This window comes from Gorilla gorilla, chromosome 15 (genome assembly GCF_029281585.2).
Source record: "Gorilla gorilla gorilla isolate KB3781 chromosome 15, NHGRI_mGorGor1-v2.1_pri, whole genome shotgun sequence".
NCBI classification, from domain to species: Eukaryota; Metazoa; Chordata; class Mammalia; order Primates; family Hominidae; genus Gorilla; species Gorilla gorilla.
This window is the reverse complement of record NC_073239.2, coordinates 90,361,428-90,430,939: the sequence shown is the minus strand read 5'-3', so window position 1 is coordinate 90,430,939 and position 69,512 is coordinate 90,361,428. Positions and strand designations below refer to the sequence as shown.

At 47.9% G+C, this 69,512-nt stretch overlaps 3 protein-coding genes across 4 annotated transcripts in view; 1 reads left to right on the top strand and 2 right to left on the bottom strand.

Moving 5' to 3' along the window:
- The window catches only part of ACOT2 (acyl-CoA thioesterase 2), a 6,764-nt gene extending 4,551 nt beyond the window's left edge, over nt 1-2,213 (bottom strand). The window contains exon 1 of the mRNA XM_004055418.5: nt 1,216-2,213. Within this exon, the coding sequence (XP_004055466.3) occupies nt 1,216-1,861 (646 nt within the window). The 5' untranslated portion in view covers nt 1,862-2,213. The remainder of the gene's footprint in view (nt 1-1,215) is intronic.
- Nucleotides 2,214-13,971: 11,758 nt separating this feature from the next.
- On the top strand, nt 13,972-68,971 carry HEATR4 (HEAT repeat containing 4). The gene is made up of 17 exons (XM_031001977.3): nt 13,972-14,237; nt 22,019-22,971; nt 24,203-24,390; nt 26,081-26,221; nt 30,489-30,692; nt 32,560-32,703; nt 35,193-35,354; nt 36,366-36,526; nt 38,111-38,215; nt 41,649-41,767; nt 46,719-46,899; nt 48,319-48,388; nt 49,118-49,307; nt 50,783-50,861; nt 52,097-52,256; nt 54,369-54,427; nt 68,613-68,971. The coding sequence occupies exons 2-17, from the start codon at nt 22,091-22,093 to the stop codon at nt 68,847-68,849; spliced, it is 3,081 nt and encodes a 1,026-aa protein (XP_030857837.3). The 5' UTR covers nt 13,972-14,237; nt 22,019-22,090; the 3' UTR covers nt 68,850-68,971.
- Nucleotides 46,760-56,557, bottom strand: RIOX1 (ribosomal oxygenase 1). 2 transcript variants are annotated; one of them, XR_010130785.1, is made up of 3 exons: nt 54,161-56,526; nt 53,154-53,330; nt 46,760-46,878 (listed from the first exon to the last, which is right to left on the bottom strand). XR_010130785.1 is itself a non-coding variant. In XM_063697972.1 (1 exon), exon 1 carries the CDS (start codon nt 56,471-56,473, stop codon nt 54,548-54,550), a length of 1,926 nt encoding a protein of 641 aa, XP_063554042.1. In that variant the 5' UTR covers nt 56,474-56,557; the 3' UTR covers nt 54,090-54,547. The 2 variants fall into 2 exon arrangements, 1 of the variants encoding a protein (XP_063554042.1); XM_063697972.1 differs by lacking the exons at nt 46,760-46,878; nt 53,154-53,330 and having other exon boundaries at nt 54,090-56,557.
- Nucleotides 68,972-69,512: the final 541 nt, after the last annotated feature.

Sequence of the window (69,512 nt, the reverse complement as noted above, 5' to 3'; positions counted from 1 at the left end):
GTGGGCGGGCAGGCACCAAAACCTCTGCACTGTCACAGGCCCAGCCACCTGACACCTCCTGGCTGCCATGGAAATACAGTGAGAAAAACAGTCAGAATTCTTATTAAAAAAAAAAAAAAAGTGGCTTCCTAGTCAATACATAAATAAGAACATTAAAAAATTGAAACTACCTGAATTTTTTTTTTTTTTGATAGTCACTCTTGTCCCCCAGGCTGGAGTGCAATGGCGTGATCTCAGCTCACTGCAACCTCTGCCTCCCGGGTTCCAGCGATTCTCCTGCCTCAACCTCCTAAGTAGTTGGGACTACAGGCGTGCCACCACCACGCCTGGCTAATTTTTGTATTTTTAGTAGAGATGGGGTTTCACCATGTTGGCCAGGCTGGTCTCGAACTCCTGACCTCAGGTGATCCGCCGGCCTCGGCCTCCCAAAGCGCTAGGATTACAGGCGTTAGCCACCGCGCCTGGCCTGTTTTGTTTTTAATATTATAAGTGTCTTTTCCCTTTCCTTACAATTTTTTTTTTTTTTTTTTTTTTTGAGACGGAGTCTCGCTCTGTCGCCCAGGCTGGAGTGCAGTGGCGCGATCTCGGCTCACTACAAACTCTGCCTCCCGGGTTCACACCATTCTCCTGCCTCAGCCTCCCGAGTAGCTGGGACTACAGGCGCCCGCTACTACGCCCAGCTACTGTTTTGTATTTTTAGTAGAGACGGGGTTTCACCGTGTTAGCCAGGATGGCCTCAGTCTTCTGATCTCGTGATCTGCCCGCCGAGACTTCCCAAAGTGCTGGGATTACAAGCGTGAGCCACTGCGCCTGGCCCTTACAATGTCTTTTAACTGAGCACTAGGTTTGAGGGACCTCTCAGTTTTGGAGCGGCAGGGACACTTCCCCAATCAGCTTTCCATTCCATTCCTGTTTCTTTACACTAACCTCCGGAAGGTTGGAAGCTACATCCCTTCTTCGTGTGAAAAGGGCAGGGACGGAAAAAAAAAAGTGTAACTCCCCTCAAAGTGCCGGGCGCGGTGGCTCACTCTAATCCCAGCTCTTAGGGAGGCAGAGGCGGGAAGATAGCTTGAGACCAGGAGTTCGAAACCTCCCTGGGCAATATAGCCCGGGGGTGCGGGGGGGGGGCATACACATAAGCGAAAAGCGCGGGGCGGGGGAGACACACAAAGTGAAAAGCAAACGAACACGGAACAATTAGCGGAGGTGAGTCACCTGGCGGCAGGAAGAGCGTGCCTCGTACCTGGCCCGCGCGCACCGGCTCGCGCCGCACCCCCGGCGGGAGGAAGTAGCGCTCGTGCCGCGTCTGGCACAGCAGCCGCCTGGGGTCGGGGTCGTGGCCATCCAGCACCTCCAGCTCCACGGTCAAGGGCGTTCGCACGTCGCGCTTCACCAGCCGCACCAAGGGTTTCTCGGGCTCCAAGGCCCAGAGCAGCCCCATGGGCTCAAGCCCCGCGAAGCTGCCGCCCAGCGCGGGCGCGCGCTCCAGGTCCAGCTCGCCAAGGGTGTCGGCGCGGTAGCGCGCGTGGGCCTGGAAAAGCGCGCCCTTCTCGTCGCGCAGGGACGCGCGCAGCGTGACCGGCTGCTCTGGGGTTAGGCCGCGTACTGCGATTCGCACCGGTTCGTCCCAGCAGCAGTGGCCCGCAGGCTCCAGGATCAACGTCGCCGCCATCCGAGCAGGAACCCTAATGATCTGACCAACCTGCCTCAGCTGTGGAGACCCCAGGAACTGCGCCGAACTCTTCAGGCTCCATTGGTACAGCCGGGACGCTCGAAGGACAGCAGGAGATGAGGCCATTTTGAATTCAGACCTGAGAACAACTGAATGGGGGTGGGGAGAAAGAAGCTTGTTAGACATCATCTGGGGCTGCCGTCGCAGGCTAAGCGCCCACTAGGGCAGAGCTGTCTGCTAATGTGAGTGGGGAAGGCCAGAGTCCAGCCGATGAGCCAGACCAAATATAGACACACTGGAACTTGCTTAAAGTCTCCTGTGTTGAAACCTCCGCTTTATGTTGGAAAGCTACTTCCTAGTTTTGCTTTTCAGAAGCTTTGCTGGCCTGCGGAATGGGCCCGACCAGGGCTGGTTCTTAAAGAACCAGGCAGCTAGCAGTCTCCAGGCTCCAAACTCCTGCCGGCGAAGAGGAATGCAGAGCTGGAGTTAGTTTTGATCACTTTGTTGAATAATTCACACTCATTACTAATCTTAGGGCTTTTCTTTCAAAATCTGCACCATGGTGTTTTGCTTTTGTGTTCTCTGTATATGCCTATCCTCCACATCAATCCCACATGGAAGGGTGCTGGCTTCTTACTAGCTGTGTGACCTCTGAGCTTCATTCCTTACAAGTGTAGAAATATCCAAATGGGGTAATAGGTAGTAATTTCTCAAACTCCTGGACTTTGTAATCCACCCGCCTCGGGCTCCCAAAATGCTAGGATTTACAGGAATGAGCCACCGTGCCCGGCTAATAGTTATTATTTTGTTATACTGGTTTCTCAATTATTGTCCCAGTCAGGCAAGTGTTACTTTTTTTTTTTTTTTTTGAGAGACAGGGTCTCACTACATTGCCAGCCTGGAGTACAGCGGCAGTTTACCATTACTGCACTTACAAACCTCCAACTCCTGTGCTCAAGCCATCTTCCTGCCTCAGCCTCTCAACTACCTCAAAGGACTACCGGCGCTCCCCATGCATCGCGCTTTTTTCTACTTTTTCGTAAGCTATTGGTTTCACCAGAGGTGTTTTTTTTGTTTGTTTGTTTGTTTGTTTTTTTTATTGATCATTCTTGGGTGTTTCTCGCAGAGGGGGATTTGGCAGGGTCATAGGACAGTAGTGGAGGGAAGGTCAGCAGACAAACCAGTGAACAAAGGTCTCTGGTTTTCCTAGGCAGAGTGTTTGTGTCCCTGGGTACTTGAGATTAGGGAGTGGTGATGACTCTTAACGAGCATGCTGCCTTCAAGCATCTGTTTAACAAAGCACATCTTGCACCGCCCTTAATCCATTTAACCCCGAGGGGACACAGCACATGTTTCAGAGAGCACAGGGTTGGGGGTAAGGTCATGGATCAACAGGATCCCAAGGCAGAAGAATTTTTCTTAGTACAGAACAAAATGAAAAGTCTCCCATATCTACTTCTTTCTACACAGACACAGCAACCTTCCGATTTCTCAATCTTTTCCCCACCTTGCCCCCTTTTCTATTCCACAAAACCGCCATTGTCATCATGGCCCGTTCTCAATGAGCTGTTGGGTACACCTCCTAGACGGGGTGGTGGCCGGGCAGAGGGGCTCCTCACTTCCCAGTGGGGGCGGCCGGGTAGAGGCGCCCCTCACCTCCCGGACGGGGCGGCTGGCCGGGCAGGGGGCTGACCCCCCCACCTCCCTCCCGGACAGGGCGGCTGGCCGGGCGGGGGGCTGACCCCCCCCACCTCCCTCCTGGATGGGGCGGCTGGCCGGGCGGGGGGCTGACCCCCCCACCTCCCTCCCGGACGGGGCGGCTGGCCGGGCAGAGGGGCTCCTCACTTCCCAGTAGGGGCGGCCGGGCAGAGGCGCCCCTCACCTCCCGGACGGGGCGGCTGGCCGGGCGGGGGGCTGAGCCCCCCACCTCCCTCCCAGACGGGGTGGCTGGCCGGGCGGGGGGCTGACCCCCCCCACCTCCCTCCCGGACGGGGCGGCTGGCGTGGCGGGGGCTGACCCCCACCTCCCTCCCAGACGGGGTGGCTGCCGGGCGGAGACGCTCCTCACTTCCCAGATGGGGTGGCAGCCGGGCGGAGGGTCTCCTCACTTCTCAGACGGGGTGGCTGCCGGGCGGAGGGGCTCCTCACTTCTCAGACGGGGCGGTTGCCAGGCGGAGGGTCTCCTCACTTCTCAGACGGGGCGGCCGGGCAGAGACGCTCTTCACCTCCCAGATGGGGTCGCGGCCGGGCAGAGGCGCTCCCCACATCTCAGACGATGGGCGGCGGGGCAGAGGCGCTCCCCACATCTCAGACGATGGGCGGCCGGGCAGAGACGCTCCTCACTTCCTAGATGGGATGGCGGCCGGGAAGAGGCACTCCTCACTTCCCAGGTGGGATGGCAGCCGGGCAGAGACGCTCCTCACTTTCCAGACTGGGCAGCCAGGCAGAGGGGCTCCTCACATCCCAGACGATGGGCGGCCAGGCAGAGACGCTCCTCACTTCCCAGACGGGGTGGCAGCCGGGCAGAGGCTGCAATCTCCGCACTTTGGGGGGCCAAGGCAGGCGGCTGGGAGGTGGAGGTTGTAGCGAGCCGAGATCACGCCACTGCACTCCAGCCTGGGCGCCATTGAGCACTGAGTTAACGAGACTCCGTCTGCAATCCCCGCACCTTGGGAGGCCGAGGCTGGCGGATCACTCACGGTTAGGAGCTGGAGACCAGCCCGGCCAACACAGCGAAACCCCGTCTCCACCAAAAAAATTGGAAAACCAGTCAGGCGTGGCGGCGCGCGCCTGCAATCGCAGGCACTTGGCAGGCGGAGGCAGGAGAATCAGGCAGGGAGGTTGCAGTGAGCCGAGATGGCAGCAGCACAATCCAGCTTTGGCTCGGCATGAGAGGGAGACCGTGGAAAGGGGAGAGGGAGAGGGAGTTTTTTTTTTTTTTTTTTTTTATCACTTAAGCTTTAGGCCCCTGCCAAGCCCTTGTACCTGATTTTATAATTTCCTACCTGTGTAATTAGAGAAACCTATAAATGTGTAGGCTTCAAACCCACAAAACCTGTGTTTGCCTCTGCGCCTAATAAGGCTGTCCTCAAGGTAAGCCTTTTTATCTCGTTCCAAATATCTCATGTCCCATGTCATTAATCATACAATTCCCTGTCAGTTCTAATTACCTTTGTATAACACCTCAAAGTATGTTCTGTGCCTAGAACTCTCAGGAAGTAAGAAGGCAAATAATTCTGTGTCTGGAATTGGTTCCTTCTGGTGGATTCTTGGTCTCGCTGCCGTCAAGAATGAAGCCGCAGACCCTCGCGGTGACTGTTACAGTTCTTAATACAGTTCTGAAAAGTAGTGTGTCTGGAGTTTGTTTCCTCTGACGTTCAGATGCGTCCAGAATGTGTTCCTTCTGGTGGGTTCGTGGTCTCGCTTCTCGCCGACTTCAAGAGTAAAGCCACAGACCTTCAAGGTGAGTGTTACAGCTCATAAAGGCAGCACGTCCAGAGTTGTTTTTCTTGTTCCTCCCAGTGGGTTCATGGTCTTGTTGGCTTCACGAGTGAAGCTGTATACCTTCACGGTGTTACAGCTCTGAAATGGACCCAAAGAAGGAGCAGTAGCAAGGTTTATTGTGAAGTACAAAAGAACAAAGCTTCCATCAGCCTGGAGCGGAACTCACGCAGGTTACCACTACTAGCTGGGGTGACCAGCTTTTATTCCCTTATTTGGCCCTGCTCACATCCTGCTGATTGGTCCATTTTACAGAGTGCTGATTGGTCCGTTTTACAGAGTGCTGATTGGTCCATTTTACAAAGTGTTGATTGGTTCGTTTTTACCCAGTGCTGATTGGTACGTTTACAAACCTTTAGCTAGACACAGAGTGCTGATTGGTGCATTTACAATCCTTTAGCTAGACAAAAAAGTTCTCCAAGTCCCCACCCAACCCAGAAGCCCAGTGGTCTTCACCTCTCAATAGTAGCTAATGGTTAATACTTACAAGAACCCTATCAGTAAATTAAGGCCCAGAGAATTTAACTGATTTTCTGAAGATCACACAGCTAGAAAGTGGAAGTTGGGCAAGGTGGCTCACACCTGTAATCCCAATTTACTTGGAGGCTGAGGTGGCAGGGTTGCTTAAGGCCAGGAGTTTCGCACCAACCTGGACAACATAGCAAGACCCTGTCTCTAAAAAGAAAAAGGAGATGGGCGCGGTGGCTCACACTTGTAATCCCAGCAGTTTGGGAGGCTGAGGTGGGTGGATCATGAGGTCAGGAGATCGACACCATCCTGGCTAACACAGTGAAACCCCATCTCTACTAAAAAAAAATATAAGAAATTAACTGGGCATGGTGGCAGGCACCTGTAGTCCCAGCTGCTCCTGAGGCTGAGGCAGGAGAATGGCGTGAACCCCAGAGGCGGAGCTTGTGAGAGGTGACAGCATGCTGGCAGCCCTCACAGCACCTCCTTTGCCTGGGCTCCCACTTTGGCGGCACTTGAGAAGCCCTTCAGCCCACCGCTGCACTGTGGGAGCCCCTTTCTGGGCTGGCCAAGGCCGGAGCTGGCTCCCTCAGCTTGCAGGGAGGTGTGGAGGGAGAGGTGTGAGTGGGAACTGAGGCTGCGCGCCGCACTTGCGGGCCAGCTGGAGTCCCAGGTGGGCATGGGCTTGGTGGGCCTCACACTCGGAGCGGCCGGCTGGCCCTGCCAGCCCCGGGCAATGAGGGGCTTAGCACCTGGGCCAGCGGCTGCGGAGGGTGTGCTGGGTCCCCCAGCAGTGCTGGCCCACCGGCACTGCGCTCAATTTCTCACTGGGCCTTAGCTGCCTTCCCACGGGAAAGGGCTTAGGACCTGCAGACCTCCATGCCTGAGCCTCCCCCCGCCTCCGTGGGCTCCTGTGTAGCCTGAGCTTCCCTGACAAGCGCTGCCCCCTGCTCCACGGAGCCCAGTCCCATTGACCACCCAAGGGCTGAGGAGTGTGGGCTCACAGTGCGGGACTGGCAGGCAGCTCCACCCCACAGCCCCAGTGCGCGATCCACTGGGTGAAGCCAGCTGGGCTCCTGAGTCTAGTGGGAACTTGGAGAACCTTTATGTCTAGCTAGGGGATTGTAAATACACCAATCGGCACTCTGTATCTAGCTCAAGGTTTGTAAACACACCAATCAGCACCCTGTGTCTAGCTCAGGGTTTGTGAAATCACCAATCAACACTCTGTATCTAGCTACTCTGGTGGGGACTTGGAGAACCTTTGTGTCAACATTCTGTATCTAACTATTCTGGTGGGGACGTGGACAACTTTTGTGTCTAGCTGAGGAATTGTAAACGCACCAGTCAGTGCCCTGTCAAAACAGACCCCTCGGCTCTACCAATCAGCAGGATGTGAGTGGGGCCAGATAAGAGAATAAAAGCAGGCTGCCCTAGCCAGCAGTGGCAACCCGCTGGGGTCCCCCTTCCACACTGTGGAAACTTTGTTCTTTCGTTCTTTGCAATAAATCTTACTGCTGCTCACTCTTTGGGTCCACACTGCCTTTATGAGCTGTAACACTCACCACCAAGGTCTGTAGCTTCACTCCTGAAGCCAGCGAGACCATGAACTCACCGGGAAAAATGAACAACTCCAGACACGCCGCCTTAAGAGCTGTAACACTCACCGCGAAGGTCCGCAGCTTCAGTCCTAAGCCAGCAAGACCACGAACCCACCAGAAGGAAGAAACTCCGAACACATCCGAACATCAGAAGGAACGAACTCTGGACATGCCACCTTTAAGAGCTGTAATGCTCCCGTGAGGGTCCACGGCTTCATTCTTGAAGTCAGTGAGAGCAAGAATCCACCAATTCTGGACACACTTGCAGTGAGCCGAGATTGGGCCACTGCACTCCAGCCTGGGCGACTGAGCAAGACTCCTTCTCAGAAAAAAAAAAAAAAAAAAAGGAAAAGGAAAAGGGAGAGGGTTCATACCTTTGAAATCTGATTCTCAAGCCTGGGCTCTGAACAACTATGCTTTAACTGTCTCTCACATGATGTTGCAGAAGATTTAGAAAAGAAACTCATATATTGATGAATGTATAAACTGGTATGACCTTTTCACGGCAATCAGTGCAAAAATACTTAAAAGATCCCTTGTCTTTGGCTCAGCTCCACGTCTAGGAATTTCTTTTAAGTAAACCTTAATGAATGTGTGTAAATATTTGGCTACAAGGATGCTTATCATATCATTTTAATAGAGAAAAAATTAGAAACAAGTGAGCAATATGAATTTGGTTTAACCAGTTTAATTGTGATGTCATAAATGAAATCAGTGTAGACATCTAAAGTTATATAGCAGAAGAATATATGATGAGCATTTTTCCATCACACTGATGAAAAAAGCAGGTTAGAGAACAGTGTAAATATATTTTTTACCAAGATATTAACATTTTTAAAAAAGACTACTGAAACAATACACCAGTAGCTGGGTGCAGTGGTTCATGCTTGTAGTTCCAGCTGTTAGGAGGGAGTCCTAGGCAGGAGATTGCTTGAGCCCAGGAGGAGTTCGATACCAGCTTGGGCAACAGAGCAAGATCTCATCTCTAAAAAAAGAAAAAAAAAAAAAAAAAAAAAACAGAACAGATAAGACATGAAAATTAAAAAACACACATCTAACTATTTCAAACTATTGTTTCTTGAGCCTTGAGGTTTTTATGCATAGTATTTGTTTATTTGTTTGTTTGTTTTTTAAGACGGGGTGTCTCACTGTGTTACCCAAGCTGGAGTGCAGTGGTGCGATCATAGCTCACTGCAGCCTCAACCTCCCAGGCTTAGCCAGTCCTCCCACCTCAGCCTCCCGAGCACCTGGGACCACAGGCATGCACCACCACACCTGGCTAATTTTTAAAATTATTTGTACAGACGGGGTCTCCCTATGTTGCCTGGTCTCGAACTCCTGGGCTTAAGCAATCCTCCCACCTTGGCCTCCCTGAGTGTTGGGATTATAGGCAAGAGCCACCACACTGGGCCATGTTTCTTTTTTTAATTCTTTTTTTTTTTTTCAAGACAGAGTCTTGCTCTGTCGCCCAGGCTGGAGTGCAGTGGTCTGATCTCAGCTCCCTGTAACCTCTGGCTCCTGGGTTCCAGCGATTCACCTGCCTCAGCCTCTTGAGTAGCTGGGATTACAGTCACATGCCACCACGGCCAGCTGATTTTTGTATATTTAGTACGACGGGGTTTCACCATGTTGGCCATGCTGGTATCAAACTCCTGACCTTGTAATCTGCCCGCCTCAGCCTCCCAAAGTGCTGAGACTACAGTCGTGAGCCACAGTGTCTGGCCTTAACTCTTATTTTTTTAGAGACTAGGTCTTACTCTGTCACCCAGGTTGGAGTGCAATGGCACCATGATGGTTCATTGCAGCCTTGAACTCCTGGGTTCAAAGGATCCTCCCACCTCCTCTTCCCAAACAAGTGACCCTACCACCTCATCTTCCCAAAGTGGTGAGATTACAGGCATGCATGGCCTCATTTTAACCATTTATTTTTTTATTTTTTTATTTTTAGAGACAGGGTCTTGCTATGTTGCCCAGACTGGTCTCGAACTCTGGCCTCAAGTGACCCTCCTGCCTTGGCCTCCCAAAGCACTAGAATTACAGGCATGAGCTGCTGGAACAAGCCCATTTTAACCATTTTTAAGTGTACAAATCAATGATATTAAGTACATTACATTGTTGTACAACTATCACCATTATCCATTTCCAGAACTTTTGGAGTCTCACTCTATCCCCCAGGCTGGAGTGCAGTGGCGTGATCTCGGCTCACTGCAACCTCTGCCTCCCGGGTTCAAGTGAGTCTCCTACCTCAGCCTCCCGAGTAGCTGGGACTACAGGCACGCGCCACCACACCCAGCTAATTTTTCTATTTTTAGTAGAGATGGGATTTCACTGTGTTGGCCAAGCTGGTCTCAAACTCCTGACCCCAAGTGATCCGCCTGCCTCAGCCTCCCAAAGTGCTGGGATTATAGGCGTGAGCCACCGCGTCTGGCCCAGAATTTTTACATCATTCTACAATGAAAGTCTTTACCCATTAAACTATTGGGGGAACTTACCCCCAATATTTCAACATAGGTTCCTTCTATTTTCCATAAGAGTCGGCCGGCTGACAAATAAAGACAGACAGTACGAAGAGAGGAATTTTACACCTGGGCCATGTGGGCCACCAGGGGTGACATCACATATCGGTAGGACCGTGATGCCCACCTGAGTCTCAGACCAGCAAGTTTTTATTAAGGGTTTCAAAAGGGGAGGGGGGGTAAGAACAGGGAGTGGGTACAAAGATTGTATGCTTCAAAAGGCAAAAGCAGAACCACTAATAAGGGTCTAACAAAGATCACATGCTTCTGAGGGAACAGGACAAAGGGCAAAAGCAGAACCACTGACAAGGGTCCAACAAAGATCACAAGGCAAAGGGCAAAAGCAGAACCACTGATAAGGGTTGTGTTCAGCGGTGCATGTATTTTCTTGATAAACATCTTAAACAACAGAAAACGGGGTTGGAGAGCAGAGAACCAGTCTGACCACAAATTTACCAGGGTGGAGTTTTCCCAACCCTAGTAAGCCTGAGGGTTCTGCAGGAGACCAGGGCGTATCTCAGTCCTTATCTCAACAGCACAAGACAGACATTCCCAGAGTGGCCGTTTATAGACCTCGCCCCAGGAATGCATTCCTTTCCCACGGTATTAATATTAATATTCCTTACTAGGAAAATAATTTAGTGATATCTCTCCTACTTGCACGTCCGTTTGTAGGCTCTCTGCAAGAAGAAAAATATGGCTCTTTATACCTGACTCTGCAGGCTGTCAGACCTTATGGTTGTCTTCCCTTGTTCCATAAAAATCGCTGTTATTCTGTTCTTTTTCAAGGTGCACTGATTTTGTATTGTTCAAACACACGTTTTACAATCAATTTGTACAGTTAACACAATTATCACAGTGGTCCTGAGGTTATGTACATCCTCAGCTTACGAAGATAACAGGATTAAGATATTAAAGACAGGCATAAGAAATTATAAAAGTATTATTTGGGAACTGATGAATGTCCATATTAAGATGAAATCTTCACAATTTATGTTCCTCTGCCGCGGCTCCAGCCGGTCCTTCCATTCGGGGTCCCTGACTTCCCACAACATTAAACAATAACTCCTTATTCCTCACTGCCACCAGCCCCTGGCAACCACTATTCCACTTCCTGTCTCTGAATTTGACTACTTTAGGTACCTCATAAAGTGTAATTATACAGTATTTGGCCCTTCATCTCTGGCTTATTTTGCTTAGCATATTGTCTTCAAGGCTCATCCATATATTTACAGCATATCATAACTTCACTCTCCCCAGAAATTTTGCTCTGTCACCCAGGCTCTGGAGTGCAGTGGCAAGATCACAGTTCACTGCAGTCTCAACACCAAGGTGCAAGCAATCCTCTCATCTCAGTCTCCCCAGTAGCTGGGACTACAAGCACATGCCACCTCACCTGGATACTTTTTAAGTTTTTTGTAGAGATGGGGGTCTCACTTTGTTGCCCAGTCTGGTCTTGAACTTCTACATTCAAGCAATCTTCCTACCTCGGCCTCCCAAAGTGCTGGGATCATAGGCATGAGCCACCTCACAAAGCCATTTCATTCATTTTTTTTGAGGCAGAGTTTCACTCTTGTTGCCCTGGCTGGGGTGGAGTGGTGCAATCTTGGCTCACTGCAACCTCCCGGGTTCAAGTGATTTCCTGCCTCAGCCTCCCCAGTAGCTGGGACTACAGGCATGTGCCACCACGCCCAGCTAATTTTTGTATTTTTAGTAGAGACAGGGTTTACTGTGTTGGCCAAGCTGGTCTCAAACTCCTGACCTTGAGTAATCCGTCCACCTCAGCCTCCCAAAGTGCTGGGATTATAGGCGTGAGCCACTGCACCTGGCCCATTTCATTCCTTTTTCTTTTTTTTTCTTTCTTTTTTTTTGAGATAAAGTCTTGCTCTGTCGCCCGGGCTGGACCACAATGGCAAGATCTCGGCTCACTGCAACCTCTGCCTCCTGGGTTCAAGAGATTCTCCTGCCTCGGTCTCCTGAGTAGGTGGGATTACAGGCGCCTGCCACTACGCCCGGCTAATTTTTGTATTTTTAGTAGAGGTGGGGTTTCACCATGTTGACCAGGCTGGTCTTGAACTTTTGACCTCAGGTGATCCACCCTCCTCGGCCTCCCAAAGTGCTGGGCTTACAGGCGTGAGCCACCACGCCCAACCCATTTCATTCCTTTTTAAGGCTGAATAACATTCTGTATGTATCTTCCACATTTTGTTTATCCATTCATTCACCGATGGACATTTGGGTTCTTTCCACCGTTTGGCTATTGTGAGTATGCTGCTATGAACATGGGTATACAAATATCTGTTAAAGTCCCTGCTTTCTTTTGGATATATACCTAGAAGTAGAATTGCTGGATCACATAGTAATTCTATATTTAATTTTTTGAGGAACCTTCAGCAGGGTTTTGATTTATTTTATTAGAAACAGGGTCTCCCTCTGTCACTGAGGCTGGGGTGCAGTAGTGCCATTATAGCTCACTGCAGCCTCAAACTCCTGGGCTCAAATGATCCTCCTGCCTTAGCAGGGTTATAATGTTTAATTTTTTTAGTATTTAATTTTCTTTTTTTTTTTTGAGATGGAGTCTTGCTCTGTCGCCCAGGCTGGAGTGCAGTGGCCCAATCTCAGCTCACTGCAAGCTCCGCCTCCCGGGTTCATGCCATTCTCCTGCCTCAGCCTCCAAGTAGCTGGGACTACAGGCGCCTGCCACCACGCCTGGCTAATTTTTTTGTATTTTTAGTAGAGATGGGGTTTCACCGTGTTACCCAGGATGGTTTAAATCTCCTGACCTCGTGATCCGCCCAACTCGCCTCCCAAAGTGCTGGGATTATGGGCGTGAGCCACAGCGCCTGGCCCAGTCTTTACTTTTCATAACAGAAAACGTACCCTCTCGCTCTTTATGGGGGACCAACTGTCTGAGTGCAGCTTGAGCCCAAGTGCTAAAGTCCATATTCAGGTTGGTCAGCAGCAGCAGTCTTGCCTGGAACCAAGAGATGGACCACCTGAATAGCATGACCTGGGTCAACGAGATAGAGCCTTCGGCCCAGAAATCTTTCCTGCTGTCAGGATAAATGAGTTTGTTTCACAAAGGGACTCTTGAAGATCAGAATTTCTGTATCTGTAAGACTTCTATGACTTAAAGAATTTCTGTACGTGTGAAATTATACTATTAGAAATACAAGATTGAAGAGTCTCCTTGTAAAAACTAGTGTTAATGGCTAATAATCTAGCCAGGATTTAGAGATCAGGTAAAATGGGATTGAACTGTGTGGGCAAAGGAGATTAAGTAGCAGTGGAGGAGCTGAAACGGGAATGGAAAAGTTGACGGACAGCTTCTACTTTACCATCTGTTCTATCAGCCTGGTAATCTGACGCCTGCCAGAGCTATGTGGTCATGTGTTCCCTGCTTTGCCTCTTTCTCAGGATTTATAAACCCTTGTGGTGGGAGAATATGGAGCTGCATATATCTAGAGGGATTTTTATTTTTATCTTTTGAGACTGCGCTTCACTCTTGATGCCCAGGCTGGAGTGCAATGGCCTGATCTTGGCTCACTGCAACCTCTGCTTCCTGGGTCCAAGCGATTCTCCTGCCTCAGCCTCCCGAGTAGCTGGGATTACAGGCATGCACCACCAGGCCCAGCTGATTTTCTTTTTAAATTTTCTATTTTTAGTAGAGATGGGGTTTCACCATGTTGGTCAGGCTGGTCTCTAACTCCTGACCTCAGATGATCCGCCACCTCAGCCTCCCAAAGCGCTGAGATTGCAGGCATGAGCCATCGCGCCTGGCTGAGGATTATTTTTCAAAGAATGACCAAGAGGCTGGGTGTGGTGGCTCACAGTTGTAAATCCCAGCACTTTGGGAGGCCAAGGCAGGTGCATCACTTGAGGTCAGGAGTTTGAGAACAGCCTGTCCAACATGGTGAAACCCCATCTCTACTAAAAGTACAATTAGTGGGGCGTGGTGGTGTGGCCTGTAATGGGAGGCTGAGACAGGAGAATTGCTTGAACCTGGGAGGCAGAGGTTTCAGTGAGCCGAGATCGCACCACTGCACTCCAGCCTAGGCGACAGAGTGAGACTGTCTCAAAAAAGAAAAAAGACCAAAAACTCCATGAAACTACCATTCAATAAATAATCAATAAATAAGATGCAATTTCTCAAAGCTCAGTTTACAAAGAAGGAAATTTAATAAATGGTTGAAGATATACCCCCGACTGAACCCACAAGTTCTCTGAGTAGACTCATGGAAGTCTAAAGAGTTGGTTGCTTGGAGACTGATAGAAACAGCTTTGGAACCTAAGAAACCAAGGAAGGCTTAAGATGCAGAACCTTGCTTCTCTCTGAGGACTGCCTTGTAGGAGGCCATTTGGAAAGTAATTTTGAAACACTGCTCCTTTGCCAGTATCTGAAAGGTGCTGGATGGTGTCAGCTGGAAGATGAGGGGCAACCTGAGGTAGCTGAAAAAACTTTGGATTAGGTGTCAAAAGGGTCAGTACTACTTCAGATACCAAGCAGTATGGTGATCTTAATGATTTCTCTTCTCTCTGGGCCCCAGTTTTGGGATTTATAAAATCAGGACATTAGGCCTGGTGCAGTGGCTCATGCCTGTATTCCCAGCATTTTGGGAGGCCAAGGTGGGAGGACTGTTTGAGTCCAGGAGTTCAAGACTAGCCTGAGCAACATGGTGAGACTCTATCTCTACAAAAAAAAAAAAAAAAAAAAATTTAACCGAGAGTGGTGCTATGTGCCTATGCTCCCAGCTATGTGGGAGGATTGCTTGAGCCCAGGAGGTCAAGGCTGCAGTGAGCCATGATTGCACCACTGTACTCCAGGAGAGTGAGACCCTGTCTCAAAAAAAAAAAAAAAAACAAATCAAGGCATTAGACCAGGTCATCTTTATAGCAGAGTTTCCAGAGTAATCTCTGGAGATAGCCGTATAGCTGTGTGAGTGCATGGCGAGAAATTAGAAAGTAGAGGGGAAAAAATGAGGGGAACTTTTTGAGGGCAAAAAGGGAGAAAGGGGGACTTGAAACAAGCCAGGTTAAGCAGCTGTTCCCTGATCCCACTCTCCCCACTAACCAGGCTTCCTTCTGTACCCCACTGACACCCTTTGGGCTGTGCTTTCTTTAAATGTAATGTGTATTAAATCTGAGAGCTTGTGAAAATGCAGATTTCTAGGCCTCACTTGCAGGCTACTGAATCAGCATTCTGGGAGTAGGACACAAGAGTGTGATGTAAAAGGTTCTTTACCCATATCTATTCCAGGCATAGTCCCAGCATTTCTGGAGGCCAAGGCAGGAAGATCGCTTGATTCCAGGAGTTTGAAACCAGCCTGGACAACATAGTAAGACCCTGTCTCTACAAAAAAAAGTTTTAAAACATTAGCCAGGCATGGTGGTGCACACCTGTGGTCCCAGCTACTGGGGACGCTGAGGCAGGAGGATTGCTTGAGCCTGGGAGGCAAGGCTGCAGTGAGCCACGACTGTGCCACCGCACTCCAGCTTGGGTGACAGAGTGAGGCCCTGTCTCAAACATAAATAAATAAACAAAAAACTGTATCTAACAAACACCACCCCAGAAGCTGACTGCACACTCTTGGACTCCACCTCAGAACTTCAGAATCCAAATCTGTTGGTAGAGATGAGAGTATTATTTTTGTAAAGCTTTCAGAAGATACTGATACTAAGGCTTATTGCTTTTTAGTCTTTTCTTTCAAGGTAGTTTCCTCTATTTTAATAACAAGGGAGAATGCAAGATATTACTCCTTTTAGCACACGTTACTCAACCTACTTTGACCACTTATACAGGATAAAGGTATCAGACCAGAGGGTGAGGGTAAGCGACTGATAAGCAAACAGAAAAGTAGAACTAAATTTGGAATCGCTGAGATACTACCCATTTTGAGTTGAGTTCTGTATTCATAAAATATTAGAGGCAGGAGAGGAATTTAGTCCAACTCCTACGTTTTCCAGCTGGGGATCTAGGAGGTTCATCAGGTTTTAACTAGAGGCATGTGGCCTAACCCTTCCAACCCCATTCCTCCCCTTCTAGCCCAAGTTCCTAGAAATGCAGATAATGCTGGTGCGTTGCTCATTCCAGGGCCTGGTCTGCAGTTATGCCAGGATTGACTTAATTTTTTTTTTTTTTTTTGAGACAGAGTCTCACTCTGTTGCCCAGGCTGGAGTGCAGTGGCACGAGCTTGGCTCACTGCAACCTCTGACTCCCAGGTTCAAGCAATTCTCCTGTCTCAGCCTCCCGAGTAGCTGGGATTACAGACATGTACCACTGCACCTGGCTAATTTTTTGTATTTTTAGTAGAGACGGAGTTTCACCATGTTGGTCAAGCTGGTCTCGAACTCCTAACCTCAGATGATCCACACGCCTCAGCCTCCCAAAGTGCTGGGATTACACGCATGATCCACCACGCCTGGCCGATTGACTTAATTTTTTATGCTGTGTACAAAAGGACCCAGGACCTGCCACTCTGCTTTTGGTTCTAGAGGGCTATTTGTTGGGAGTGGGGTGGTGCCTCATAATGCTGGTCACGTAATGTGTAAGTTTCGATAATAAGGAGCCTCCAAACTCCATTAATAAGTCCTTTCTTCCTTCTCTAAGCACCCTCTCTTTTAATTGCTGAGTACCCCATAGCCCTAAATTCTTCCCGAAGCGCCCAGTGCATCTAACTGTAGAACCCAGAGACTTGCCTTCTAAGGACAACAGTCCATCCTCTAAACTAATAATAATTCCTCACACATATATTTTAGTTTGCAAAGAACTTTCATACGTTTCTAATTTTGAGCTTCATATCAATCAACACTAAATTAGAACAGGTATCAGACTCAATTTTCAGATTGGGAAACTACAGATTTCCAATTATTTGCCCAAGGTAACATGACTGGGAAGTGCACAATTTGGCCTTACACCTGTCCCGTGACTCCAAGACAGACAAAGACAAGCCAGAACAAGCCTCTTTTGATCAGACTTTGTGTAATATTTTGTTCTGTCCCCATTCCTTTTCAAAACAGACCTATCATGTGTTCCCTTCCTTCTTAATAAGCCATCATATCAGATAATAACTATTCCTTAAGTTTTTTTTTTTTTTTTTTTTGAGATGAAGTTTCGCTCTTGTCGTCCAGGCTGGAGTCCAGTGGCGCGATCTTGGCTCACTGCAACCTTCGCCTCCCAGCTTCAAGCGATTCTGCCTCAGCCTCCTGAGTAGCTGGGATTGCGGGTGCCCGCCACCACACCCGCTAATTTTTTGTATTTTTAGTAGAGATGGGGCTTCGCCATGTTGGCCAGACTGGTCTCAAACTCCTGACCTCAGGTGATCTGCCCACCTCAGCCTCCCAAAGTGTTGGGATTACAGGCATGAGCCACCGCGCATTGCCTCCTTAAGAATTTCTAATAATTGATAATGGCAATATGGTATTCTTTCTGGGATGTTTGCATTGTAACTAAAGATTCTTTATGTCACAGGCTAAAGGGCATTTATCTGGGGACATCCTAAATCACTCCTTTTTTTTTTTTTTTTTGAGATGGAGTTTTGCTCCTGTTACCCAGGCTGGAGTACGGTGGCAACCTCTGCCTGTCAGGTTCAAGCAACTCTCCTGCCTCAGCCTCCCAAGTAGCTGGGATTACAGGCACCTGCCACCATGACTGGCTAATTTTTTGTATTTGTAGTAGAGATGGGGTTTCGCCATGTTGGCCGGGCTGGTCTTGAACCCCTGATCTCAGGTGATCCACCTGCCTTGGCCTCCCAAAGTGCTAGGATTACAGGCATGAGCCATCCTGCCTGGCCCTGACTGTGTATTTTCATATAACCTGTCTTCAAGCTCACCAATTCTTTCTTCTGCTTGACCAATTCTGCTGTTGAGAGACTCCAATGCATTTTTTAGTCAACTTAATTTTTCAGCTCTAGAAGTGATGCTTGATTTTTTTTTCTTTTTGCAAAGTGAAAGCAAGTTTATTAGAGAAGTAAAGAAACAAAAGAATGGCTACTCCATAGGCATAGCAGCCTTTCTGCTTGATTTTTGTTATTTCAATCTCTTTTTGAAATTTCTGATAGAATTCTGAATTCCTTCTCTGTGTTATCTCGAAGTTTGAGCTTCTTCAAGACTACTATTTTGAATTCCCTGTCTGGAAAGGTCACATATCTCTGTCACTCCTGGATTGGTCACTGGTGCCTTATTTAGTCCATTTGGTGAAATAATGTTTTCCTGGATGATCTTGATGCTTGTGGATGGTCATCAATGTCTGGACATTGAAGAGTTAGGTATTTATTCCAATCTTTACAGTCTGGACTTATTTGTACCCATCCTCCTTGAGAAGCTTTCTATATATTCAAAGGGGATTAAGTGTTGTGACTTAAGCCTACGGTCTCTGCAGCTGATGTATACCAGGGGGTGCCCTAAGCCTATGACCCCTGCAACTGTTGCCAACTCCTGGATACTCCTGTATCCTTGGTGGCCTTGGGTAAGATAAGGGAAAATTCCCTGGTTACCCAGGCAACATCTCTCACTTTGTCTCTTCTCTTTCCCCCAGTGAGGGATCTCTCTCCCCACTGGGCTGTCTGGAGTTGGAGGAAGGGTGACATGAGCACTCCCATGGCCACCACAGATGGCAGTGCACTGGGTCACACCTGAAGCTTTGCAGACCAGTACAGTATTGGATCCTGCCCAAGGCCTGTGGCCAGAACTGCTTAGCTACCACTGATATTTACTCAAAGCCCAAGGGCACTTTAGTCAGCAGGTGGGGAATCCTGCCAGGATAAATCTGACCCATCAGAGCAGTGGATTCCCTTCTGGCGCAGGGTAGGTCTGGAAATGTAGCTTAGGAGCAAAGGCCTGGAATCAGGAGCCTCAGGATTCTGCCTGGTGCTTTATTTTCCTGTGGCTGAGCTGCTACTCAAAGTCTTCTGGACTTTGTCTTGCAACTTGAGTACTCTTCCCTCTCCTTTCCCCAAGTAGGAGTCTCTCCCTGAGCTGCCCTGTCTGGAGTTGGGGGAGGAATGATGCAGGCACTCCCTTGTTCTCCACAGCTGGTGTCACACGCGGTCACACACACCCAAAGTCCGCTGCCTCCATGACCAGTGCATCTCCAGGGTTTGCCTAAGGAATATAGTCCTTGTGACCTGACTGTCACTCATATGTATTCAGGGCCCCAGGCCACTTTGGTCAGCTGGTGGCAGAACCAGCTGGGACTCAGGTCTGTCCCACTCTACCTGAGGATTCTCCTCTGGCCCAGAGCTGATCTAAATGCGACCTCTGTGGGTGCCAGCAGAATTCTGCTCAGTGTAGTGCTGTGCTGTGACAGGGCAGCAGTGAGTTCCAATGCAAAATCCCACACTCCTCTCCCTCCACCACATGCACAGATTCTCTCTCCAAGCTGTTGTGCCAGGGGTGAGGGAGGGGGGCATAGGCGATGCAGGACCGTCTTTCCCACCCTCTTCAGTGCCTCTTCTTGATACGATGTGAAAACCAGGTACTGTGATCACTCACCTGATTTTTTGTTTCTTATGAAGATGCTTTTTTTTTTTTTTTTTTAAATAAGGAGTCTCACTCTGTCACCCAGGCTGGAGCGCAGTGGCACCATTTCGTCTCACTGCAACCTCTGCTTCCCAGGTTCAAGCGATTCTCCTGCCTCAGCCTCCCAAGTAGCTGGGATTATAGGCCCCCACCACCACGCCCAGCTAATTTTTGTATTTTTAGTAAAGATGGGGTTTCTCCATGTTGGCCAGGCCAGTCTTGAACTCTTGACTTCAAGTGATTTGCCCAACTTAGCCTCCCAAAGTTCTGGGATTACCGACGTGAGCCACCGCATCCGGCCTAAAGGTGCTTTTCTTGTGGGGACAGTTGTTCAGTTTGGTGTTCCTGCATGGAGACAATCGCTGGAGGGGTCTGTTTGGACATCTTGCTCTAGCCTTTCTATTTTCAGCCAGTGGGAGTAGCCACTGTTTCAGGAGAAAACATCATCTTGTGACCACCCTCTTTCTCTTAACTTGCCTTCATGAAGACGTTGCCTTCATGGTTGTGAAGAGATGAAGCAATTACATTTAGCCTTATGTGCAAAAAGTCCTGGAGTGATAGCATATTAATCATGTGTCACCTAATTTGAGGGAGGTTATTGATTCTGGCCTAATGGCATCTAGATGAAAGTTGAGCCTTTGCTGAGTGCTGTAGCTCACACCTGTAATCCCAACGCTTTGAGAAGCCAAGGCAGGCAGATTGTTGACCCCAGGAGTTTGAGACCAGCCTGGGCAACATAGTGAGACCCCATCTCTATTAAAAATAAAAAACAGATAGCTGGGTGTGGTGGCGCATGCACCTGTAGTCCTAGCTACTCAGGAGGCTGAAGTAGGAGGATTACTTGGGCCCAGGAGGTTGAGGCTGCAGTGAGCTATGATCGTGCCAGTGCTGCACTCCAGCCTGGGTGACAGAACAGGACCCTGTCTCAAAAAAACAAAACAAAAGAAAAAAAACACAAAAAAAAGAACTTGCCCTTAACAGAAAGAAATACAATACGGTCACTTTTACACATGGAAGACAGTAAGAGAAATCATGCCCTAGGGAGAGAGGCTATGTGCTAGGTGTTAAGGAGTAAAGAGAAACAAGTCAGATCTGGTCTGCATGGGCACCTTGGATGCAGGGCAGGAGTTGACACTAGCAGGATAGAAACATATGGAATAATGGTCTCTCCTTCATCCTTACACATAAGGAGGCCTACCTGTTCCTTGGAGAGGCAAGGCCAACAAAGTGAGTGGTAGGGAGTGGTGCTTGGGCCAAGGCCAGTGTGGCACGGAGGTTAAGTGCTCCAGAGTTGTGATCTAGTAGGCTAGATTTGAAACCTGACTCCTCTGCTTACGGGCTATGTGATCTGAAGCAATTTACCTACCTCTCTGAACCTCAGCTTCTTAAAATAGGAAATGAAGATCATAATATCTTCCCTACGTAAAATCCTCAGCAAGGTTATTCCAAAACTATCATTATTAGGCCAAGGGAATGCTTCAAAAGGAAAACAAAACTAAACTAAACTAACATTAAATCTAAGCGTTTGTTATCTACAGTGTCTGCCATGCTAGCTAAAATCTGGAAACAACCCATCCAATAATTCATGAAGAGTCAAAACCATTTACCTATTTGATAAAATAGGTTACAGCTATTATATATATATATATATATATTTTTTTTTTTTTTTTTTTTTTGAGACGGAGTTTTGCTCTTGTTGCCCAGGCTGGTGTGCAATGGCATGATCTTGGCTCACTGCAATCTCCCCCACCCTGGGTTCAAGCGATTCTCCTGCCTCAGTCTCCCAAGTAGCTGGGATTACAGGCACATGCCACTGCGCCCAGCTAATTTTTTGTATTTTTAGTACAGATGGGATTTCACCATGTTGGCCAGGCTGGTCTCAAACTCCAGACCTCAGGTGACCCACCCACCTCAGCCTCCCAAAGTGCTGGGATTACAGGCGTGAGCCACTGCGCCCGGCCTACAGCTATTAAATATTTTAACAATAAAAACTGTGTAGCAATAGGTGTGCTGGATGACTCTGAAAGACAGAAGAGATGGGAGACATGGTCACTGGGCAATGGAATTAGAGTCTCAAAAATTTAACAATGCGAGGTATCATAGGATTAACAGTTAAAGTAAGTGGTACAGACCAGGAGGAATTTATAAACTTGGGTATGACCTGGTGGCCTGGATAGGTCAAGAAAGAGTTATGGAGCAGCACAAATTGAGCTGGGCCTGGAAATTGGATAGAATTTGTGTCAAGTACGAAAGGCCATTTCATGTAGAAGACACAGAAGGAAGCTTCATTATGTGGAGAGAGGATACTCAGAGAACAGCCAGGAGACTGGACTGGCTCAAGCAGAGGTTACATGCCAGGACAAAGTCATAAACTGAGGCCAAAGTCATGGAGAACCCTGAATGCCATGCTGAATAGTCTGAACTTTACGCTATAAGCCTTTTGAACGAAAGAAAGCAACATTTAAAGACAAACTGGAAGCATGGGATACTGCTGAAAAGCAGTCATCCCTCACACGGAGATGAGGGTCTGAGCTTTGGGAACAAGTGTAAGAACCAGAAACAAGGGTCTGATACATGAAATATTTAGGATGTTGCACCATTTTCTTCTTTTGTTCTTCTAACTCATATGGCTTTTCCCCACCCCCTTTCCATCTGTTTTTCAAGTTATTCTCTTTCAGAACTGCTATGGGCTACCAATTTCTGCTGCTCTAGAGTTCTCATCAGTTCCTCCCATTCCCTTAACAGGTGCCAGGTCTCATCTCCAGGCCTTTCCTCTAGGCCAGGCAGTGTGGAAAGAAGCATTTGCTGGGACGCAGTATGACCAGGACCCAGAAGGGAAAGACCTTTCTCCCCCATTGCTTCTATCAGTCACTGCCCCCACGACTGGGATGGGGCATGATTTTAAACTACTCAAAACTGAAAGGCAAGGAGGAGTGTGCCTCTGTCTCCAGTGTGCCTATGGTCTTCGTCAGCTCACAGTACCGTCTACACCGCAAGAGCCAATATTTGAAAATGGCTGCTGCAAACCTTACCTTCTCTCAGGAGGTGGTGTGGCAGCGAGGACTGCCCAGCATTCCTTATAGCCAGTACAGCTTTGACCACCTCTACAATACCAATGACATCATCCATACTCCCCGGATCAGGAAGGCCCGGCCTCAGAAACCTGTTAGCTTCAAGTTCCTGGGTTCCTCAAGTCCCTTAACAGGAGACACCTCCCTGGCTGTGAAGACAGAAAGCTCTGCCAATCCCGAAAAGAAGCTGAAGAAATCAAAGCCAGCCAGCACCGTCCGGGAAGCACCCCGCCCTCTCATCCATCATCCCTGCATGCATGCAGATACGCTGGGTCGGCCACCTTCTCCAGATGTGAACCTGGAGGAAAGAGGAGCCTGGCTTCTGCCTCCTGAGAAGGAGGCCAGAGCGTGGGAGGTCGCTGTGCTGGAAAAGCTGAACGAGCGCACAGCCCGATGGATCCAGAGCAAGCGTCCTCGAAGACCTGGGGCATCCCCCAACAAGTGGCAGAGCTTCCTGCGCCAGCAGTACGACTGGAGTCACATTCGGGATGAGCTTACCTCTGCCAGTGACCTGGAGCTCCTGAAACAGCTGGAGGCAGAAGAGACAGCAGAGTTTGAGGATCAAAGTGTCATCCTGCCCCCACAGGAAAAGAAGAAGCCAGAACTGCTGCTTCCCGTTTACTACAGGTATACTGGCCAGGGCCTCAAGTGCACCTTTGATAATCCCTGACTCCCCTTTAGGGACTCCCAGGTGGACTCACACTCCCGATTTCAGAATGCACTCTCCCATCAACTTCATGTTCTCCACCACCGGCCTGCTCTCTGAGAGCTCTGCAAAGTAAGGTTTCTCAATTTGCACTGCTGACATTCTGGGTTGGATAATTTTTGTTGTGGGAGCTGCCCTGTTCATTATGGGATGCAAGCAGCATCCCTGGCTCATACCCACCAGAGCACAACCTCCTAGCTGTGACAACCAAAGATGTCTCAGACACTGCCAAATGTCTCCAAGAGGAACAAAGTCATTCCCAGCTGGGAACCACTGCTCTTAAAGGGATTGGTTCTCAACCTTCTCCAGCAGACTTTGCCATCAGACTGCTGGTGTAGTTACCAACCAGGTGCTCCCAGAAATGTATCCTTGGTGGAGTGAGGAAGGCAGGAACCTCATAGTACTGAGGTTTGGTCCTGCCTTACTCTGAATAAGGAACCAGTGTGTCACTGACTCAAAAACTGACTAGCTGCAGGACAGAGAACCAGACAACCTGAGAGAAGAGATGACTACATGTTTCTTAGATTGCTTCTATCTCATTTATAGCTAGAGGGAAGACTGGAGCTATTACACTATCCCTGATTTCCAAGAGTGAACTAAAAATCAGTGGAAATCCATTTATTTATTCATTTATTGGACAAATATAAATTATGTTCTTGCTACTTTCCAGGTACTCTGCAAAGTGCTGGGAATACAATGTAAAAGCAACAGACACAGATATGTACCTTTAAGGAGCTTACAGCCTGTCCACCACCAGGTGGATGGACATTAAATAACCACACACAGAATAGGCAGAGTGAGATGACGAAGGAGGTGGGATCCCTTCCCCAAGGCCATGCCGCCTCTAAGAGTACGAATGTTAAAAAAGGGTTATGCTGGAGCACCGCCACTCTGCCCTGCTGCTTGGTGGCTGCAGAAGGCATGGATCCTTCAGTAGCCAGGCAGGACAGCTGTAGACAGGCCCTTCTGGCAGCTCCACATTCAACTGGCACCATGGGGACAAGGCTAAAAGTTAAACATTGGTGTTCTGCAATGCTCACGTGTATAGGAGCTGAGCTTAAAGAGGAAAGGGAACGAGCTGTGGATTTAATGGAAAGGGGGATCCACCTCCTACTCTTTCCCCCTTTTCCCTCCTTTCTCACCCCTGCCAAGATTGCCCAGTTACTTCCAACAAGCAGAGACAGTTGAGATCATGCCTGGCAACAAGAGCACTGAGGATATCCATGAAAAGACGAGCCTCTCCCAGCCCCAAACCCAGAGCTACTTTCGCCAGGTGACTCCCCGAGCTGGAAAGTTTGCCTACTCCACAGACAACACCTTTGAACAGGAGATTTACTTTGGTAATAGAGCTGGGCCCCTGTGGTAGGGGCACAGGGGGACATGGGCCAGGGAGGTGGAAGATTGCTGGGGGCTGGAAACAGTTGTGGGTATGGACAAGAGGCCCTGGATGACCCAGGTTTTCATGTTCATGACCCAGCACCCACACTAGCACAGGAGTTGGGTCGGGGAGTGATAACTAATAGGGAGGGAACTGCTCTCTCTCCCCGCTTTCTCTATCCCTCTATCTTACTAAAGAGGCAATGAAGGGTGGAACTGTAAAGTTGGCAAGACTTTGGGAACAATCCATCTCTTCTCTATCCACCCTTCTCCCTTCTCTCACTTCGAGATATTCTCCCACTTCGAGATATTCTCCCACCAAGGTGCTATGTTGGAAAAAATCAGGGCTTTGGAGTCAGGCACATTTGGGTTTAAATCCTGGCTCAGTATTTTTTTTAGTAACCTTCAGTAAATTCTATAATTCCTCTGAGCCACAAGTACCTCATTTGTGAAGTGATGTTAACAAAAATGCACTTTGAGTAGAGTAGATGAGAAAGCATCTGTAATGCTTCTTGCTCAATGTCTGTTTAAGGTGTTCAGTAAATGTTTGCCACCTTCCCTGTCCCTACTGCTGTCCCTTAGATGCCTGGGCTTCCAGGATACTCGATCTAGGTCTTCGTGTTCCAAGCTGTTTCTTCTTCCCAAGCCCCATCTTGTTCCTAAACTGCTGCAGCTGAAAGTCTTCTCAAAGTGTTTAACAAAATTACTCTAAGGTATTCATGACTGATGGGATTAATTAGGTGCCTCTTTTTTAGTATCTAGCTTTTTATAAGGGATAAGGCCTCTAAGTGGTTACATAGGTTCTTTTCTTTTGTTTTCTTTCCTATTGAGACGGAGTCTTGCTCTGTCGCCAGGCTGGAGTGCAGTGACACAATCTTGGCTCACTGCAACCTCTGCCTCCACCTCCCAAATAGCTGGGATTATAGGCGCGCATCACCACGCCCAGCTAATTTTTGTATTTCTAGTAGAGACGGGGTTTCACCATGTTGGCCAGGATGGTCACAATCTCTTGACCTTGTGATCCGCCCTCCTCAGCCTCCCAAAGTGCTGGGATTACAGGCGTGAGCCATGGTGCCCAGCCGGTTCTTTTCTTATTTTTGAAATGGTTTCACTCCCATTGCCTAGGCTGGAGTGCAGTGGTGCTATCTTCACTGCAACCTCCACCTCCCAGGCTCAACTGATTCTCCTGCCTCAGCCTCCCGAGTAGCTGTACCCAGCTAATTTTTGTATTTTTTGTGGAGACGGGGGTCTTACAGTGTTGCCCAGGCTGGTCTCGAACTCCTGATGATGTGATCCACCCACCTCGGCCTCCCAAAGTGCTGAGATTACAGGTGTGAGCCACCACACCCGGCCATAGGTTCTGCTTTAGGAAGGAAATCACCATCCTTGGCTCCCAGGCCTCTAATGAGGTGACTAGCTATGACATTTCCTTTTTCTTTTTTTTTCCCCCCACAGACACTATAGTGATTTATCACTGTGATATTTCTAAGCAATGGTCACCTTCAAGGGATGCCCCAGAGTATGGCAGTCATGGATCCTAGGGGCTTAGATTAGGGCAAAAGGAAGTTGGGTCTGATCCTGGTGATTGGGAACCCAGGGAGAAAGGAAATAGGGAGGTTATAGGTGACTCATTGTTTCTTTGTCTGTTCACAGATGAAGTCCAGATCATCCACCAGATTGGTGCAAAGAGAGACCAGATTGTCCTGGAAAACCTAAATCGGTACAACAAGCAGCTATCTAAGGTCTTCCCTGAAACTCCAGAAAAGTGGAGTGCCCAGGCAATTCCTGAAGCATGTAAGCAGGAAGCTAACGGGGAAGGCAGGGGTTAATAACGGGAATGTGGCTACTTCCCATCATTACCCACTATTCATGTGCTAGAGCTCCCAGTTCATGGGCTGAAGCACCATTAGCATCTAGGCAATCCCCTTTCTACGTACTAAAAATAATCTCACAAAATTATAAAATACTAACTGTAACTAGGAACAGCCTCACAGGAACATACAATCACTTGAGATCTGATATAACTTAGGTATAACCAAGTGGTTTAGGGCCACTAGTTACCAATAAGGCAGCTCCTATCTCAATGCTAACAGGGAAAGTGCACCTAACAGGGAAAGTGCATCAAACTCCTGACCCAGCATTCTGCCCTTTTCCCTTGGGCTGGCTCTACCCTCCCACTCCACACTCAGCCCACCCATACCTGAACTTTCACAAGTTCATCATTCTTCACTCTGTAAGACAAAGAGGGAAAGAAGGTGACCAAGAAATTAGCTTATGAAACAAAATGTGCACATCTTCCACAAGACTCTATTTCCCATGACTCTTTGTAGGATTACTGTTCAGATGGGCCCAGTGGTGTGCAGAAACTAACAGCAGTTGTCACCCATTCCTTTTCTTTTTTTTTTCTTTTTTTGGAGACAGAGTCTTGCTCTGTCGCCCAGGCTGGAGTGCGGTGGCGTGATCTCTGCTCACTGCAACCTCCATCTTCCTGGTTCAAGCAATTCCCCTGCCTCAGCCTCCAGGGTAGCTGGAATCACAGGTGCATGCCACCACACCTGGCTGACAGGGTTGCCTGGCCTGCTAGTTGTGCCTTTGCATCCACTTGGGAAGAAGTCCTTCCCTGGGCTCAGTCTATCCTTGGAGGCACAGGCACATTCTGTGCCTGCTGTGGAGGCACCCGCCAGACAGCTGTGGACAGCCACAGGATTTCCACACAACCTGGCTTTGTTTTTGAGATAAAGTCTCGCTCTGTCACCCAGGCTGGAGTGCGGTGGCGTGATCTCGGCTCACTGCAACCTCCGCCTCCTGGGTTCAAGTGATTCTCCTGCCTCTGCCTCACGAGTAGCTGGGACTACAGGTGCGTGCCACCACACCCAGCTAATTTTTGTATTTTTAGTAGAGACGGGGTTCACCATGTTGGCCAGGATGGTCTCGATCTCTTGACCTCGTGATCTGTCCACCTCGGCCTCCCAAAGTGCTAGGATTACAGGCGTGAGCCACTGTGTCCAGCCTCTTTTTCTTTTCTCCTTCCTCCCTTCCTTTTTTTCCTTCCTTTCCTTCTCCCTTTCCTTCCTTCATGTCTCCCTTTCCTCTCCTCCCCCTTCCCCTCCCCTTCCCTCTCTCTCTTTTCTTCTTCTTTTTTTTTTTTTTTGACAGGGTCTCACTCTGTTTCCCAGGCTGAGCACAGTGGTACAATCATGGCTCACTGCAGCCTTTACCTTCCTGAGCTCAAGCAATCCTTCCACCTCACTCTCCCGAGTAGCTGGAACTACAGGTGCACACCACTATACCCAGCTAATTTTTGTAAAGACAAGGTCTTGCTGTGTTGCCCAGGCTGGTCTCAAACTTCTGGGCTCAAGTGATGCACCCTCTTCAGACTCCCAAAGTGTTGGAACTACAGGCATGAACCACTCTCCCAGCCAGAGGATTCTTTTTCAATAACAGCTTTATTGAGCTTGAATTTACATACTATAAAATTAATCCTGTTAAACCATACAATTTGATGAGGCAGGCAGATCGCTTGAGCCTAGCAGTTTCAGACTAGTCTAGGCAACAAGGTGAGACCCCATCTCTACAAAAAAATACAAAACTTAGTTGGGCATGGTGGCACGCACCTGGAGTCCCAGCCACTTGCGAGGCTGATGCAGGAGGATCAGGGCCACAGGTGTGCACCCTACACCCAGCTGATTTTTAACTTTTTTAGAGATAGGGTCTCACTATGTTGCCCAGACTGGTCTCGAACTCCTGGCCACAAGGGATCCTCCCACCTTAGCCTCCCAAACAAAGTGCTGGGATTATAGGCATGAGCCACTGTACCCTGCGAAGAGTCATTACTTTGTGTGCTTCCTTTAGATTGGCAGTCCTCAACCTTTTTGGCACCAGGGACCGGTTTCGTGGAAGATAATTTTTCCACAGACCAGCGGGGTGGGGATGGTTTGAGGATGAAACGGTTCCACCTCAGATCATCAGGCATTAGATTATCATAAAGGGTGCGCAGCCTAGACCCCTCACATGTGCAGTTCACAGTAAGGTTCATGCTACGTGACTCTAATGCCACTGCTGATCTGACAGGAGGCAGAGCTCACTGGTAATGCTTGCCCACCCACCGCTCACCTCCTGTTGTGGTGGCCCGGTTCCTAACAGACCATGAACTGGTACAGGCCCATGGCCTGGGGGTTAGGGACCCCGGGTTTAGATGACTGTTGATGTGGAAGATGGCTAGTGGATGTGTTTCTATCCAGCTATAACCCAAAGGACTGGAACCAAAGTAAAAGTTGGCAGTTGTATTTTTTATTCCTATGAGGTTAAATATCAGAGATCTAAGACTTGCTCACCGCAAATCCATTTTAACTCCTTGAGCAGAGGGATATAGGAGAAATGGGGTTAATTCAGCTACTTCTCATCTCTTTAGGAGGGATTTCAAATCGCCTGAGAGAAGTCGGGGAGCGTCACATGGCAAAGTGTGAGCTGGCCTGTCAGAGGTGGTTCCACAGCTCCTAGTTGCACATACCCTACCCCACAAAGGAGGGAGGCCTCAGCAGAGTGGCTGAGTCCCCCAGCACGTCCAAGCTGGTGGGGACCATTTGGAGGAGATGCATTGTATGGGCATCTTTGCTAAACTGCCCTGGAGTCTCACAGGACTTTTTTTTTTTTTTTTGAGATGGAGTCTCGCTTTGTCACCCAGGTTGGAGAGCGATCTCAGCTCACTACAACCTCCGCCTCCCCAGTTCAAGTGATTCTTCTGCTTCAGCATCCCGAGTAGCTGGGATTACAGGCGCCCGCCACCACACCTAGCAAATTTTTGTATTTTTAGTAGAGACAGGGTTTCACCATGTTGGTCAGGCTGGTCTCGAACTTGTGACCTCAAGTGATCCACCCGCTTTGGCCTCCCAAAGTGCTGGGATTACAGGCATGAGCCACTGCACCCCACCTCACAGGACTCTTTTTACATTAGAAGAAAGAAATGTTATGTCTTCCTTGCTCAAAGGAAAGAATTGATTCAGAGCAAATCTAAAGGTGTTAAGAGTCGGAATGAAATCTTGGAAAAAAACAAAAATGGCTGATAGTGACTGATTAGAGCATGAGACTAATAGGCAGTGTGAATAATGAATTTAGTACATCTGGAAATGTTTTTATCATTTTTCCCTTCCCCTTCTCCATACAGCTTTTTTTCTGAGAAAGAGGCTTTCTAAATTTGACACCACGAAAAACATTAAGTTCAGAAAATATAACTATAGCTTTTTTTTTTTTTTTTTTTTGAGAACGGAGTCTCACTCTGTCATCCAGGCTGGAATGCAGTGGTGCAATCTCGGCTCACTGCAACCTCCGCCTCTCAGGTTCAAGTGATTCTCCTGCCTCAGCCTCTCAAGTAGCTGAGACTACAAGCACATGCCACCATGCCCGGCCAATTTTTTGTATTTTAGTAGAGACGGGGTTTTCACCGTGTTAGCCAGGATGGTCTCGATCTCCTGACCTCGTGATCTGCTCGCCTCGGCCTCCCAAAGTACTGGGATTACAGGCAAAAGCCACCGCACCCGGCCAAGGCTTCTTCTGTTCTCAAATTTCTGTTGTCTTGAGGAAAAACTCAGAGATGTTAAAATCTTTAAAATTTCACAGCTTATAGCACTATTATTCTCCCCAAATTAAAAACATTAAAAGGAAAACTTAATACTTTAGAAATAATGGCCAATGACACTAAATTGCAACGTATCAAATATTATGAGCAAATCTCGTTACATATAAACATATTTATGTTCCTAAAGATTTAGGTTCCTAAAGATAACCTTTAAACTTATAGAAAGGTTTGTAGATATCTCAATTTCCCCCCACAAATCTCTCACCCCCCATCATCATCATGGCTTACCATGTCTAGTCAGGACTTTCCATAATTCCCTGTGTACTTGTACTCAGTTCCCCATATAATCATGGGGAAATTCACTCTTGAGGGTTTTGTTTTGCTTTGGTATTAGTCAGGAATAGGAATGGGATGCAAGCTGGGGCCACTGTGTGGCAGGGCCTAAGGCAGTGGGGTGAAAAGACCTCACACTGCCACGTTGCACAGCTTACAGACCTGTGCAAGGAGCCCTGCGCTGGACTGCTTTGCCCACCCCCGCCAAGGATATGCTGCTGCAGGTGGGTGAGAAGGATGTGCCTATTAAGACCAGGAGATTGAAGAAGCAGGCAAAATCACTGCAGGAGGATGTGACCTGGGAACTGGTGGTCCTGCGGAGGATGCTGAAGGAATGGAAGACTGCCTGGGCTCTGAGTGAGTGAAGGGAGGTCCTGTGATACTGTACGTTTGTGAGAAGTGGTTCTCATCTGGGACTAGGCTTTCTCAGTCTTTGAAAAATCCATCCCTCCTTTGTGAAATGTAAAAATCTGGTTGCCTCATTAAGGCTAGACAAGAGCCTTTCACACATTGGGTGTCAGATGAACTTCAGTTAACATATATCTGGGTGCTTTTTGCATGGATGGGTATTACTTCAGTAATTTGTGGAAACTCATTATTACACTGCAGACTCTTCAGAGGCAGAGACCATATTTTTTTTTTTTTTGGAGACGTAGTTTCGCTCTTGTTGCCTTGGCTGGAGTGCAACTGCGGGATCTCAGCTTACTGCAACCTCTGCTTCCTGGTTTCAAGTAATTCTCCTGCCTCAGCCTCCTGAGTAGCTAGGATTACAGGCACCCGCCACCACACTTGGTTACCTTTTTGTATCCTTGGTAGAGATGGGGTTTCACCATGTTGGCCAGACTGGTCTCAAACTCCTGACCTCAGGTGATCTGCCCGCCTTGGCCACCGCACCAGCCCTTTTTTTTTTTCTGAGATGGAATTTCACTCTGTTGCCCAGGCCGGAGTGCAATGGCACTTGATTTGGGCTCACTGCAACCTCTACCTCCCAGGTTCAAGCAATTCTCCTGCCTCAGCCTCCCAAGTAGCTGGGACTATAGGCATGTGCCATGATGTCTGGCTAATTTTTGTGTTTTTAGTAGAGACACGGTTTCACCATGTTGGCCAGGCTGGTCTCGAACTCCTGACTTCAGGTGATCTCCCCGCCTTGGCCTCCCAAAGTGCTGGGATTACAAGCATAAGCCACTGCACCCAGGCGACCCTATCTTATTGATTTCCAAACTTTATGCTCAGCAAATGATGTATGAAGGGAAGAACAAAATATGCTGTCCAACCATTGTCCATGTCATAGTTGACTGTGGTATCAGCAACCCCTCTCCAAAATTCATTCGTAGAGTTGGGGCTATCCTATACCTACTTTGCCTTCAAAGATGGGAGAGTAGAAGTCTGAGTGCCTGGGACAAAGTAATGGCCTGGCAAGGACTGTTGAAAGCTATGGTATTTGAGAACTCAATAGCTGCTGGCTTTCAGAACATGATAGACAAGCTTAGTTAGTGCAGGAAAAAGAGAGGCAATCCATTAGGTAAACTGGATCAGATAAACAATAACAAAAAAGACTGAAGGAAACACCTACAGATAGTAGGAGCTTTGAAATAAAAGTCTGATACCTGCCAAAAGAGTAGTTAGCAACTAAAATGAGGAAGATGTTGAAAGCCAAATGGAAGTGCCCTCAAAGACAAAGAACCTAATGAAAACCACAATAGTTAACATTTATTGAACCTTCATTATCTTGCCAGGCATTTTGCTAAACACTTTGTCTAGTTAACTCATTTAACACTAAGAATAACTCAATATGTGGGTTCTAGTATTATGCCTGTATTACAAATAAGAAATCTCAGGCTCAGGGTTAAGTAACTTATCCACAGTCACACAGCTAATAACTGTGATCCCAAACCAGGTATGTCTGAAAACAAAGTACTCTTAACTACTTTGTTTTATTGTCACTTTTATTTCCCAGATGGTTACAACAAAAAGTGATTTAAAGAAAGAGAGATAGATACGATGGGGTTGGCAGAAGTTTTGTCTGGGAACTTACTTGAGAGCGTACATGGATCATCAGAGAAATAACTCCCTAAAGACCCCATCTCTGGGCCCTTTATTCTTCTGAGCTAATGTTTTGCTTGAATTATTCTGGGTGAAGGGCAGACTTCTTGTCACCTGCCTGCAGCACAATATCTAACCCTAAACAGGTGGTTCTCTTTTCATTTCCCTCACTGCGGCTCAGTCATAGAGTGGCACCATGAGACAGTAGAGAACCTGCTTCAGAGCTTGGGAGACCTGCATGATGACGTTCGGATCAAAGCTATCACCACATGTGCCACAGCTGCTTTGGAACGGCCCCGGATTGCCACCAGCCAGAGAGACTCAGGTGAGAGCCAAAGCTGAACTGCTTGAGAACATAAGCAACTCATAAAGCCATGGAACATCTGAACTGGTAGAGACCCAGGGCTTATCTGAGATCATTTTACAAATGTGGAAACCAAGACTTAGAGACTGGCCTATATATACATGCTTATCAGCAATAGAGACGAGATTAAAATTCCAGACTTCTAGTCAAGTAATTTTTGAACTACATTTCATCACCTTTTGTTTGCTTAGTGGCCTGCAGAGAAGTTAACATTTCCCACCTTGAAGATCCCATTCTTTTTTGTTTTTGTTTTTGTTTTTGGTAGAGACTGTGTCTTGCTATGTTGACCAGGCTAGTCTTGAACTCCTGGCCTCAAGTAATCCTCCCACCTTAACCTCCCAAACTGCTGGGATTACAGGCGTGAGCCACTGTGCCCAGCCAAGAGCCCATTCTTTTTTTTTTAATTTTATTTATTTATTTATTTATTTATTTATTTATTTATTTATTTATTTTTGAGACAGAGTCTTGCTCTGTCACCCAGGCTGGAGTGCAGTGGTGCGATCTCTGCTCACTGCAACCTCCACCTCCCAGGTTCAAGCAATTCTCCTGCCCTAGTCTCCCGAGTAGCTGGGACTACACACAGGCGTGTGCCACCATGCCCAGCTCATTTTTTTGTATTTTTAGTAGAGATGGGGTTTCACCATGTTGGCCAGGCTGGTCTTGAACTCCTGACCTCAAGTGATCCACCCACCTCAGCCTCCCAAAGTGCTGGGATTACAGGCATGAGCCACCGCACCTGAAAAAATCTTAAAATATGATTCACAGGCTCAGCTGTGCCACTCCTTGGGCAGTCAGCTAACCTCTCTGAGCTTCAAATTACCTATCTATAAAATGAGACTAGTGGTAGACAAAGGGATAACAAACCTTTCCCCTTCCTACTTGAGAATTTGAACTTCAGTTAAATGCCCACCTGTTCCCCTAAACACCTGATAAGAACTATCTTTATAGGCAACATTGGTTATGATATAAATCCTGTTTGATAAATTACATTGGGACTGAGAAGAGCTATAAGTGAAATATAAATACTTGATAGGGACACCATAGTTTGGGCCTCCCTGGATACTGTAACTTATAACAGGCAGGCCCTTTGTGGACCCTAGAATTGTGTCTATGGAGTTTTTATAAGAGATATTAGTTCCTGTAAAACATAAATTCACCCAGTGAATAAACAACATGCTCCTGTGCTGTCCCCAAGACTCTGTGGAATGCTCAAGACAGCCTCAAGAACTCCAGCCAAAGCCAGGTGTGGTGGCTCACACTTGTAATTCCAGCACTTTGGAAGGCCAAGGCAGGTGGATCACCTGAGGTCAAGGGTTCAAGACCAGCCTGGCCAACATGGTGAAACCTCATCTCTACCAAAAATACAAAAATTAGCCAGGCGTGGTGACAGGTGCCTGTAGTCCCAGATACTCGGAAGGCTGAGGCAAAAGAATCGCCTGAACCCAGGAAGCAGAGGTTGCAGTGAGCCAAGATTGTGCCATTGCACTCCAGCCTCGGCAACAGAGCAAAAACTCTATCCCAAAAAAAAACAAAAACAAAAACAAAAAATCTCCAGCCAACAGGGATGCCTGATGCTGCTGCCCTGTTGACAAACTATGCTCCTGTCCCATATTCTTCTGGTGCCATGCATGGCCCATGACAGTCTTATGAACCTTAATGTTTAGTTGAACCAAAAAAGACTCCCTAGTGAGCTCTACAATGATACCTACCTTGCCTAATTCAACCGAGGTTGAAAGATAATGAGATAATGTGAAAACACTATATTATAAAGCACTACCTATAATTGTTCTTACAAATATAAAGGCTTAGCTGGGGGCGGTGGCACACACCTGTAATCCCAGCACTTTGGGAGGCTGAGGCAGGTGGATCACAAGGTCAGGAGATCGAGACCATCCTGGCTAACATGGTGAAATCCCATCTCTACTAAGAATACTAAAAATTAGCTGGGCGCCTGTAGTCCCAGCTACTTGGGAGGCTGAGGCAGGAGAATGGTGTGAACCCAGGAGGCGGAGCTTGCAGTGAGCGGACATCACACCCCTGCACTCCAGCCCAGGCGACAGAACAAGACTCCGTCTCAAAAAATATATAAAATAAATAAATAAATATATATATAGGCTCATGGGGCAAATTGGTTGCTTTTAATCACTAAAACTAATGGTGTAGTTCACTGTAGCCTAGCTGGAAACATTCTTCTTCAGCTTAAATATAGCTGTTTAGAGGTCAGATGATAAAGGATTGGGAATTGGCATACCAGCACACAGGTGAGCTTTAACACCTTCAGCAGAAAATCCTGCCCATCTGAAGGGCTCAGCTAAACTGTAATTATATTACATAGCACTAAGCAACTGCAACTGGGACTGAGGTTGGCCACCACATGGCTGTAGGAAGGAAGCTGTGTGTGAGAAAAGCCAAAGGGCTAGTACTCTCTTACCTGGCTCTTTTGATCACAGACAAGACCATCCAGGACTTGCCGGAGGTTCTACTGCCTGCCCTAGAGGCTGCTCTTTGTGACAAGAATGCCCATGTGCGGATGGCAGCAGCAATATGCCAATATGCCATACAGTCACATAATCCCCTTGCCCGGAACATCATGCAGACTGCCCTTCTGAAGGGTGAGTAACTCCCTGTTACTTCTGACCTGGAAATATGGGATAGACATCTCACTATAAGCTTTCCCAGTCCTTTCCTCTCCACTGTGATGCTCTGCAATGTCTGCTGTATTGGGTTTAGATTTATGTTAGACCATTTGAAAATTAGGGCCAGACACTGTTGCTCACACCTGTAATCCCAGCACTTTGGGAGGCCAAGGCGACAGGATCACCTGAGCATAGGAGTTCTAAACCAGCCTGGGCAACATAACAAGACCCCATCTCTATAAAAAATTTTAAAATTAGCCAGGTGCAGTGGTGTGCTCCTGTAGACCCAGCTACCTAGGAGGCTGAGGCAGACCTATATATACATGCTTATCAGAGTCAGCTTGAGCCCAGGGGGTTGAAGCTGCAGTAAGCCACAATGGTGCCACTGTACTCCAACCTAGGTGACACAGCAAGACCCTGTCTCTAAAAAAAGGGAAAAAAAGAAAATTTGCTCTTTCTAGGTACTTTAACAAAACAGGTACACTGCCACCAAGTGGTAGCTGGACTAAATTTTTTTTTTTTTTTTTTTTTTTGAGACAGAGTTTCACTCTCGTTGCCCAGGCTGGAGTGCAATGGTGGGATCTCAGCTCACTGCAACCTCCGCCTCCTGGGTTCAAACAATTCTCCTGCCTCAGCTTCCCAAGTAGCTGGGATTACAGGCGCATGCCACCACGCCTGGCTGATTTTTGTATTTTTAGTAGAGATGGGGTTTTACCATGTTGGCCAGGCTGGTCTTGAACTCCTGACCTTAGGTGATCCGCCCACCTTGGCCTCCCAAAATGTGAGGATTACAGGTGTTAGCCACCGCGCCCAGCCAATATGATTCTTCTAAATATGGTTTAAATAAGAAATTGTATTTCTAGACTGAGTCGGGCACAAGGAAGTGAGATATCAGGTGGGTAGCAGCCTTGGGTATCAATCCAAAGGCTGTTCTCTAGGGGGAAAACACATCACCATTCTGAACTCTTTTTCACCCAACTGTGGCAGGTAACAGTGTGGATAGCTGGGCTGCAGCTCAGTGCTTGGCTCTGGAAGGTACTGCTACTTACCCTGTGATTAAGAGGATCCTCCACCAGCTGTTTACAAAGAAGAATGAGGACACTGAGGAACAGTCTTATATCCTCCTGAGCCATCTGAGTGAGAAGACAGTATGTGTCCATTACCGGGTCAGACACAGTTTTGGGGAGCAATTAGGTCTTTGAGGTCAGTGAATGTAAGCAATCTGAAATGCAGCTGGGGCCGGGGCAGTGGCCTATGCCTGTAATCCCAACACTTCGGGAGGCCGAGGCAGGTGGATCACTTGAGGTCAGGAGTTCGAGACCAGACTGGCCAACATGGGTGAAACCTCATCTCTACTAAAAATAAAAAAATTAGACAGGTGCAGTGGTACCACACTGAGTAGTCCCAACTACTCGGGAGGCTGAGGCATGAAAATCACTTCAGCCTGTGAGGTGGAGGTTGCAGTGAGCTGAGATCATGCCACTACACTCCAGCCTAGCTGATAGAGCAAGACTCTGTCTCAAACAAATAAAATAAAATAAAATGCAGCTGGGCTGGGCATGGTCGCTCACGCCTGTAATCCCAGCACTTTGGGAGGCTAAGGTGGGAGTATCCCTTGAGTCCAGGATTTCAAGACCAGCCTGGGCAATATAGTGAGACCCTGTCTCTACAAAAAAAGAAATAAAATTAGTCAGGCATGGTGGTATGTGCCTGTAATCCTAGCTACTCAAGAGGCTGAGGTGGGAGGATCACTTGAGTCTGGCAGGTTGGGGCTGCAGCGAGCTGAGATCACACCACTGTACTCCAGCCTGAGTGACAGAGCAAGACCCTGTCTCAAAAAATTAATTACACAATTAATTAATTAGATAAAATGCAGCCGGTTGGGTTGACGATCTCAAGCATAAGTAAACGTAGAATAAGCATGAGTAAACCTGGGTGTAGAGGTGTATACAAAGGGAAGTAAAAATAGTTAGCTGAGAGAAAAGTGAGAATTAGGTTGCAAATGGTCTCTATTTGCATATGCAAGAAGAGTTCTGACATGTAGAATTTGCTTCTGCTAGAAGTTTACCATTGAAAACTGCAGAGGCCTACATTTGTGTTTAGTTACTTTCAATAGAAATGTGAAAGTCATAAGCTTGAGGCATATAAAAATCATTTTAGGGGTAAAAACAGTTAAAGACAGAAGGCCGGGCACGGTGGCTCACGCCTGTAATCCCAGCACTTTGGGAGGCCGAGGCAGGCAGATCACCTGAGGTCAGGAGTTCATGACCAGCCTGGCACCAACATGGTAAAACCCCGCCTCTACTAAAAATACAAAAATTAACCGGGCGTGGTGGCAGGCACCTATAATCCCAGCTACTTGGGAGGCTGAGGCAACAGAATCACTTGAACCCGAGAGGCGGAGGTTGCAGTGAGCCGAGATTGTGCCACTGCACTCCAGCCTGGGGGACAAAAGCAAGACTTCTTCTCAGAAAAAGAAAAAAAAAAACAAAAAAAAACCAGTTAAAGTCAGGAAAGGAAGGTCCCAGTTTTCTGTTTAAGTTATTAAATTTGTATTTTGTTCCCCAATTTATGATCCCAGAGTCAGTTGGCTGTGATGGAAACATGCTCCATCTCTTGTAAGCCCACTGGTGACATTAATTATGCAGGATGCCATTTTAGAATGTAACTTCAAGATTCTAGTATCTCTAAAAGTGATTGTGAATATCCATACAAGTCTTCCATTTCCTCAGACCCTGATACACACCATGCTTGCTGTGGAGCTGAGCAGCTGTCAATGGAAGAACCGGATTGTGGCCTGCCAGGCTTTCTCCCGGATCAGTGGAAATGTCTGCTTGGTAAACCTCTTTCTTTGCCTCCAGGACAGAAAGCCTAAGAGAGGCTGAGCTACAGAGGCCTTCTACTTTTTGCTGCTATGTATTATTCCATTCTTACCAAACAGCCCACATCACTACTTCTTACTTCTAGCCCAGAATTATCTTCAAATGCTAATATGTCTGTCTGGAAGCCAATGCTTCTCAGTGCACTGGTGGTCCATAAACTGTTGGTAACTGATCCACAATGAAATAGCACAAAAACTGACAGGAGTTTAGAAACGTTTATAGTAGGCCAGGTGTGATGGCTCACATCTGTAATCCCAGCACTTGGGGAGGCCAAGGCAGGCGGATCACGAGGTCAGGAGTTGGAGACCAGCCTGACCAACATGGTGAAACTCCGTCTCTACTAAAAATACAAAAATTAGCAGAGTATGGTGGCACGCGCCTATAATCCCAGCTACTTGGGAGGCTGAGGCAGGAGAATCGCTTGAACCCAGGAGGCAGAGGTTGCAGTGAACCAAGATCTCACCACTGCTCTCTAGCCTGGGTGACAGAGGGAGACTCCATCTCAAAAAAAAAAAAAAAAAAAGAAACGTTTATAGTAATTTGATATTGCCTCAATATCAACAGACTTTATCAGTCAATGGCGTATTTCCCCCCCCCAAAATTGGTTCTTCATCAAAGATCATTCGAGAAGCACTGACTTAAACTACCCAAAAACCCATCTAAATGAGTGTCTGTGCTGCTTCTCTGAGTGTTCGGCACACATATATAAAACATAGTCCCGGCCAGGCACGGTGGCTCACACCTGTAATGCCAGCACTTTGGGAGGCCAAGGCAGGTGGATCAGAGCTCAGGAGTTTCAGACCAGCCTGGCCAACATAGTGAAACCCCATCTGTACTAAAATACAAAAATTAGCCAGGTGTGGTGGCTGGCACCTGTAATCCTAGCTACTTGGGAGGCTGAGGCACAAGAATTGCTTGAACCTGGGAGGGAGAGGTTGCAGTGAGCCGAGATCGCACCACTGCACTCCAGCCTGGGCGACAGTGCAAGACTCTGTCTCAAAAAAAAAAAAAAAAAACCATTGTCCCAACTTTCACAAAATTAACACTATGGTAGGAACAATAAGACTAATATACACAAATGATTCAAGAACAAGCAATAAATATAAGGTACCCTTTTAAAACTTTTCAGAGAGAGAGAGATTAGTGTGGGTTAAATTTATTGGTTAAAGTTCTGTGAAGGGGTCCGGTACGGTGGCTCATGCCTGTAAGCCCAGCACCTTGGGAGGCTGAGGCGGGTGGATCACTTGAGACCAGGAGGTTGAAACCAGCCTGGTCATCATGGCAAAACCCCATCTCTAATTAGCTGGGCATGGTGGCACACACCTGTCATCCCAGCTACTTGGGAGGCTGAGGCAGGAGAATCGCTTGAACCTGGGAGGCGGCGGTTTCAGTGAGCCAAGATCGTGCCACTGCACTCCAGCCTGGGCGACAGAGCGAGACTCCATCTAAAAAAAAAAAAAAAAAAACCAACTGTCGGTGAAGATGGTGGGGCTCAGCTAGAACTAAAGAGGGAATTCCAGGCAACACTTCGTTTTTGCCATTATTTCCCAATCATCTTCAGCTGTCCAAATGGGAGCTTTCCCTTCTTCCTATGTGCTACTTCATCTTTTCCTTATAACTTTGGATATCTCCAGAATAGCCCAGAACATTGCCATTCCCATGATAAGTGAACAACCTCCACTCTGTAACCCTGACATTTTGATATGGGAAGCACAAAATCTGGCCACTCAGTACAGTAATCACCTGAAAAGGTTTTGGACTTGGGTTAGTTCTGTCTCAAGTGCTATAGCACCCTGCTGCTAAAGTCCTGGACCAGCAGCACAGGCGTCACCTAGGAACATTATTAGAAATGCAAAAATCGGCCGGGCACAGTGGCTCGCACCTGTAATCCCAGCACTTTGGGAGGCCAAGGAGGGCGGATCACGAGGTCAGGAGATCGAGACCATCCTGGCTAACACGGTGAAACCCTGTCTCTACTAAAAATAAAAAAAATTAGCCGGGTGTGGTGGCAGGCACCTGTAGTCCCAGCTACTCGGGAGGCTGAGGCAGGAGAATGGCATGAACCCAGGAGGTGGAGGTTGCAGTGAGTTGAGATCGCGCCACTGCGCCCCAGCCTGGGCAACAGAGCGAGGCTCCGTCTCAAAAAGAAAAAAAAAAATTAGCCAGGCTTGGTGGAACATGCCCGTAATCCCAGCTACTCAGGAGGCTCAGGCAGGAGAATCACTTGAACCCAGGAGGCGGAGGTTGCAGTGAGCCGAGATCGTGCCATTGCACTCCAGCCTGGGCAACAAGAGTGAAACTCCGTCTCAAAAAAAAAAAAAAAAGAAATGCAAAAATCTCATCTTAAGCCAGCTCAATTAGAATCTGCATCTTAACAATATCATTTTAACAACTTCCAATTCATTTGTACCTTCACCTCCTTGGCACTTGGCACTTAGAATTGACAACTGAAAGTAAAAAGACATGCAGAGCTAGCAGGGGTTGAGGTAAAGATGATGAGGACTTCATGGCAGATTGCTGGAGCTAAGAAAGGCAGTATGTCTATGAGTGTTTTCACTCATTCAGTAAGCATGCAGTTTCTGACCACATCCGACGCACTAGGCACTATGCTACCACTGGGGGTGCAGGGATAAGTCTTCCGTTAGTAAATGTTATAAATAGCTAGAACAGAAGCAGCTATAAGGTGTTGTGGGGATTTCCTGTGCTTACAAGGGGCAAAGAAGACTTCACTAAGGAGATGTTTTTATTTTATTTTTTAAAATTTTTAATAAAAGAGATAGGAAGGAGATGCTTTTGAGATAAATCCTAAAGGAAGACTACAAAGACATCAAGTACCAGGTAGGAGTAGAGAAGGGAGATACTTCTAGCAGGAAGAACAGCGTGGGCACGTTTACACAATCATCGTGTAGTAATCTTTGCCCATTCCTCTCTGAGAGAAGTGCACTTATAGAGTGACCAACTGTTCTGGTTTGTCCAGGCCATGGGACTTTCAGGACCAAAACCAGGAGAGTCCCAGGCAAACTGCAATGAGCTAGTCACCTCATCAAGTATCACTTTCAAATTTTAAGTCTCCCAGGTACAAGTTATGTTGGCACTGATACTACATAGTTTAAAGGATGAGCTTGGGAGAGTTCGGTTTGAGTCCTGGTTCCAGCACTCACCAGGTTAACCTTGGACAAGCTGATCAAAGCCTCCATCCTATCATCTGTAAATGGTAGTAATATCTGCCCCACTGGATTCTTTGGGAGAGTAAGGGATGGGAAAAAACACTCAGGACAATCCTCATTAGTACAGTGATGAGTAAAAAAAGAAGAAAAAACAGCACAACGCCAAGCACAAAATTAACATTCAGTAAGTGATGATACCTAATGATCATACCTATTTATAGGATATGAAACATAAGTTGATCCAGCTGATGTGGAATGACTGGAATAAGGAAGTGAGGAGAGCAGCTGCGCAGGCGCTTGGGCAAATGAGCCTCGGGAAAGAGGTGCACGACATAATCAGGTAAGACCCAGTCAACATGAGGAGACACTCTTCTAAATTCTTAGAAGTGTTTAGGAGGCAGGCTGGGCACGGTGGCTCCCAACACTTTGGGAAAACGGGGTGGGCGGATCACGAGGTCAGGAGATCGAGACCATCCTGGCTAACACAGTAAAACCCTGTCTTTACTAAAAATACAAAAAATTAGCCGGGTGTGGTGGCACATGCCTGTCATCCCAGCTACTCGGGAGGCTGAGACAGGAGAATCGCTTGAACCTGGGAGGTGGAGGTTGCAGTGAGCAGAGATCGCGTCACTGCACTCCAGCCTGGCAACAGAGCAAGACTCTGTCTCAAAAAAAAAAGTGCTTAGGAGGCCTGGGATCCAGCCACCCAGCATTTGTTGAGCTCCTCTGTACGGACCCTGGACCAGGTCCCACTTTAAAAAATTAACAGTCCCTACAAACTAACAATGTGGCTAGGGAAAGAAGCATTGAGTGCCCAGTAGGTGTGAGGCAATGGTTTGGGTGCTGGAGGGTGTTCAAAAGTATGATGCAATTCTGATGACCACATGCAAAATATACAAACACCTAATTAAAAATACCAAATCATTAAAAACTAGAACAAATGGCGTATACCATAACTGCTGGAGCAGAAAAATGGAATACTCAGCGTGGCTAGAGGAGTAAGGCCAAGTTTCACAGAGGGTGGATAAGACTGCACAGGAGGCCCAGCCCAGTGGCACACGCCTGTAATCCCAATACTTTGAGACTCTGAAGCAGGAGGATCAGTTGAGCCCAGGAGTTCGAGACCAGCCTGGGCAACATAGCAAGACCTTGCCTCTACTAAAAATTAAAAAAAAAAAAAAAAAAATTGGCCAGACGCAGTGGCTCACACCTGTAATCCCAGCACTTTGGGAGGCCGAGGCGGGTGGATCACAAGGTCAGGAGATCGAGACTATCCTGACTAACACGGTGAAACCCTGTCTCTACTAAAAATACAAAAGGGCGTGGTGGTGGGCACCTGTAGTCCCAGCTATTCGGGAGGCTGAGGCAGGAGAATGGCGTGAACCTGGGAGTTGGAGCTTGCAGTGAGCGGAGATCACGCCACTGTACTCCAGCCTGGGCTACAGAATGAGACTCCGTCTCAAAAATAATAACAATAAAATAAATAAAAAATTAGTCAGTGTGGTGGTGTATGCCTGTAGTCCCAGCTACTTGGGAGGCTGAGGCAAGAGGACTGCCTGGGTCCAGGAAGTCCAAAGCTGTCATGAGCCATCATCATGCCACTGCATTCCAGCCTGGGCCACAAAGAAAGACCCTATCTCAAAAAAAAAAAAAAATAGAGAGAGACTGCATAGGAGCCGCAGAGTGGGTAAATGCCTATAATCCCAGCTACTCAGGCTGAGGCAGGAGAATCACTTGAGGTCAGGAGTTCAAGACCAGCCTGGGCAACATAGCAACACCCCATCTCTAAAAATAATTTAAGGCCGGGCGCGGTGGTTCATGCCTGTAATCCCAGCACTTTGGGAGGCCGAGGCGGGCAGATCACGAGGTCAGGAGATCAAGACCATCCTGGCTAACATGGTGAAACCCCATCTCTACTAAAAATACAAGAAAAACAAGCTCTCCCTCTCCCTCTCCCTCTCCCTCTCCCTCTCCCTCTCCCCACGGTCTCCCTCTCCCTCTCTTTCCACGGTCTCCCTCTGATGCCGAGCCGAAGCTGGACAGTACTGCTGCCATCTCAGCTCACTGCAACCTCCCTGCCTGATTCTCCTGCCTCGGCCTGCCTAGTGCCTGCGATTGCAGGCGCGCGCCGCCACGCCTGACTGGTTTTCGTATTTTTTTGGTGGAGACGGGGTTTCGCTGTGTCAGCCGGGCTGGTCTCCAGCTCCTAACCGCGAGTGATCTGCCAGCCTCGGCCTCCCGAGGTGCCGGGATTGCAGACGGAGTCTCGTTAACTCAGTGCTCAATGGCGCCCAGGCTGGAGTGCAGTGGCGTGATCTCGGCTCGCTACAACCACCTCCCAGCCGCCTGCCTTGGCCTCCCAAAGTGCCGAGATTGCAGCCTCTGCCTGGCCGCCACCCCGTCTGGGAAGTGAGGAGCGTCTCTGCCTGGCCACCCATCGTCTGGGATGTGAGGAGCCCCTCTGCCTGGCTGCCCAGTCTGGAAAGTGAGGAGCGTCTCTGCCCGGCCGCCATCCCACCTGGGAAGTGAGGAGCGCCTCTTCCTGGCCGCCATCACATCCTGGAAGTGAGGAGTGTCTCTGCCCGGCAGCCCATCGTCTGAGATGTGGGGAGCACCTCTGCCCTGCCGCCCCGTCCGGGATGTGAGGAGCGTCTCTGCCCGGCCGCCCCGTCTGAGAAGTGAGGAGACCCTCTGCCTGGCAACCGCCCCGTCTGTGAAGTGAGGAGCCCCTCCGCCCAGCAGCCGCCCCATCTGGGAAGTGAGGAGCGTCTCCGCCCGGCAGCCACCTCGTCCGGGAGGGAGGTGGGGGGGTCAGCCCCCCGCCCGGCCAGCCGCCCCGTCCGGGAGGGAGGTGGGGGGGTCAGCCCCCCGCCAGGCCAGCCACCCTATCCGGGAGGTGAGGGGTGCCTCTGCCCGGCCGCCCCTACAGGGAAGTGAGGAGCCCCTCTGCCCGGCCAGCCGCTCTGTCCGGGAGGGAGGTGGGGGGATCAGCTCCCCGCCCGGCCAGCCACCCCGTCCAGGAGGGAGGTGGGGGGGTTAGCCCCCCGCCTGGCCAGCCGCCCCGTCCGGGAGGTGAGGGGCGCCTCTGCCCGGCCGCCCCTACTGGGAAGTGAGGAGCCCCTCTGCCCGGTCAGCCGCTCCGTCCGGGAGGGAGGTGGGGGGGTCAGCCCCCCTCCTGGCCAGCCGCCCCATCCGGGAGGGAGGTGGGGGGGTCAGCCCCCCGCCTGGCCAGCTGCCCCGTCCGGGAGGTGAGGGGCGCCTCTGCCCGGCCGCCCCTACTGGGAAGTGAGGAGCCCCTCTGCCCGGCCAGCCGCTCCGTCCGGGAGGGAGGTGGGGGGGTCAGCCCCCCGCCTGGCCAGCCGCCCCATCCGGGAGGGAGATGGGGGGGTCAGCCCCCTGCCTGGCCAGCCGCCCCGTCCGGGAGGTGAGGGGCGCCTCTGCCCGGCCGCCCCTACTGGGAAGTGAGGAGCCCCTCTGCCCGGCCAGCCGCCCCGTCCGGGAGGGAGGTGGGGGGATCAGCCCCCCGTCCGGCCAGCCGCCCTGTCCGGGAGGTGAGGGGCGCCTCTGCCCGGCCGCCCCTACTGGGAAGTGAGGAGCCCCCCCGCCCGGCCAGCCGCCCCGTCCGGGAGGGAGATGGGGGGTCAGCCCCCCACCCGGCCAGCCGCCCCGTCCGGGAGGGAGGTGGGGGGTCAGCCCCCTGCCCGGCCAGCCGCCCCGTCCGGGAGGGAGGTGGGGGGGTCAGCCCCCCGCCTGGCCAGCCGCCCCGTCCGGGAGGTGAGGGGCGCCTCTGCCCGGCCGCCCCTACTGGGAAGTGAGGAGCCCCTCTGCCCGGCCAGCCGCCCCGTCCGGGAGGGAGGTGGGGGGGGTCAGCCCCCTGCCCGGCCAGCCGCCCTGTCCGGGAGGTGAGGGGCGCCTCTGCCCGGCCGCCCCTACTGGGAAGTGAGGAGCCCCTCTGCCCGGCCACCACCCCGTCTGGGAGGTGTACCCAACAGCTCATTGAGAACGGGCCATGATGACAATGGCGGTTTTGTGGAATGGAAAGGGGGGAAAGGTGGGGAAAAGATTGAGAAATCGGATGGTTGCCGTGTCTGTGTAGAAAGAGGTAGACATGGGAGACTTTTCATTTTGTTCTGTACTAAGAAAAATTCTTCTGCCTTGGGATCCTGTTGATCTGTGACCTTACCCCCAACCCTGTGCTCTCTGAAACATGTGCTGTATCCACTCAGGGTTGAATGGATTAAGGGCGGTGCAAGATGTGCTTTGTTAAACAGATGCTTGAAGGCAGCATGCTCGTTAAGAGTCATCACCACTCCCTAATCTCAAGTACCCAGGGACACAAACACTGTGGAAGGCCGCAGGGCCCTCTGCCTAGGAAAACCAGAGACCTTTGTTCACTTGTTTATCTGCTGACCTTCCCTCCACTATTGTCCTATGACCCTGCCAAATCCCCCTCTGTGAGAAACACCCAAGAATGATCAATAAAAAAATAAAAAAATAAATAAATAAATAAATAAATAAATAAAAAATGCAAAACTTAGCCAGGCATGGTGGCAGGCGCCTGTAACCCCAGCTACTCCAGAGGCTGAGTCAGGAGCATCGCTTGAACCCGGGAGGCGGAGGTTGCAGTGAGCTGAGACTGTGCCATTGTACTCCAGCCTGGGCAACACAGCAAGACTCCGTCTCAAAAAAAAAAAAAAGTCTAATCTTAAAAAAAAAAAAAAAAAAGAAAAACAAAATTAGCCAGGCGTGGTGGTGGGCGCCTATAGTCCCAACTACTCAGGAGGCTGAGGCAGGAGAATGGCGTGAACCCAGGAGGTGGCCCTTGCAGTAAGCCAAGATCCAGCCACTGCACTCCAGCCTGGGCAACAGAGCGAGACTCCGTCTCAAAAAAATAATAAAATAAATAAAAATAATTTAAACAAACAAACAAAAAGACTGCATAGGCATTCCAGGCTGGAAGCCAAATGCAGACATAATCATGGCACATGTGAGGGCAATGGAGAAGAGAACTTGACTGTGAAAAGAGGTGCAAGTTGACATTTTCCTTTATTCAGTCATTCAATGTAACTGAAAGCCCTGCATTACCTAATTATTGAACAGCTATGTATTAGGGATTCAAGTAAAGAAGACAATCGAGCTCTGTACCCAGTAAAACTTATCTCATGAGCATAAGGCTGAATGGGATTGACAGCCTACAGAACCCGGATTTTATCATGAGGGCATTAGTGGGGGTTGGGGGTTAGGTACTGAAAGTTTAAGGAGGTGAAAGAAAAGCAACTTGTGCCTTACAGGGTCAAGCTAGGTCAAGGAAATTCCCAGGAGCGTGTGGAAGCTCTCTACCTGATAGGTGAGCTCAAGCTTATGACCGCCAAGCTTCTCCCAAGCTTCCTGCACTGCTTCTCTGATGACTTCACAGCAGTTCGGCGGGCAGCCTGTTTGGCAGCTGGTGCCCTGCAGATCCGCAACAAGATGGTGAGTCAGGGAAACATATTCTCATCTTACCTGATTGACCTGAAGAGGGCATTACCTTCCCTGGTTGTGCACAGTATGCTCAACATTCTGCGGGGACACAGAATGAGAGATTGGAACTGGGAAGGGGGTGTATAAGCCACTTCAAACAGGACTGTTTCAGGGGCATCCAAACTTTTGGCTTCCCCGGGCCACAATGGAAGAATTGTCTTGGGCCACATATAAAGTACACTAACACTAACGATAGTTGATGAGCTAAAAAAAAAAAAAAAAAGGTCTGTGCATAATTCTCATGGTTTTTTTGTTTGTTTGTTTGTTTGTTTGTTTGTTTTGAGACGGAGTCTCGCTCTGTTACCCAAGCTGGAGTGCAGTGGCGCCATCTCGGCTCACTGCAAGCTCCGCCTCCCGGGTTCACGCCATTCTCCTGCCTCAGCCTCCTGTGTAGCTGGGACTACAGGCACCTGCCACCACACCTGGCTAATTTTTTTGTGTTTTTAGTAGAGATGGGGTTTCACCGTGTTAGCCAGGATGGTCTCGATGTCCTGACTTCGTCATCCGCCCGCCTCGGCCTCCCAAAGTGCTGGGATTACAGGCGTGAGCCACCGCGCCTGGCATAAATCTCATGTTTTAAGAAAGTTTACAAATTTGTGTTGGGCCGCATTCAAAGTTGTCCTAGGCCACATGTTGGACAAGCTTGGTTTAGCTCCCAGCCAGCCCAGACTTCGATTCTAGAGCACACCCCTGAATCCTGTTCTCACCTCAGTTAACTAGCTTCTCATTACCTGGGTGCTGATGGGCTTTAGGATCAACTCCCATAAATGGAGTTATAATTCCATTATTAGGGAAAAATCTGTTTGAAGTGTTCAAGAGAAGCCATATGGCCCCAGATCTGTAGACTGAGAAAATCAATAGCAGATAATTCAGCTAATGTACTCACTATGCATATAGGTTGATACTTTAGGCTCCAGCTCATTTGTCACCAGAATTGATAGGTCATTTTTCAATTATAGCTCCTTTTAGAGATAAGTGGTTTCCCTGTTTCTGATTCATTCTTTTGCTTTGTTTTGTTTTTTTTGCTTTTTTGAGATGGAGACTCGCTCTGTCACCCAGGCTGGAGTACAGTGGCACGATCTCAGCTCACTACAACCTCCGCCTCCCAGGTCCAAGCAATTCTCCTACCTCAGCCTCCAAGTAGCTGGGATTACAGGCGTGTGACACCATGCCTGGCTAATTTTTGTATTTTTAGTAGAGACAGGGTTTCACCATGTTGGCCAGGCTGGTCTCAAACTCCTGACCTCAAGTGATCCGCCCACCTTGGCATCCCAAAATGCTGGGATTACAGGTGTGCACCACCGCACCCAGCTGTTTCTGGTTCATTCTTGCTCTGGTCCTCCACACTCAACACTGCCTTTTCCATCCCAGGTGCTTGAATGCCTCCTGAACCTGATGCAGAGAGATCCTTACTGGAAAATCAAGGCCTTTGCCATTCGAGGTATTATAGAAGTAGTGCCCCAAACTCTTCAACCTTAAATACCTTTGCCTATGCAAGTAGAAATGATCCCCTGAAACTCTCTAATGGGGTGAAGTGCAGGAGAGGTAATGATCTTAGCTTTTCAGAAGTTCCTTGTCTGAAAAGAGAAAAATAATTTTCTTCTTCAATTTTTAGTGAAAGATCCTGAGTCTAGGTATATGTCAAACTTAAGTTAAAGAAAGGGCTGACAAGACAGTCCCTGCCAACAGAATTAAGGATAAGTTCCAAGTAGGTATCCAGTGCTGGATGCATCTTGCTTTCCTTGGAGATCTCAACTATTAGGCTCTGCAAAAGTCAGATCAGTTTCAAGACTGCTACAGACCTAAAACCCTGCCCCTTAATCTGCCTAGTTTCTTTTTAGAATCTTTGGCATTGCTTCTCTTTTTGACATAGATAAATAATTGTGCCTCCTTTCCCCATCACCCTGCTGGGACTAGGCAGGTCTTCCATGTTATTTGTTCTATATTTCATTCCAAAATAGGCAAATATCCTAACAGGCAAGGATGGGATGGAACATCCCTCTTCTAGGAATCCTTTGGAGGTAATGTCCCACTCTGACCTATCCCTAAAATTCTAATGGTGATTACCATCCAAAAGGGAAGGTATTGTTTGCAAAACTCAATTTATTTCTGGATGCTAGAATATAGTAAGCTCAGTCTTCAGTGACATGCTGCCCTCTAATCTCTGCAGCTTTGGGACAGATTGGGCAAGTAAGTCCTGAGCTGACGGATCTTCTGCTCTGGGCTATCCACTATGAAGAGTCACCAGGTGTACGGCTGGAAGCTTGCCGTAGCATCCTAGCCCTGAAACTTCAAGGGGACCGGGTCAGGGACACCTTCCTAGACGTGCTGCTCCTGGAGAACCACGATGCTGTTCTAAAGTAAGCACTAAACCTCTGGCTCCCACCATGACCTTATACTGCCAACTCTCACATCTTTGCTCATTGAATATGTCCCTGCCTTTCCAGGCTGCCTAATGGCAGTAAAAGCACTGGTTCACCTGCACATTCACCACTCACCCAAGTAGGTAACTGAAAAACTGGCCTAAATTAGATTGAAAGTCAAGCTTATGTAGTTCGTGCATCTTTTCTCCCCACCAGGATGGGTTTTGGCCGGGTGTGATGACTCACGCCTGTAATCCCAGCACTTTGGGAGGCTGAGGCAGGAGGATCACCTGAGGTCGGGAGTTCGAGACCAGCCTGACCAAAATGGAGAAACCCTGTCTCTACTAAAAATACAAAATTAGCCAGGCATGGTGGCACATGCCTGTAATCCCAGCTACTAGGGAGGCTGAGGCAGGAGAATCACTTGAACCTGGGAAGTGGAGGTTGTGGTGAGCCGAGATGGTGCCATTGCACTCCAGCCTGGGCAACAAGAGCAAAACTCCGTCTCAAAAAAAAAAAGGATGGGTTTTAAGTTATTCATATATTCAACTAACGTTTATCAAGTGCCTACTGGGACAACAAGTTTTAGAGTCAAAAAGACCAGGGTTTGAATTCCAGCTCTGGCATGCAATAGCTATATGAGCCCGTGTAAGGTATTTAAACTCTGTGAGCCCATTTTTTTCATGTATCAAATGCAGGTGATAGTCTACATTATAGGGTTGTGGTGATAATTAATGAGATGACATGTTTAGCGCCTGTCATAAAGGTGTTCAGTAAATGGTACCTATTGGCACCTTCAAATATATTGCCTTGGCCAGATGAGGTGGCTCACATCTGTAATCCCAGCACTTTGGGAGGCTGAGGCAGATGGATCACCTGAGGTCAGGAGTTCTAGACCAGCCTGGCCAACATGGTGAAACCTGTCTCTACTAAAAATACAAAAATTAGATGGGTGTGGCCGGGTGCGGTGGCTCACACCTGTAGCCCCAACACTTTGGGAGGCCAAGGTGGGTGGATCACCTGAGGTCAGGAGTTCTAGACCAGCCTGGCCAACATGGTGAAACCCCATCTCTACTAAAAATACAAAAATTAGCTGGGCATGATGGCACGCACCTGTAGTCCCAGCAACTCAGGAGGCTGAGGCAGGAGAATCGCTTGAACCTGGGAGGTGGAGGTTGCAGTGAGCCGAGACGAGATCGTGCCATTGCACTCCAGCTCTGGGAAACAGAGCAAGACTCCATCTCGCAAAAACAAAAAGTAAACAAAAAACCCACAAATATATTGTCTCAAAAACTGCACATTATTCCTGTAAGCTAAGCATTATACCATTTTTGCATATAAGGCTCAGCAAAACTGCACAGTTAGGATTGGAACTTGGGATTCTTACCTGATTCCAAGTCCTATATTTTCTACCCCCATACTTTTTTAAAGGGCAGGGTAGAATAATCTAAGAAGCCCTTCTTATCTTTCAGGGAAATGTACCAGACAATGAAGATACTCAACTTAGGAAATGAAGGAAACCAAGAAATGCTTCAGGAGATCAAGAACAGGGTAAATAAGTGCAAGCTCTGTTTTCAAGAGAAAATTCAGGACTCTCAAGAGTTCCTCAGACCCTGTCCTCCTCAAACATGTACATACTCTTTTTCCCACCATAGAAGTACTTTCTAAAACCCCAGACACAGATGCCACATCATTTGAAGACGCAAAGCATCTGTGCAAGATTGGGTTACAAGGTCCTACTAGTAAAGACAAAAACAAAACAAAAATCCTATTAGTCCTATCAAGTAGCCCTCAAAAATCAGGGTTTATTGTTATTGTTTCAGAAATACTATTTCCCTCCCTTCCTATTTTCTCCCCATCAACCCCAAACCCAAGTTGTTTATTTTTCCTTTTTTTCAAATAGGCATAGAGAAGGAATAAGGGACTAGAGCTGGCCCCCTAGATTTTCTTCTTAATTTTTCTGAATTCCTAATCTGGGTTTTCTCACCAAAGAAAATCTCTAGCTGAAAGGATTACCATAATTTTTGCTTTTTTTTTTTGAGGGGGGGGACAGTCTCGCTCTGTCGCCCAGGCTGGAGTGCAGTGATGTGATCTTGGCTCACTGCAACCTCCACCTCCTGGGTTCAAGTGATTCTCGTGCCTCAGCCACCAAAATAGCTGGGATGATAGGCATGTGCCACCACACCCAACTAATTTTTTTGTATTTTTAGTGGAGACAAGGTTTTGCTATGTTGGCCAGGCTGGTCTTGAACTCCTGGCCTCAAGTGATCCACCCGCCTCAGCCTCCCAAAGTGCTGGGATTACAGGCATGAGCCATCATGCCTGGCCTGGATTGTTCTAATTTTTCAAAGCTGTTAGATAAGATGAGGGAATAGAGGGGAAAGGACTTTAAAAAGGTAATTCAAGAAACCAACTTCACATCAAGCAAGCAATTCTTAGCAGGTTCGTCATGCCCAAAAAGCTGAAGTAAAATTTTCACGAACAGGTATAAAAAATCTCCAACCAATATCATAAGAGAACAATGTTCTCAGGCACTTATGTACCACCTACTACTGATAAGCATATGCAATTAGTTACTTCTTTATTTTCTAGAGACAGGGTCTCACTTTGTTGCCCAGGCTGGAGTGCAGTGGCATGATCACAGCTCACTGTAGCCTTGAACTGTTGGGCTCAAGTGATCCTCCCTCCTCAGCCTCCCACAATCACTTTATTAATGTTTTTTGATAATTTGCTGCCTAGTACAGGTGTTTTGTTTTGTTTTTCAAACATTATTTGTTCTAATTTAGATTAAAACACTAAGCCAAAAGGACTTGCTGACACACAAAATACTCAAGCTGGAGATGGTCATGGGAAAAGTGAGGGAGGAAGCAAAACGTGTTTACTTGAAACCCAAAGGAGAACAAGAACCACTAACACTCCAGACTTCACTCCAAGAAACTTTTCAGGGTAGGTTTCCTAGGGGTGAGTTCTATGCCTTGATTCCTTTAATAAGCCTCTTCCAGGATCTGGATGTTTTGGGACTTAGTAGCAAGCCTTGGAGGATGAAAGAGTCAGGAAAGAGTACTCTCTTCCCTCTTGGCTACCATCCACTCAGTCTTTGTTTTTTTTTTTGTTTGTTTGTTTCTCGGGTTTTTATTCATTTATTTTCTCCCTTAAAAAAAAGTTATCTCTATTTGAACTGACTTAAAAGTTAGGTCAAAAAAGGACATATCAGAAAAACACAAGTCTTTATAAAACAATACTACCATGTATGTTTGATTAAGCACTCAAAAAAGCTTTATGAGCTTAACCTTAATAGTGGTAGTGGTTGGTGGTTGGGTGTGGTGGCGCACACCTGAACTCTCAGTGCTTTGGGAGGCCATGGTGGGAGGATCACCCCAGGCCAGGAGTTCAAAACCAGTCTGGGCAACATAGCAAGACCCCTCCATCTCTACAAAAAAAAAAAAAAACTAAAAATTATCTGGGTGTGGTGGCACACACTGGTGTCAGCACTACTAAGGAGGCTGAGGTGGGAGGATTGCTTGAGCCCAGGAGGTTGAGGCTGCAGTAACCCAAGATCTCACCACTGTACCCCAGCCTGGGCAACAGAGTGGGACCCTGTCTCAAACAAAAAAACAAACAAACAAAAAATAGTGCTTGTCTCTGGAAAGTGGGGTTGGAGGGAGAACTATCATTTTTACTTAGTGTATGTCTATGCTTTTGTAACTTTTTAAAAAAGAATTTGTAAAGTTCTCAACCTTAAATAACAGAAAACTATCCATTATGGTGACAGACTCTTAAGAGTCCCAGACGCAACCTAAATGATGAGGGTGCAGAAATCAAACTGTACCAAAATATACTTACAAAATCTGTGTGCCTGAGCGTAGCATCAGCCTCAGGTCACTCAGCCAGCTGCCTACCAGCTACCACCCCAAACCCAGGTCTTCTGGTTCCAAGTCCAGTGCTCTTTCTGGTACATCAGGCACTTTTCCACCAACCATGAGAATATTCACTTGTCAGATTTGGGGACGTTTCTTCCAACTGCCAGAATAAAAATGAGAGTGGAAAGTAACTTGAACAGTAGCCTTCCTTCATGGCCAGCTTGCTACAAGTTGGTTGCCTAAGGTCTATGAAGGCACAACTAGGTGACATGCTGCCCCTGTGACAGCAGTGCCAGCCATGGATGTAAGCAAACAGTGAGCAAAAACATACCATGCTCTTAAAACTGAACAAGCTGGTAGAAAATAATTTTTCTACTAGAATTGGGTTGCATAATTAAATAGCATAAATTATCCCCAAAGTTAGTGAACTGGTCCCAATCAGATAAGATTCTTTTTTGTTTTTGTTTTTGTTTTTGAGACGGAGTCTCGCTCTGTTGCCCAGGCTGGAATGCAGTGGCATGATCTCAGCTCACTGTAACCTCCACCTCCCAGGTTCAAGTGATACCTCCTGCCTCAGTCCCCCTAATAGCTGGGATTACAGGCACGCGCCACTATGCCTGGCTAGTTTTTGTATTCTCACTAGAGATGGGGTTTTGCCATGTTGGCCAGGCTGGTCTCAAACTGCTGACCTCAGGTGATCCACCCGCCTCGGCCTCCCAAAGTGCTGGGATTACAGGCATGAGTACCGCACCCAGCCTGAGATTCTCTTCCTTAAGAGGTTGATTAACATGCTCCTTGTACATGCTACAACCACCCCAGGTTGCTTTTCACTTCAGCCACTATAGATTTTCCCTATCTTCCTCCCGCTCCTGCATTTCTTCGAACCATCCCACATAATAATCTAGCCTTAGGAAAGGGAAACATTCTTTGGCACTTTAATAACTTTTCTAAGGTTCATACAAATTTAACAATAACAAACAGGATACTGACCCCGACCCGCCCCCCAAACTGATGAAAAAGAACTCAGATGAAAGATCCAAATTCCAAAAAAAATCTAATGTCTGTCTCAAGCAGAATGACATGGTCAGTGCTACCCAGTACACTGAAGCCTGAAGGTGATGAAGTTGGTGCTCTGAAATGATCACGGATCAAGGTTTTTTTTTCCACCTCCAACTTCTCCTTTGCCTTTTGTACCTAGATGAGATGGTTCTTCCTAGAAGACCTTCCGAGGTTTGTGACACTGAAGCAGTGATAAAGGTAAATGTGAGCACACTGATGGTTATCAAGGTAAGAACGTGAGTTTAAGAAAAAAAAAAAAAAAGGTAGCAGTGGCAGCGGAGAATCACTACTGCATTGTTTCCAGCAATCAACAAGAAACTAATTTAGGGCTAGAGGCATCTTAGTGAGCAGCAGCCCCTTATCATACAACATGGTTGCCAAGGAAAGCTGGTCCTCCACACTGTCACAGGGCAGGTCCCCCACTCTCACAAACTCTGGATAAGAACGAAGCAACAGTTCCATGGCATCAGCTTGCTGGGGGTATATTTCCAAGCACTTGGGTTCTTCCAGATGATACACACGGGAGTTTTCCACTGTGTAATAGAGAAACAAATGGCCCCCCTCACCCACCAGCCGAGCTATCCCATCCTGAAGCATATGGACTTCTGTTTCTGTTGTCAACTGGGCCCCCACGTTTACAGGTTCTCCAGCTTCCCAGCGAATTGGAAGCCCGTAAACACTTAGTGCCCTCTCCCTATCAGTCAAAACAGGGGGCAGAGAATCGTGAATGAAGTCTTTGGCTCGCTGGTCGGCCACAGCATCAACAGGAGCAAAGTGTCCCAGGCGGGCAACCAAGACCCGCACCTTCTCCATGAAAGCGGTTCTTCGCGGATCCTTAGAATCTGAATGCTGGGCCCCCATGTAATCCATGAAGTCTCGGGGCAGACCCCTCCGAAACTCCACATTTTCTTCCATTGCAGCCTGCACTGCCAGAGGCAGTATGGCCTCTAAGAAGTCACCCCAGGTATTGCGCTGGTACGTGGACAAGGTGAGGTGCAGAGAGTGGACTCCATCCTGGCATTCAGCTTGGTGAATGAAGCCCCGAGGAAAATACAGCAAATCTCCAGGTTCCAGCACGGTCTGCAGCACCGGCTCACCGAGGTCGTCCTGACTCAAGTTGGGGCTGGATGTCAGAGCCAGTTCCTCAGTTGGGACTCGGGGTCGGTATACACGCCAGAGTTTCCTACCTTCCAGCTGCAGCACGAAGGCCTCGATGTCGTCGTAGTGGGGGGCAAAGCCCTGCGAGTTAGGGGGCGTGAGGTAAACGTTGGAGCCTGCCATGCTTCCAAACTGCTCTTGAAGCACAGCCAAAAACTGCCACACAGTGGTAGAGAAAGCCTGCGGACAGAGGAGGCGCAGGGAGCAGCCGGCCTGGTACAGGGACCACGCGGCGGCGGGCAGCGCGCGGCCGGGTGGGTTCAGGGTCTCGCGTCGTCCGTTGATGTAGCGAGCGGCGTCCAAATGCTGGCCGAACTGCACCTCCTCGTTGCGCAGCATCGAATCCAGGTCGGCGGTAGAGAAAAGTCCCTGGTAGTAGGTGTGGTCCTGCCGCCGCACCAGCACCGCCTCGCGCTCCCATAGGCGCCGGTAGAAGTGATCTGGCGGCATGGGCGCGATGAGCCACTCAAAGAGGCGGGCCGCTCGCCGCCGGCTGCTGGGGATGCGGTTCAGCTCGGCCAAGACGCGCCGCAGCGGGGAGTCCCAGGCCGGCTCCCCACCCGTGTTATCCACCTGCGGCCCCGACGCCGTCGCAGGGGCCCCGGACGACTGGACGGCCGCTAAGTGTTGCGCGGTGCACAGCAGGGCCGAGGTCTCCACCACCCGGACCGGCGCGGCGGGCACCTCCACCAGGCGCGCGGGCGGCGCGGAAGCGGGCACCAGGCGCGCCGGCGGGGTCTGCAGGGAGCGCGCGGCGGGCGAGGCCTCCAGCAGCTCTGCGGGCCCCAGGTGGCCGTATGGCTCTCGCCGGGCTGCGTCCGGGACGGCCGCCACCGCCGCCCCACCGGGTAGCGCGTCCCCCAGGTCGTCGGCCGTCGACTCCACCCTCGAGTCCTCCGAGTCCTCGCTAGGCAGCGTCTGCGTCCTCAGCGCTGCCATGCGGGATACAACACTTCGCAGCTGCTTTCGTATCTTCCTGGGCCTCAAGGGCAGGGCCAGGACCGACCCGCTGTGTGGCTGGGGCTTGCGCCGGCGCCTCGGCCGCCCGCGCCTCAACGGCCCTGCACTGGCCTGGAGCCCATCCATGGCCAGACCACACCAGTCTTCCCCGCCCGGCCGGCCGGGGCCGAAGCGGTTCCTGAATGCAGCGGCTGCGGTGCACTCTGGGAAGGGGGCGCGGCCTCCAGCCACCTCGGAGTTGGCCACGCCCATCATTCTTCTATTCGGCCCCTCCCACTCTCTTTCATTAAATGTTTGGCTTCAAGCTGTAGCGGCAGCGGCAAGAACCCTTGCCAAACAAACAAGGAATGTACACTCAGAGAGCAATTTAAAAATCAAGTTGCGGCCAAGCGCGGTGGTTCACGACTGTAATCCTAGCACTTTCGGAGGCCGAGGTGTGTGGATCACCTGAGGTCAGGAGTTCGAGACCAGCCTGACCAGTATGGTGAAACCCCGTCTCTACTAAAATTACAAAAATTGGCCGGGCGCGGTGGCTCCGCCTGTAATCCCAGCACTTTGGGAGGCCGAGGCGGGCGGATCACGAGGTCAGGAGATCGAGACCATCCTGGCTAACACGGTGAAACCCCGTCTCTACTAAAAAAGAAAAATACAAAAAATTAGCCGGACATGGTGGTGGGCGCCTGTAGTCCCGGCTACTCGGGAGGCTGAGGCAGGAGGATGGCGTGAACCCGGGAGGCAGAGCTTGCAGTGAGCCGAGATGGCGCCACTGCACTCCAGCCTGGGCGACAGAGCGAGACTCCGCCTCAAAAAAATAAAAATAAACAATAATTTAAAAATTACAAAAATTAGCCAGGTGTGGTGACTTGCACCTGTAGTCCCAGCTACTCGGGAGGCTGAGACAGGAGAATTGCTTGAACTCGGGAGGTGGAGGTTGCAGTGAGCCGAGATCGTGCCATTGCACTCCAGCCTGGGCAACAGAGTGAGACTCTTGTCTCAAAAAACAAGAAGAAGCACAAAATCAAGTTACTAGAGACTCCCCAGGAGAAATGGCTACTTGACTGTTTTTTCCTTCTAGTCTCTGCACATTGCAGTGTTCCTTGGATGTCCTCATTTCTGAACAGGATGTTCCACCGGCAGGTTCCCACCAAAAAAGTGCAGAATTCTTGTTTTCAAGGAATGCCCCCAGGCAGTTTGAGTTCCGCAGAAACTTCTGCTCTGCAGATGAATTCACTGATTGAAGCCTTGTCTAGGAGTTCCTCCACCTAACTTCTCTCCCTCTTTTCTCCAATACAAATTCTCAAATTCATTGTCCTCTCTCTGAAAAAGAAGTTAAGAATTTCTCTACTTGCATTCTTGATATCTGCCCTTCCTGCCCCTCTGGGATTTTGTTTCTTTAGCTACAACTTCTTTGGCTCTTAAACTCAGGTTCTTAAATCTGGGCTTCTAATTTAACAGGCAATGTGGTGGCATGCGGGTGTAATTTTTGAGAACGTGGTCACTGTCTGTCATGCAACTAATTGCTTTGTACATAAAGATTCCTTGTCTTCATTTGAATCATTTAAGATAAACTCCCAGAAATAAAAGTGCTGGGTCAAAAAGTAAGATACTTTTTGTGATTATTAATAGGTTTTACCAAACTGCCTTCCAAGAGGGTTTACAATGTTTCAAGCAATGATAAGCATATTAGACTACAGTACATGGCCTCTAGGACCTTTCTCTGTTTGAGCTGTCAACACTCCCTCTTTCTCAGTTGCAAGCCTATCCAAACACTTGCCAAGGCTTTTAGATTTTGTCCTTACCCATGTCTAACATCCACCCTTTTTTATTTCTCACATGGTCTGTTACACACACAGTTATCAACTGGGGGTGATATTGTCTCCATAGGGACATTTGGCAATGTCATATAGGGGGCGAGGGGTTGTCTGACATCTAGTAAACAGACACTAGAGACACTACTAAACATTCTACAATACTAAGGACAACCCTCCCACAACAAATAATTGTCTGATGCAAAATGTCAATAGTGTAGTGTTGAGGCAGACAAATCCTGGTTTATTACAAATAGCCTCCCAACTAGTCTCTTTACCTTTAGTTTTTATTTTTATTTTTTTGAGACAGGGTCTTGCTGTGTTGCCCCGACCTCTGTGTTGCGATGGCCCAATCTTGGCTCACTGCAACCTCCACCTCCCAGGTTCAAGCGATTCTCCTGCCTCAGCCTCCCAGGTAGCTGGGATTACAGGCACCTGCTACCACCGAAGCTAATTTTTGTATTTTTAGTAGAGACAGGGTTTCACCATGTTGGTCAGGCTGGTCTCGAATTCCTGACCTCAGGTGATCTACCTATCTCGGCCCCCCAAAGTGCTGGGATTACAGGCATGAGCCGCGGCGCCCGACTGTCTCTTTACCATTAATTGCTCCTGTATTAGCCATTCTCACATTGCTATAAAGAACTACCTGAGACTGAGTAATTTATAAAGAAAAGAGGTTTAATTGGCTCACAGTTCCTCAGGCTGTAGAGGAAGCATGGTTGGGGAGGCCTAAAGAAACTTAAAATCATGGTGGAAGGTGAAGGGGAAGCAAGCTCATGCCTGTAATCCCAGCACTTCAGGAGGCCGAGGTGGGTGGATCACGAGGTCAGGAGATCAAGACCATCCTGGCTAGCACAGTGAAACCCCATCTCTACTAAAAATACAAAAAATTAGCCGGGCATGGTGGCACGCCCCTGTCATCCCAGCTACTCTGGAGGCTGAGGCAGGAGAATTGCATGAACCCGGGAAGTGGAGGTCGCAGTGAGTCAAGATCACGCCACTGCACTCCAGCCTGGGCGACAGAGCGAGACTCCGTCTCAAACAAAAGCAACCAGATCTTGTGAGAACTCAACCACCATCATGAGAGCAGCAAGGGGGAAATCTGCCCCCATGATCTAATCACCTCCCACCAGGTCCCTCCTCTAACATTGGAGATTACAATTCAACATGAGATTTGGGTGGGGACACAGATCCAAACCTTATCAGCCCCCATGCCAATTTATACCACAGATAGCTACAAGATGAATTTTCTCAAGTTGAGGCCCCGAACCTGTCATCACCCTACTCAAAATCTACCCAGGTGCCCCATTGACAAATCCAAGTTCCTCAGCTAGGTACTGGAGTCACATAATGTTACAGCCTATCATCCCCAACCCCTGTAAACTCTACTTCTACAAGCTAGACTGTTTGCTGTTGCTTACTATATCATCCTTTATATGTTTTCTCAGGCTGTTTCCTCTGCATACTGTCCCCCAATTATCTTTTGTCAAAACCCTAATTAAAGGCCATTTCACATTCCATCTCCTCTCCAAAGGCACTACCATCTCCTTCATCTCAAGAGAATTTTGACTCTTTCACATGAATTTAACACATTGTGCTGGTAATTCATGTTCTTGTCACATTCCTTCCTAAAATTCAAGGAAAAGACTTCCTTATGCCTTTTTCTATCCCGTCTTGCATTTAGCACACTGCCCTGGGATTACAAGCATGAGCCACCATGCCCTGCTAAAAATATAGGCTTTGTTTGTTTGTTTGTTTTGAGATAGAGTCTTGCTCTGTCATCCAGGCTGGAATGCAGTGGTGCTATCTTGGCCCACTACAACCTCTGCCTCCCAGATTCAAGCAATTTTCTCCTGCCTCAGCCTCCCGAGTAGCTGGGATTACAGGCACCCCCTACCATGCCCAACTAATTTTTGTATTTTTAGTAGAGATGGGGTTTCCCATGTTGGCCAGGCTGGTCTCAAACTCCTGACCTCAGGTGATCTGCCTGCCTCAGCCTCCCAAAGTGCTGGGATTACAGGCGCGAGCCACTGTGTCCAGCCAAAATATAGTATTTTTTAAACAATAAACTTTACTTTCCCTAATTCATCTCATTTTTCTTGATTTTTAAGCATTGCTTACCTTTCTCTTCTGTTTTTTTTTTGTTTTGAATCAATAGAATTCCCTTTTAAAAAAATCAAAGGAACTTGACATTCTTTTTTTTTAATTATTATTATTATTTTTAGTACAGACGGGGTTTCACCATGTTAGCCAGGATGGTCTCCATCTCCTGACCTCATGATCTGCCCGCCTTGGCCTCCCAAAGTGCTGGGATTACAGGCGTGAGCCACCGCGCTCGGCCAGGAACTTGACATTCTGAATATAGATGCTAATCATTGTTATTCAGAGAAACTTCTACAGAAAAGAAGATGAATAGAGCCAACAGGATGTTTAAGTGTACACAGTATGATTTAAAGCCTATCAGGAAAGTACCCCAAATTATCTCTCCCATCAAAATTCATCCCATCATTAGATAGTTATTCTTGAATTAGTCATTGTCACTTTGACTTCATCTATATCTAAAGTGTAAATATACTGGGAAGGAAGGGTGATATATACTAAATTATAAGTTCCTTTCTTTTTTTTTTTCAAGACAGAGTCTCACTCTGTTGCCCAGGCTGGAGTGCAATGGCACGATCTCGGCTCACTGCAATCTCCGCCTCCTGGGTTCAAGCAATTCTCCTGTCTCCACCTCCCAAGTAGCTGGGATTACAGGCGCAGGCCACCACACTAATTTTTGTATTTTCACTAGAGACGGGATTTCGCCATGTTGGTCAAGCTGGTCTTGAACTCCTGGGCTCAGGCAAGCCACCTGCCTCAGTCTCCCAAAGTGCTGGAATTACGGGCGTGAGCCACCACACCCAGCCTCATAAGTTCCTTTAAGTGTCTTTTCTTTAAGAAGGAAGGATAGCATGAGTTGTTGAAAGGGAGATGGTGAGAAAGAGAAATAAAAGGAAAGTAAAAGAAAGCAAATGTCCGAGGCAGTGGTTCTGAACCTGGGGCTATTTTGCACCCCCAGGGGTCATTTAGCAATATCTAGAGATATTTTTGGTTGTCCAACAGTGGGGGTGCTACTAGCATCGAGGGATGCTGTAAAACATTCTACAATGTACAATGAAACCCCATAACAAAGGACTATCTGGGCCCAAATGTCAGTAGTACCAGGATTGAGAAACCCTGGTAAAAACTTTTAGATGACAATTCATCAATACAAAATTTTGATATCTTTGACCCAGTAGTAATTCTACATCTAGAAATCTATCCTTAAAAAATATTCACTGGCCAGGTGCAGTGGCTAACACCTATAATTCCAACACTTTGGTAGGCTGAGGCAGGTGGATTGCTTGAACTCAAGAGTTCCAGACCAGCCTGAGCAACATGGTGAGACGCTGTCGCTATGAAAAATCAGCAATTTTTTTTTTTTTTTTTTTGAGACAGAGTCTTGCTTTGTCACCTAGCCTGAAATGCAGTGGCGTGATCTTGGCTCACTGCAACCTCCACCTGCCAGGTTCAAGCGATTCTTGTGCCTCACCTGAGTAGCTTGGATTACAGGCATGTGCCACGGTGCCCAACTAATTTTTGTATTTTTAGTTGAGATGGGGTTTTGCCATGTTGGCCAGGCTGGTCTCGAACTCCTTGCCCTAAGTGATCCAACTGCCTTGGCCTCCCAAAGTGCTGGGATTACAGGAATGAGCTGCCATGCCAAGCCCAAAAATTTTAAATACAAAAATTAGCCAGGCATGGTGATGTACACCTGTGGTCCCAGCTACTAGGGAGGCTAAGGTGGGAGGATGGCTTGAGCCTGGGATGCAGAGGTTGCAGTGAGCTTAGATGGCGCCACTGCACTCCAGCCTGGGCAATAGAGCCAAACCCTGTCTCGAAAAAAAAAAAAATTCACCCATGTGTACAAAGATATTTATACATAGATGGTTGTTGCTTTTAATTTCAAAACTGGAAATTACTCAAATATCTACCAATCAGTAGTTATTTAAAAGAATGACAAGGAAATGTCTATAATGCATTAAAAAATCCAATTATAGAACAATATGTTGTCCCATTTTTTGCTTAAAAGATGCAGCCAATATACATTATATATAATTTTCTTTTCTTTTCTTTATTCTTTTTTCTTTTTTGAGACAGAGTTTCCCTCTGTCACCCAGGCTGGAGTGCAGTGGTGCAATCTCGGCTCACTGCATCCTCCACCTCCCAGGTTCAAGCGATTCTCCTGCTTCAGCCTCCCAAGTAGTTGGGATTACAGGCGCTTGCCACCATGCCCAGCCAATTTTTCTATTTTTAGTAGTGACAGGGTTTCACTATATTGGCTAAGCTGGTCTCAAACTGCTGACCTCAGGTGATCCACCTGCCTCAGCCTTCCAAAGTGCTGGGATTACAGGCATGAGCCTCATTATGTAAAATTTATTTAAAACCATATGTGTGTGTGTGTGTGTGTGTGTGTGTGTCTGCCTGCATAGTTGAATATCCGGAAAGATATAAACCAAACTGAAGACAGAAGTTCCCTCTGGGTAATGGGATTATTTGTTATAGAAGAATTTTCATGTTTAACTTTAGGATGTTAATATAAAGTTTAGGCTGGGTGTGGTGGCTCATGCCTGTAATCCCAGCACTTTGGGAGGCTGAGGCAGGCGGATCACTTGGGGCCAGGAGTTCGAGACCAGCCTGGCCAACATAGTGAAACCCCGTCTGTACTAAAAAATACAAAAATTAGCCGGGTGTGGTGGCATGTGCCTATAATCCCAGCTATTCAGGTGGCTGAGGCACCAGAATTGCTTGAACGCGGGAGACAGAGGTTGCAGTGAGCCAAGATCGCGCCACTGCACTCCAGCCTGGGCAACAGGGCAAGACTCCCTCTCAATGACAAACAAACAAACAAAAAACCACAGTTTGAATAGGCCATCTGGCCCCAAAAGCCTGAAATATCTGCTATCTGGCCTTTTACAGAATAAATTGGCTGAGTCTTGCTATACGTCATAACAGATGCTATCTAGGATGTTGAATTTCCAACTCTTTTGCTTGCTCATATAACCTATAAAATAATTTTGAAAAATGACATCACCTCTTTACCTTCTTAAATTGACATCTAAAATGAGGCCAGGCATGATGGCTCACGCCTGCAATCCCAGCACTTTGGGAGGCAGAGGCAAGTGGATCACCTGAGGTCGGGAGTTTGAGACCAGCCTGGCCAACATGGTAAAACCCTGTCTCTACTGAAAATAAAGAAAAATTAGCCAGGTATGGTGGTGCATGCCTGTAATCCCAGCTACTCGGGAGGCTGACAGGATAATCGCTTGAACCTGAGAGGCGGAGGTTGCAGTGAGCCCGAGATCGAGCCACTGCACTACAGCCTGGGTGACAGAGATGAGACTCCGTCTCAAAAAAAAAAAAAAAAAATTGACATCTAAAATGTTTTCATTTTAAATAGAAGCAGAGTTTAATTTCAAACATGTAAGTATTCCAGCTTTACATATTGATATTTTAAGTTCAAAACTGAATTTAAATGCATCCATTTGAATCTAAATGCCATAACAGTTTGATAACTACCATCATCCATTTTAAAAATAAAATATGTAAGCTCTTCTTTAAAATTAAAATTACATCTTAAAAAAAAAAGCTCACATTTCCTTTATGAAGTAACTTCCACACAGAATTTTATCCTAATATACAATTGTTCTTGAAAGTATTTATTTTTCATCATCACATCTGCAACAAAAATCTGTATTTAAATTGAGGGTTGGGGCATGATGGTACACGTAGTTTTAGCTACATGTGAGGCCAGAGACAGGAGGATCACTTGAGCCCAGGAGTTCAAGTTTATAGTGAGCTATGATCGTGCCTGTGAATAGGTACTAGCTACCGCACTCTGGCAGCTGGGGCAACATAGTAAGACCAGGTCTCTAAAAAACAAACAAACAAATAAAAAACACCTGATATAAAAAATGAAGGTTTTAAAATTTATTTTCCATGACTAGAAGGCTGTCTATATTTCTTTCAGGTAATCATTACAATTATTATTAGTATACTTCATGTTCCAATTTTCCATACATAAATCAGAAATATTAACCCACACTCCCTTGGGAAATAATTTTATTAACTAGAGTACAGTGCTGTGTGCAATTCCTGTTGTATTTAGTCTTACAGATTCCACACATTTCCGAAGTTTTTCCTTCTCCCTTCACTGAAGTTGTTCTATACATTTGGTTCTCTTGTTACATGCAGTCCGTATTCCTTCCTAGATCCCCTTACTTCCTAAATGTTTTTATTTTAATTTACATACATTAACGTTTACTCTGGCTGGGTGGGGTGTCTCATGCCTGCAATCCCAGCACTTTGGGAGGCTGAGATGGGTGGATCACCTGAGGGCCAGGAGTTCGAGACCAGCCTGGCCAACACGGTGAAACCCCGTCTCTACTAAAAATACAAAAACTAACTGGGCATGGTGGTGCGTGCCTGTAATCTCAGCTACTGGGGTGGCTGAGGCATTTAAAAGAAGCTTGAATTTGGAAGGCGGAGGTTACGGTGAGCCGAGATTGCACCATTGCACTCCAGCCTGGGTGACAAGAGTGAAACTCTGTCTCAAAAAATAAGGTTCACTCTTCTTGCTGTAAAGTTCTACAGGTTTTAACAAATGAATAATGTCACATATCCATCATATATTATACAGAATATTCAGATTAGTTTCACCACCTTAAAAAGTCTCCTGTGCTTCCCTTTTTTTGTTTGAGATGGAGTCTCGAAGTCTGGCTCTGTCGCCCAGACTGGAGTGCAGTGGCGCAGTCTTGGCCCATTGCAGCCTCCACCTTCTGGGTTCAAGTAGTTCTCCTGCCTCAGCCTCCCGAGTAGCTAGGATTACAATCGCCCGCCACCATGCCCGGTTAATTTTTGTATTTTTAGTAGAGACAGAGTTTCACCACATTGGCCAGGCTGGTCTTGAACTTCTGACCTCAGGTGATCCGCCCGCCTCAGGCTTCCAAAGTGCTGGGGTTACAGGTGTGAGCCACTGTCCCCGGCCTAATTTTTGTATTTTTAGTAGAGACTGGGTTTCACCATGTTGGCCAGGCTGGTCTCAAACTCTTGGCCTCAAGTCATCTGCCTGCGTGGGCCTCCTAAAGTGCTGGGATTACAGGCGTGAGCCAGTGTGCCCGGCCTGTGCTTCACTTATTCAACCCTCCTTTCCTCCCCACAAATACCTGTCAACCACTGATTTTTCTTTTTTCCTCTCCTTTTTTTGTTTTGTTTTTGTTTTTTATTTTGAGACAGGGTCTCCTCCTGTTGCCTAAGCTGGAGTTGCAGTGGCATGATCATGGCTCACTGCAGCCTCAACTGCCCCTGCTCAAGTGATCCTCCCACCTCAGCCTCCCGAGTAGCTGGACAACTACTGATGTTTTTTTTTTATTTTTTTATTTTTTTTGAGACGGAGTCTCGCTCTGTCGCCCAGGCTGGAGTGCAGTGGCACGTTCTCGGCTCACTGCAAGCTCTGCCTCCCAGGTTCACGCCATTCTCCTGCCTCAGCCTCCCGAGTAGCTGGGACTACAGGTGCCTGCCACCATGCCCAGCTAATTTTTTTTTTGTATTTTTAGTAGAGACGGGGTTTCACCTTGTTAGCCAGGATGGTCTCAATCCCCTGACCTCATGATCCGCCCGCCTCGGCCTCCCAAAGTGCTTGGGATTACAGGCATGAGCCACCACGCCCGGCCTTTTTTTTTTAACTATCTCTATAGTTTTGTCTTTTACACAATGTCATATAATTGGAATTATACAGTATGTAGCCTTTTCAGGCTGCCTTCTTTCACCTAGCAGTACATATCTTTTTTTTTTCTTTGAGACACAGTCTCACTTTGTTGCCCAGGCTGAAGTGCAGTGGCACCATCTCACCTCACTGCAATATCTGACTCCCGGGTTCAAGTGATTCTCGTGCCTCAGCCTCCCAAGTAGCTGGGATTACAGGCGTGCACCACCACCCCCGGCTAATTTTTGTATTTTTAGTAAAGATGGGGTTTCACCATGTTGGCCAAGCTGGTCTCAAACTCCTGACCTCAAGTGATCTGCCTGCCTCGGCCTCCCAAATTGCTGGGATTACAGGCGTCAGCCAACCTCCTGGCAGCAATACACATTTGAAGAGGTTCATGTCTCTACTAAAATAATTAACTCTACTAGTTCTGTCTCTACTAAAATAATTAAAATAATGCATGTCTTTTTCTGGCTTCACAGCTCATTTCTTTCTTTCTTTCTTTCTTTCTTGAGATGGAGTCTTGCTCTGCTGCCCAGGCTGGAGTGCAGTGGTATGTTCTCGGCTCACTGCAACCTCTGACCCCCGGGTTCAATCGATTCTTCTGCCTCAGCCTCCTAAGTAGTGGAATTACAGGCACATGCCACCACGCCCAGGTAATTTTTGTATTTTTACAAGAGACAGGGTTTCACCATGTTAGTCAGGCTGGTCTCGAACTCCTGACCTTGTGATCTGCCTGCCTTGGCCTCCCAAAGTGCTGAGATTACAAGTATGAGCCACCGTGCCAGGCATCGTTTCTTTTTACCTCTGAATGCTCTTCCATTGTGTAGGTGCACCAGTTTGTTCATTCACTTCTTGAAAGACATCTTGGTTGCTTCTAGTTTTGGGTGATTATAATAAAGCTTCTACAAACATTCATGTACAGGTCAGACTTACTTTGTATCATGACTTCATTTTTTATTTCACATATAATATTCAAAAAACATAAAATATTAAAAATAAATATAGCAAATATAAGAATAAATCTTGAAAATTAAAATTAAAATAATATGGTCCATTATAATTGATTAATCTTTTTTTATTTTGAGACAAAGTCTCGCTCTGTCGCCCAGGCTAGAGTACAGTGGCGCAATCTTGGCTCACTGCAACCTCTGCCTCCTGGTTCAAGCGATTCTTCTGCCTCAGCCTCCCAACTAGCTGGGATTACAGGCATCTGCACCATGCCTGGCTAATTTTTGTATTTTTAGTAGAGATGGGGTTTCACCATGTTGGCCAGGCTGGTCTTGAACTCCCAACCTCAAGTGAGCTGCCTGCCTCAGCCTCCCAAAGTGCTGGGATCACAGGTGTGAGCCACCGTGCCCAGCCAATTATTCATTTTTTAAGAAATGAAAAACAAGATAAATAATACATTGGTTTTATTACTTAACTAGTAATAATGCCATATAATGTATAGCTGAAATTATAACTTATTAGTGAAGTAAAGAATATTGTAAGAGATATTGTGTTCCTTCTACAAATGTGTGAGTGAACATATATCGAACTCTGGTGTTAGGCTTTTATTTTTATTTTTTAATGGGCAGCTTTTCAAGCCAGAGTAGGCTAAGAGAGACTTCCCTGGTGTTAGGCTTTTGAGATTAATTAAAGAATAATCTCTGGGCATGGTGGCTCACGCCTGTAATCTCAGCACTTTGGGAGGCTGAGGCAGGCAGATCATGAGGTCAGGAGTTCAAGACCAGCCTGGCCAACATGGTGAAACCCTGTCTCTACTAAAAATACAAAAAAATTAGCTGGGCGTGGCCGGGATCGGAGGCTCATGCCTGTAATCCGAGCACTTTGGGAGGCCGAGGCCGGCGGATCACCTGAGTTCTAGACCAGCCTGGCCAACATGGAGAAACGCTGTCTCTACTAAAAATATAAAATTAGTAGGGTGTGGTGGCACATGCCTGTAATCCCAGCTACTTGGGAGGCTGAGGCAGGAGAATCCCTTGAACTCTGGGGGCAGAGGTTGCGGTGAGCCGAGATCGCACCATTGCACCCCAGCCTGGGCAACAAGAGGGAAACTCCGTCTCAAAAAAAAAAAAAGAAAGAAAGAAAGAAAAAAGGCTGGGCGCAGTGGCTGACACCGTAATCCCAGCACTTTGGGAGGCCGAGGCGGGCTGGTCACAAGGTCAGGAGATCGAGACCATCCTGGCTAACACGGTGAAACCTCGTCTCTACTAAAAATACAAAAAATTAGCTGGGCGTGGTGGTGGGCGCCTGTAGTCCCAGCTACTCGGGAGGCTGAGGCAGGAGAATGGCGTGAACCCGGGAGGCGGAGCTGGCAGTGAGCCGAGATCGCGCCACTGCCCTCCAGCCTGGGAGAGAGTGTGAGACTCCGACTCAAAAAAAAAAAAAAAAAAAAAAAAAAAAAAAAATTAGCTGGGCGTGGTGGCGGGCGCCTGTAATCCCAGCTGCTTCAGAGGCAAGAGAATCACTTGAACCCGGGAGTCGGAGATTGCAGTAAACCGAGATTGCGCCACTGAACTCCAGCCTGGGCGACAGAGTGGGACTCCGTCTCAAAGAAAAAAAAAACAAAAAGGAGACACACTATAGCCAAAGAAGCCTTCACTTGGGCTCTGTCGCTCACATGAGACACGTTTGGCATATGCACTCATGTTTTCATGTTTCTCTGCAGCCTGTGAAGCCCCGCGCACCAAATCCCTGGTTACAAAGTTCAGTCCCAGGCCTAACCACACGAAGCAAAGTTCGTTCATCACTTGTCAAAGATCTACGCACCTCCCGCGAGAAAAGGATTGCTGTGGGGCCATTTAGATCCGACTACCCAGCTCTTTATCTGGGTAAATTCTCAGAGAGAACATTTTTTTCTCCCATCATGTCTTCTCCCTCTGGAAAGAAAGGTGCTCATCTCTAAGCTGAACACTTGTCTTACTTCAAGATGCAGGAAGTAGTGGACCTGGTCACATTGGGTCTTTTTAATTGATACTGTACAATCTTGTTGTCACTATGTTTATAAAGAGAAATTATTTAACAGTAGACCTCATGTCTTAATGCGCACTATTTACATGGAAGGTTAAAGAAAATTGACATCACATTAGATGACAGAGCATATTTTTCCACGCCCCAGAAAGGTCATGTACTAAATATGGGTCAGAATTCCAAATCTTTCTAAAGCAGTAATATTGAAGGATCCAGCATCTTTTCCAAACGGTACAAATTGCCCTCTGAAACCCAAATAAGGGCTGGGCACTATGGCTTATGCCTGTAATCCCAGCACTTTGAGAGGCCAACGTGGGTGAATCACATGAGGCCAGGAGTTTGAAACCATCCTGGCTAACATGGTGAAACCTCGTCTCTACTAAAAATACAAAAAAATTAGCTGAGTGTGGTGGCACACACCTGTAATCCCAGCTACTAGGTGGGCTGAGGCAGGAGAATAGCTTGAACCCAGGGGGCAGAGTTTGCAGTGAGCCGAGATTGTGCCACAGCAGTCCAGCCTGGATGATAGAATGAGACTGTCTCAAAAAATAATAAAATAAAATAAAACCCAAACTAGAATCCCATTTGTCTAGGAAAG

Coding starts and splice junctions, on each gene's coding strand:
- HEATR4 (XM_031001977.3), top strand. CDS start 22,091: ATGACCAGGACCCAGAAGGGAAAGACCTTTCTCCCCCATTGCTTCTAT. Junction 26,222..30,488: donor CCAGGCAATTCCTGAAGCAT/GTAAGCAGGAAG, acceptor CACGTTGCACAG/CTTACAGACCTGTGCAAGGA. Junction 48,389..49,117: donor CAAGGCCTTTGCCATTCGAG/GTATTATAGAAG, acceptor TAATCTCTGCAG/CTTTGGGACAGATTGGGCAA.
- RIOX1 (XM_063697972.1), bottom strand. CDS start 56,473: ATGGATGGGCTCCAGGCCAGTGCAGGGCCGTTGAGGCGCGGGCGGCCG.